Source organism: Aquarana catesbeiana, linkage group LG08 (genome assembly GCF_042186555.1).
Source record: "Aquarana catesbeiana isolate 2022-GZ linkage group LG08, ASM4218655v1, whole genome shotgun sequence".
NCBI classification, from domain to species: Eukaryota; Metazoa; Chordata; class Amphibia; order Anura; family Ranidae; genus Aquarana; species Aquarana catesbeiana.
This window is the reverse complement of record NC_133331.1, coordinates 259,493,609-259,547,839: the sequence shown is the minus strand read 5'-3', so window position 1 is coordinate 259,547,839 and position 54,231 is coordinate 259,493,609. Positions and strand designations below refer to the sequence as shown.

Here is a 54,231-nt window from a genome sequence, read left to right as displayed (position 1 = left end):
GGGGATGTCTTTGGAGGAGGTGTGGACACTGCAGAGGGAGGGTGAATGTCTTTGGAGGAGGTGTGGACACTGCAGAGGGAGGAATGTCATTCAAGAGGATGTGGATACCGGAGAGTGAAGAATGTCTGTGGAAGGGGTGTGAATACTATAGCAGTAGCTTCTCCCTCTCCCAGCCATTGACACCATAAGGAGACATTCATAATAAGACATAACACATTAAAATAAAACAAGTTATTGTTTTTATCAAATTCAAATGTTCAAAAATAAATGCAATATAGACAAAAATTTCTTCTCTAGCTATAAGAGATTTTACCACATAAAGGTCATTAGAATTCAAAAAGTTAATAATCTTTTTTCTATTTTCAGTATTTGAATTTTGGTTTTGTGAGTATTTTCTTAGTTCTGTAAGTCCATGGTAAGTTATTTCCTTTACAAACTTTACAAATGGGCAACATTTAAATAAATTACTAATCTTATATGAGGGAGAAGATGTAGTGAAACAAAGGATTAAAAGAAAGTCATGTCTCTTTAAGATGAGGGACTATATTATGCTGTTGGTCCACCACCCATCCCACTTGATGTCATGTAAGGGGGTGGTTGTTGAAGGTAGGTAGGATAGGATCCAGGAGGTGCAGATGGTTGCAAAACTTGAGCACCGTTCTGTAACACAATTATCTGGGGAAAAAAAAATATATATATAATAAAATTGAAAATATATTAGATGTATAGATGTAACAAGCACAGAGAGTTGTATTGCAGAGTTGGTGCAGCATAGAAATAGCTATCAGTGTTTTGAGAAATTCTGCCCGCTAGTCATCAGTATCAGCAATGCACTCGTGTAAAATATATCTCTAACGAATCACAGTACTTTAAAAAAAAAAAAAAAGAAACAAAAGGTTTTAAAAGACATTGATTGTAATAACCAGTCAGATTATTTTCTTTTCATTTTTTTTCCCCAAAGAATAAAAGATTAAATCTAGTAGGTCAATTGGATAACAATATCACTTTTGTTTTCAGTTTTCTTTGTGCCACATTTATACTTGTATAGCACTTTGACAAGATTTACTTTTGAATCTCATATTAACGTGTTTCAATATATTCCTTCCATAAACATTAATAATAAATACATCTTTCAATATTTTAACTGTATTTACTATAAATTAAAAAGCTATTTAGGAACTAAAGGAAACAAATATTAAAAGGTTTTTTTGTGTGTGTAGAAGAGACTTTGTGCTTGTGCTGTAATATTTTGGCAGAAAACCAAGCAATGTGCACTCTTGGTCTGAGAAATGTCAAGAATAGAGGCTGGTTACAAGACAATGTAACTCCAGAGCGCTTGCGTAAGTTTTACATCAGAGGCCATCCAATGGCTAGAGAAGAGAATAAATTGGATGCAGGTGAAGCTGAGAGAAAATGACAGCTATGGACAGCCCACTGGACAATATGACCACATAGAGGTATTCATGAGGAGATATCTGTTGATGGGACCAGGTAGCTGGAAGTGCTATCGTGTACTGATGTTACCATTTTCAGAGATTAAAGGTATAAGCAAGCATTCAAAACACGTTGGGTGATCTCTGTCTTCTTCATTTAACGTGTGGTTATCATATGGTTATCTTGGTACACCTACCAACAACAATTGTGTTAGAACAGCTCTAATTTCCTGTCTTAATTAAAAATAAAGCTTTATACTTTTTATATATATATATATATATATAATTGTCTATGCCATTTAAAGTCCCACTAATAGGTTGTATTGTTCTAGTGTCAAACAGGTGGTCAGAAGCTGATATTGCTTCCTCACTGCCTGACAAAGAAGAGTTCTTGGAACGATTCAATGCTCTGGCAGCTCTGCATTGTCGGCTGTGGTGGGGACATTATGATGGGCTATTTAGCGCATCACATGGCTCCCTTTTTTTCTACGAACTTTATTAAGTGTAACAAACATACATTTCATTCACGGCAATGTACAGCAGTGAGACGTGCTGCATTGTTGTACAGTGTCATGTGATTCATTATGTTGTGCTGCTATAAAATGCAGCATGTCTGCATTTTATTGAAGCATGCCGAAGTGCAGCCATATGCTGCGTCGCAGGGTAAATAGGACACATAGGAAACAATTGTTTCCTGAGTGTCCCTGAGGCGACAGACATTTTTTCAATTCAGTAAAACTGTCAGAGAATGGTTCGCAGAGGAACTTGCGCATCTGTTAATGCCCAATGGCATTGCAGATTGGCACACAAGAATTTGAGAGTGCAAATGCATGGGCATAAACGGTCGCTAAAACTAAAGTGCAAGGGCACGTGCAATGCGTGACAGATTTTGTTGCTCTATTTAAAGCCAGCAGCATCAGCCACTAGTTGCTGGATGATCTTAACAACTTCAATACCAGGCCATAGTCAAATGATGTCCGCAGATGGGACCTCCAATCCTGGGCTGGCACCATATGACGTCCTCGGTTTCTCGCCGCTCCTGCAGCGCGGCGTTCGGGGATGAGGAGTGTCCTTTGGACACAGCCCATCCCAGATCCGTGTAAAGAGCCAATAAAAATGGCTCTTTATCATGTGACCAGCTGTGTCCAATCACAGCCAGTCACATGTACTGTCCACGTGCAGGGCACGCACAGAGCGGAGATCGAGGACGAGGCTTGTCACCCTGACACAGCCCAACCCCGATCGCAGTAAAGAGCCAATGAAATTGGCTCTTTACCACTTGACCGGCTGTGTCCAATCATAGCCAGTCACAGAATGTCAACAAACCGTGGTAATAAGATGTTACTGGGTTCTCCTCCTCACACACCGATCATGTGTGAGAAAGAGATTGCGGTAACATCTGTTTACTGCTTACAGTGCTCACCAACACACACTGATTGCCCCACCCTAATAAAAAGGACCTGTCACCACCCATCAAAGTACCTGTCAAAGTCCATATGAGTACCCGAGTACTTGTCACAGTCCATATGAGTGCCTGAGTACCTGTCACAGACCATAAGAGTACCCGAGTACCTGTCACAGTCCATCTGAGTATCTGTCACAGTTAATCTGAGTACCGAGTACCTGTCACAGTTCATCTGAGTATCTGAGTACCCGTCACAGTTCATCTGAGCACCTGTCACAGCCCATCTGAGTACCTGTCAAAGTACATCTGAGTATCTGTCACAGTTCATCTGAGTATCCGAGTACCTGAGTTTGTCACAGTTCATCTGAGTACCTGTCACAGCCCATCTGAGTATCTGTCACAGCCCATCTGAGTACCTGAGTACCTGTCACAGCCCATCTGAGTACCTGTCACAGTTCATCTGAGTATCGGAGTACCTGAGTTTGTCACAGTTCATCTGAGTACCTGTCACAGTCCATCTGAGTACCTGAGTACCTGTCACAGTTCATCTAAGTACCAGAGTACCTGAGCACCTGTCACAGTTCATCTGAGTATCTGTCACAGTTCATCTGAGTACCTGTCACGGCCCATTTAAGTACCAGAGTATCTGAGCACCTGTCACAGCCCATCTGAGTATCTCAGTACCTGAGTATGTCACATTTCATTTGAGTACCTGTTACAGTCCATCTGAGTACCCAAGAACCTGTCACAGTTCATCTGAGTACCTGAGCACCTGTCACATTTCATCTGAGTACCTGTCACAGCCCATCTGAGTATCTGTCACAGTTCATCTGAGTACCCGACTATCTGTCACAGCACATCTGAGTACCTGAGTACCTGTCACAGCCCATGTGAGGACCTGAGTACCTGTCACAGCCCATCTGAATACCTGTCACCGCCCTTCAGAGTACTTGTCACCACCCATCAAAGTACCCGAGTACCAGTCACCAGCCCATCAGAGTACCCTGGTACCTATCTGTAGCCAATCAGAGTGCCCGAGTACCTGTTACTAGGCCAGAGTACCCGAGTACCTGTCACCAGGCCATCAGAGTACCCGAGTACATGTCACCAGCCCATCAGAGTACCAGAGCACTTGTCACCAGCCCATCAGAGTACCCGAGTACCTATCTGCAGCCCTTCCTCATAGAATATACGTTGGGGTGTTTGCTTTCCAAAATGGGGTCATTTTGTGGTTAATTCCACTGTCCTGGTGCTCAAGGACCTTCAAAAGTGTGATAGGTAGGAATGAAATGAGATGTGTAATTTATGCTCCTAGCACACCTGGAGGTACTACTTCAATGTTGGGCCTCTGTATGTGGACTGGCTGTGTCTCACACATGTGGTATCGCCATACTTAGGATGAGTAGCAGAATGTGTTTTGGAGTGTCATTTGTGCTATATACATGCTATGAGATAGAAATATCTTATAAATTGACAATTTTGTGGAAAAAAAATAGGTTTTCATTTTTTTTCCACGTATTCTGAAGATTTTTGTACAAAAATTAACCACTCAAAAGACTCATAATGCTTCATAGAATATACGTTGGGGTGTTTGTTTTCCAAAATGGGGTCATTTTGTGGGTAATTCTATTGTTCTGACGCTCCAGGGCCTTCAAAAGTTTGATAGGTCGTTAGGAAATTAGAGGTGTAATTTATGTGCCTAGAATGCCTGACGGTGCCCCCTGCATGTCCAACCTCTGTATGTGGCCAGACTGTATAACAGTCTCACACATGTGGTATCACCATACTCAGGAGGAGTAGCAGAATGTATTTTGGGGTGTAATTTTTGCTATATATATGCTTTGAGTTAGAAATATCTTATAAACTGACCACTTTGTGTAAAAAAAAAACATAAGTTTTAATTTTCTTTCCACGTTTTCCGAAGACTCATTATGCCTCATAGAATAGACATTAGGGTGTTTGCTTTCCAAAATGGGGTCATTTTGTGGGTAATTCCATTGTTCTGGTGCTCCAGGACCTTCAAAAATGTAATAGGTCGTTAGGAAATTAGAGGTGTAATTTATGCTCCTAGAACAGTGATGGCGAACCTTGGCACCCCAGATGTTTTGGAACTACATTTCCCATGATGCTCATGCACTCTGCGGTGTAGTGGAGCCTCATGGGAAATGTAGTTCCAAAACATCTGGGGTGCCAAGGTTCGCCATCACTGTCCTAGAACCTCTGATGGTGCTCCCTGCATGTTGGAACTCTCTGTGTGGCCAGGCTGTCTAAAAGTCACACACGTATGGTATCGCCATACTCAAGAGAAGTAGCAGAATGTATTTTGGAGTGTAATTGGAAGTATGCATATGCTGTGTGTAAGAAATAACTTGTTATTATGACAATTTTGTGAAAAAAAAATTCTTAATTTTCCCAAGAATTGTGGTAAAAAATTACAACTTCAAAAAACTCACCATGCCTCTTACTAAATATCTTTGACTGTCTACTTTTCAAAAAGGGGTCAGTTAAGGGGTATTTGTACTTTCCTGACATTTCAGGGCCTCGAGAAATGAGATTGTCAGTGCATCAGGCAGGGGCGTCGGGAGGGGGTGGCTAGCCGTGGCTGAAGCCCCGAATGTGACCCCGAAAAGCCCAGAGTCTCGACCATCTATTTTACTATTATTAGCCCCGAGTCCCCCATGAAAGTGCGGCGCCGCACTGCGCATGAGCGGCGGCCGAAAGTGCGGTGCTGCACTGCGCATGAGCGGCGGCCAGGAGTCGGGCGTGTGATGTCACGATAGGCGGCAGCGGCACGCACCGTGATGATGCGTCACGCACGGCCGGCCCCTGCCTTCATAAAGCGGCGGCCGGCGGGAGACAAAGCGCGCGCTCACCACCCCCCGGACTCAGTCAGAACGAAGGCAGCCGCCCGCCAGCCAGGCTGAGCCAGCGTGCAACGCGACCACTGCAGTCTACAGGCCAGAACAGGGCCAAACAAGGTGACACCGACGACCTGACCTCCTGACTGCTGCTGAGCCTGCCTGAGTCTGGCTGACAGACTGACTGAGTTGAGGAATGGACTGTGGAGGTGAGGCCCAGGGCCTAAGTTGACCGAGTCGAGGCAGAGGCAGCCAGTGGGCGGCACGGCACGCACTCGCACTGACTGGTGGTTAGTCTGCACTGCTCAGGCGGCCTAGGCCTATATATATACACCCACGCCGCACCACGCACTTGACTTCAAGAACGAGAACTGAGTGAGACAGTGAGTGAACTGAATGTGAGTTGCACTCACTGACTGTGCTGCGCCTGGCCTTGTTGTCGGGTGGAAAAGGCGCGCACTTAAGTATCATTCAGACAGTAGTAGTACAGTAGGCGGCGGCCGCAGCACAGGCCCTGTTTGGACTAGTCTCAGTCAGTCTCAACTCTCAACAAGTCATCATCAAATCAATTCATACCTGCTGCCAGTGGTGGACTGTCTGTGTGTGTGTGCTGTGGTCACAGTCACACTGGTCGTCATCAACTCATCATGCTTCATGGGATGGGACCCAGCAGTAGCGCACTACAGGTAACTATATGCAATGCATGCATGGAGAAAATGCTTATATGTTATTATGTCTGATCACATTGATGATAAAATAAAATTCAGACCTATATAGTCTAATTTAAATCACATTCACAGACTGTTTATTAAAATAAGTTTGTAAAAAGTCTTTATAGTCTGAAATTAGAACATTACCACCTGCAGCAGCTACTGGGCCAGTGGGCCGGCTACCTAGATTACCCGTACCCATTTGATTTAATATAATATATACTTCAATGGATAAATGGAGAAAACGCTGGCCTGGCTTGATGTCTGATCATCACATTGATTTTAAAACTGAATCCTATAGTATAATTTAAATCAGACTGTGGTGTTTATTATATTTTGTAAAATAGAATGTTGGTTTAAGACAGTCTGAAAGAAATTAGAACATTACCTACCTAGATAGATTTCATTACAGTCATATTACGGTAACCTTGCCTTACCCATTTAATAGATATAAAATATACTTCAATATATAATTCCACAAAGGAAATGGGGACAACTTGGCAAGCGACAGTTTGTATGTATTAATCACAATTTACTCTTGTAAAATGCTGACAACCAGAAAATAGATTTTTATACTGTATATTGCTTTTATCTTTTTCTGAAAGTATTTTATGTGCAACATACCATCAACATTAAAGTTTTTTTTGGAATTGCACCACCGAAACGCATGTCAACAACAACAATGCATTGGAATATGCAACAACAAAACAGGTAAAAATCTCTCTCTCTCTGTCTCTCTCCCTGTCTCTGTGTCTCTCTCTGTCTCTCTCTCTGTCTCTCTTTCTCTCTCTGTCTCTCTCTGTGTCTCTCTCTCTCTGTGTCTCTGTCTCTCTGTGTCTCTGTCTCTCTGTGTCTCTCTCTCTCTGTGTCTCTGTCTCTCTTTGTCTCTCTCTGTCTCTGTCTCTCTCTGTCTCTCTCTCTGTCTCTCTCTCTCTCTCTGTGTCTCTCTCTCTCTGTGTCTCTCTCTCTCTGTCTCTCTCTCTCTCTCTCTCTCTGTCTCTCTCTCTGTCTCTCTCTCTGTCTCTCTGTCTCTCTCTGTCTCTGTCTCTCTCTGTCTCTCTCTGTCTCTCTCTGTCTCTCTCTCTCTCTGTCATTTAGGAGAATTAAAAACCTCCCAACCCTGTATGTGGTTTGTATATTGCATAATGTTTTTGGCCAAACACAATGCAGCTGTTGACAGCTTTCTGCTTTCCCTTCATTAGAAGTTGGTCAGGCTGACTTGATGGGCACTGGTAAGGCAGAGCCTGAATGGAAGAGACACCAAAGAGGCAAAACCCCCCTATGACAACAGGTAAGTAGACAAAAAATTCCAAATAAAAAATATATTTTCCAAAAAATGACACTTCATTTGCAATTTTCAATAGTCTAACCATAAAGATTAAAAAGTTTTTCAATAAAAGTAATCTGGAGCATGGAGACTATCTGTCAGAAGGGTTTATTAATGTAAAAATCTGTCATGTGAGGTCACGGTGTTGACACTACCAATAGAAAAGTTTCTAACAATTCATAAGTTTCAACTGACACCTCATTTATTTAAACTAGCTCACTGTAGGACAGTGATTTTTACCCTTGGCCTCCCAGATGTTTTGGAACGACATTTCCCACGATGCTTGAATACACAGCAGAATATGCGCATCATGGGAAATGTAGTTCCAAAACATCTGGGGTGCCAAGGTTCTTGAGACCAGACGGTCTAGGAGACCACTCTCATAGTTGAGACCAGAGTAATAAATTCGAAATAATTTCTTCATAGGATATGGATATCAGAAATTTTTTCAACAAAAAAGGGTCAAAAGCATCAGGAGAAGCTGAGCCTGAGTCTCAGGAAGAAGCCGTGAGCACGGATCAAATTTCAGAATGTGATGACAGTATTTTACTTGCAGAGGAAGGCACTTTTAGTACCACAACAGATACAGAAGTGGGTGATGGATCCATTGCTATGACTGCAGTTTGTGATGTTACTGATCTAGGAGATGTGGATAGTGGTTCTATGCAGCCTAAACTAAAGCAATATCCATATGAAATGTTTGGTTCACAAAAGCGATCATTCCAATTTCACTGGTTTGAAAAATATAATTGGCTAGAATATTCATGTTCCAAAAATACTGCATTTTGTTTTGCTTGTCGAAATTTTGCCCCAAAAGGCAAGAGGCACAATCTGGACACATTATTAACCACACAAGGTTTTAAAAATTGGAAACGTGCTTTAGATTCCTTCAAGGAGCATGAAAGAAGTGCTCTTCACAAGTCTAGCATGTTGGCATGGGCAGCTTGCAAAGATGCTAAACTGCGTGGAAATGTTGTAGAACAAGTAGAAAAAGCTACTGAACTCCAAATTCGAGAAAGGCGAGAATATCTAGAACGAATAGTTGCAACCACAGTGCTTCTTGCCAAGCAGGGTATATCATTTCGAGGTCATTTAGAAGGAGAAGGAAGCCTAAATAGAGGCAATTTTAAAGAGTGCTTAAATTATTTACGTAAATTTGATCCTTTCCTTCAAAAGTACAAGCCTCCAGGCAATGCTACATACACTTCACCTTCATCACAAAATGATCTCATACAGTGCTGTTCAGAAGAAGTAACAAGTACAATTGTTAGGCAGTTAAAGAAATCTGGATTGTATGCCATAATGGCAGACGAAGCAAGGGATAAAAGAAAAGAGCAACTTGCTATCTGTGTACGCTTTGTTGAACCTGACACAAGTGCTGTAAAAGAACATTTCCTAGGATTTTGTGAACTGAAAGATTTAAGTGCAAATTCAATAACAGAATCTTTGGAAGATTGCCTCACAGTTAATGGTTTAGCCAATGTCCTCTGTGTTGCTCAAACGTATGATGGAGCTGCAGTTATGAGTGGCGTAATTGGTGGTGTACAAGCAAAGTTTCAGAAAAAACATTCTGAAGCTATTTATGTTCACTGTTATGCCCATGAACTAAACCTTGTACTCTGCTATACCTGTAAAGCAATCCCAGAGGCTTCAGATTTTTATCAAACACTAGAAAACCTTTATACTTTTTTTAGTGTTTCTTTTACACAGCACCAAAAGTTCATTGATGTTCAGGCGCAACTTGGACTAAAAGAAACAGAACTAGTACAGCTCTCAGAGACACGTTGGTCTTGCCAGATACGCTCCATTACTGCCCTAATACGCAACTTTACAGCTGTTGTGCAGTGTCTTAAAGAGGAGAAATCTGCCATAGCCACTGGCTTGTTGATTAAATTGCGCAGGTTATCAATGCGTTACTGCCTTTTTGCATTTGAATTGTTACTGGGTACTATAGAAGGTTTCCATAAGTTGCTTCAGAAGGAAAACCTAGATTTGTCTACTGCATTAGAGTATAAAAAAGATGTTTGTACTTCATTAAGATCTCTAAGAACCAATGCCAAATCAAGAGATATACTTCAAAAAGCTGTTTCTTTGTTTGACACTGACACTGAGAATCCACAAACATCCAGGCAAATTAAAAAAACAAGAATGATGGAAGACTTTGTGTACGAAGCCAGACCAACACCACGTGATCATTTGTCAAGTGAAGATGATCTTAGAACAAAAATCTTTTACCCTTGCTTGGACCGAATGCTCTCTCAACTTGACCATCGTTTCTCAAGCATTAAAGAAAATTTGGTCAAGGGCATTGAGGCATGCAACCCACTTTCTTCATCTTTTCTGTCAGAAGACATAAAGGCACTTGCACAACATTACAAAATTGATCTGCACTATGAAGAAGTAGTTGTTGCTAAAAACTTCTTTGAACGCAAAAAACAGGAAGGTGTGGTACTAACAGTACAGCATATTTGCAAACTTTTGGATCCTTTAATGTTTCCAACGGTTAAAAAAATCATGCAAATTGTCCTAACAATTCCTGTGAGCAGCTGCTCTTGCGAAAGATCATTTAGTGCTTTGAGACGTCTTCATACATGGCTCAGAGGTACAATGGGGCAAGCAAGGCTTCATAATCTTGCAGTTCTTTCCATTGAAAAGGGCGTTTTGGAATCGGTGTCTGATGAATGTGTAATTGATCATTTTGGTAACAAACGATCACGAAGGCATACCTTGGTTCTCTCAAGAGATTAACCATTACAAGCACTTCAGCTGCCTCAGTAAATTGAATTTGCTCCTGGCTGAAACCAATATTCTAAACTATACCTATAGTAGGGGTAGGGTAGCTAAAGAATAACAGTTAATGGTGGTTGGCTGTTTGGGATGCTATGTACAGTATCTCACAAAATAAGTACCCATACACCTCACATTTTTGTAAATATTTTATTATAGCTTTTCATGTGACAACACTGAAGAAATTACACTATGCTACAATTGAAAGTAAAAGTAGTGAGTGTACGGCTTGTATAACAGTGTAAATTTGCTGTCCCCTCCAAATAACTCAACACACAGCCATTAATGTCTAAACCGCTGGCAACAAAAATGAGTTTACCCCTAAGTGCAAATGTCAACATTTGGTCCAAAGTCTTAATATTTTGTGTGGTCACCAATTTCTCGCACTGCTTTAACCCTCTTGTGCATGGGAGTTCACTGGAGCTTCAAGGTTGCTACTGGAATCCTCTGTCTCTTCCACTCCTCCATGACGACATCACGGAGCGGAGCTGTTGAATGTTTGATACCTTCCGCTCCTCCACTTGCAGTTTGAGGATGCCCCAACGATGCTCAATCTGGTTTAGGTATGGAGATATGCTTGGCCAGTTCATCACCTTTAAACTCATAAGTCTATTTCCCAAAGACAACCCTTGGATATGGCGCTGAAAACGTACACTCTCTGACTCAACTTCTTTGGTCGACCATTGGCGAGGCCTGATCTGAGTTTAACCTGTCCTGCTAAACCGCTGTATATTCTTGGCCACCATGCTTCGGCTCAGTTTCAGGTTATTCGCAATCTTGGAGCCAAGGCCATCTTTATATAGAGATCCTCAGTTCTTTCCCATGAGGTGCCACCGTGGCATGTATTTAGATCTTCCAGTATCAGAGCGATAACACCAAGTTTCACACCTGAGACCTTGTTGTAACACTAGCGACTAACGAATCACATGAAACTGGGAGGGGAAATGGCTAATTTGGCCCAATTTACCCCGCCAATTTGGGGGGTATACTCTTGCCAGCAGTTTAGACCTTAATGGCTGTGTGAGTTATTTTGAGGGGACAAATTTACACTGTTATACAAGCTGTACACTCACAAATTGTAGAAAACTGACATTTCTTCAGTGTTGTCAGATGTAAAGATAGAATAAAAGATTTACAAAAATGTGAGGGGTGTACTCTTGTGAGATGCTATATGTACCCCTTTATTGCAAAATTATTTCCTACAGTAAGACAATGTCTGAACAAGTACAATTGTTAGTGAATTTAATCGAATGTATGCCACAGTAGCAGACAAAGCAAGGAAGGGATAAAAGAAGGCAGCAACTTTGTATCTGTGCAAGCAATGTTCAACCACACATAAGTGCTGTCAAATCTTTCAGTTCACAAAATCCCAGGAAATGTTCTAAGTGCAGATCCAATAATAGAAAATCTTCAAAAGATTCTCTGGCGTATCACTTGTGTAGACAATCTCTTCTCTGACTTACTCAGACATCAAAAATTAGTTACCGAAAATGGAATATTGTAATACTATACTACAGTTTAAAAATGATGGCACTTTACAGTACAGATTGTTTACTATATGGTTAACGAGTTGTAATATTTGTGGTTTTACTACAACAAATTGTTTGCACTTTTATTTAAAGTTTTAAACTGGTGTATTTTCAACTCATGAAGCAACTTGCACTTTTTTTTTTGTTTTGTTTTTCAAGAAACTCCAAATTGTAGTGAACCAAAATACAAATGGCAAAGATCAAGCTATGGATACTACTAGTACTACAGTCGATTTTGGAGAATTTCTCCATATTGGTTATTTTTACCTCCATTTAGCATTTTGATCTTTGCTATCGTTTGGAGTTTATTGAATAAACCACTGTTATGTGTTAAATGAGTGTTATAACAAGTGTCTTAAATATCGACAAAGAAACCCATGCCATGTTTAGGGTATTCTCTCCTTCCAATGTACCTCTATGAGTCTGACCCTAAAATTGGGATAGTTCTATCTATACAATAGTCTATAGGCACCAAAATAACTTAACCTTAATGAACCATTTTTTGTGTATTATTAATCCTGCTCAATTCTCTGCCTTTTAGCTGTTAAATCACTGAATTTTTTTAATGTTTTTGTTTTTCAGCCTAGTCATAACCCTGCCTTGTGTGACTAACACAGCCTCCTTAAAATGTTGCTGTCAAGAGACATCTAATGTTTAGACTTCCTTTACTGTACATTGGGGTTGATTTTCTAAAACTACAGAGTGCAAAATGTGGTGCACCTGTGCATAGTAACCAATCAGCTTCCAGGTGGTATTGTGAAAGCTGAACTTTCTAAGCTGAAGTTAGAAGCTGATTGGCTACCGTGCACAGCTGCACCAGATTTTGCACTCTACTGTTTGGTGTTTAAAAGTTATCTCCTGCACTGTAATTTGCCTTTAGGAGACACCTCCCGTATCGTATGTGCTTAAGGTTAAATTTACAGAGGAGATTAAAAACCTCTACAGTGAGCAAATTGTGATGGGAAAATTAAACCCTTTTTTTTCATGGCTGTGTCAGTCACATCCAGGGGAGGTGTAACTAGGGCTGCCTGCATCCATTCAAAGGACAGAAACAAAAGTGTTTCAACGCCTAAATGGCAGAGAAACTAAAGGTGTATGGGTGGGGTGGTCTATACACAAATGGATTAAGCTAATTTTGTTGCCTCTTACCTATAGTATCCCTTTTAGTAGTGAATGGACGTGTGTAAACTGCCTTTTATGGATAGTTTTGGACTTCAAGATTTTAAACTGATGTTTATTTCACATCAGTCAGTACCTTGTACTTTTTTGGCTGTTTTTTTCACTAAACTCAAAATTCTAGTGAACCAGAACCAAAAAGGCAAAGATCAAGCTAAAATTGCCAAGCTATGGCTACAAGGTGAGTTTGATAATTTCTCCATATTAGCTATTTTTACCTGCATTTTGCTCTTTGCTATAGTTTGGCATTTATTGAATAAACCCGTTATGTGTTAAATGAGTGTTGTATAACACGTCACGTGTCTTAAATATTGCCTAAGACACCCATGCGGCATGGGTTCATTGAGGTTGACTGGAATGAGAGAATAACCTAAACATGGCCATGTCCATGCCATGTTTAGGGTATTTTCTCCTTCCAGTCTACCTCTATAACCCTTGGGCCTGGTTCACACCTATGCATTTTTAATTTTTTTTGCATTTTGCAGATTGGCACTACAGTCCATTTAACATTGTTTCCAATGAAGCACACTCTGTAGTGCAAATATGCAAAAAGCACTAAAAATGCATAGGTGTGAATCAGGCCTAAAAGTGGGATAGTTCTACAATATTTAAAAATATACTATAGGCACCAAAATAACTTTAGCTTAATGAAGCAGTTTTGGTGTATGAATCATGCCGATGCAATCCTACATGCTGTCTCACGGCTCAATTCTCTGCCATTTAGCAGTTAAAGCGGGGTTCCACCCAAATTTTGAACATTATCTCTATGCATTCTCTTCCTTGCCTAGATGCTGACATGCTGTGTAAAAAAATTTAAATCGCCATAATTACCTTTTTTTTTCTAATCTTCTTAGCACTTCTTGGTTTTCCTCCCATGGGAGTAGGCATGTTTCTAGCCTCTCCCAGACCTCCCACAGTCCCCTGGGAGCTAGTCTCAGGCTTCCCAGTATGCATTGTGCAACAGTGTCATCACAACATCTCGGTGAATGCTGGGAGCACAGCATTCACCGCATCCAGGAAATACATGCTTGTGGGCTTCAAATGCCCACAATGAAGATGGAAACCGCCTTCAGTGAATTTTATAAGTTATTCTTTACAACGAAATCGGACACAGGCGGACTTATTACACAGAACATGTGAGTAGATAATCATGAGAAGAAAAGTTTGTGAATGAACTCCAAAAAAAAAAAAACGATAGATAGGTGGACCCCCGCTTTAAATAACAGATTTTTTATTTTTTGTCTTTCGGCCTGACTGAGCCTAGTCATGCCTTGTGTCAGTCACTCACACTGCCTCCCTAAAATTTTGCTGTTAAGAGACATCCAATGTTTAGAATTCCTTTACTGTACATTGGGGTTGATTTTCTAAAACTAGAGTGCAAAATGTGGTGCATCTGTGCATAGTAACCAATCAGCTTCCAGGTGGTATTGTGAAAGCTGAACTGAACAAGCTGAAGTTGGAAGCTGGTTGGCTACCGTGCATAGCTGCACCACCAGATTTTGCACTCTGTTTTGTGTTTACAATTTCTCATGTGATTCATGCACTGTAATTTGCCTGTAGGAGCCACCTCCTGTATGTCATGTGCTTAAGGTTCAATTTACAGAGGACTCAGAGGAGATTAAAAACCTCTACAGTGAGCAAATTCTTATGGGAAAATTAAACCCTTTTTTCATGGCTGTGTGAGTTGTCAGTCACATCCTGGGGACGAGGTTTAACTAGGGCTGCCTCACCTGCATCCATTCCATGGACAGAAACAAAAGTGATTAAACGCCTAAATGGCAGAGAAACTAAAGGTGTATGGTCTATACACAAACTGATTGAGCTAGTTTTGTTGTAGATTACTTGTAGTATCCCTTCTAGTAGCGAATTGATGTGTGTAAGCTGCATTTTATGGGTAGTTTTTGAATTTTATATTTAAACAGATGTGTATTTCACATCAGTGAGTACCTTGCACTTTTAAGTAGTGAATTGATGTGTGTAACCTGCATCTGTTTGTATTGGATGTTGATAACTTTGTTTTAAGTATAATAAAAATACAACTTATTAAGACATTTTGTATGCTTTTTTTTTTTTTACTTGAGACAAGTCTGAATTTACTCTTCTGCCAATGTGTTTTGGTTTGTGCATTGAACAAAGGGGATGTGTGTGCGCAATGCCCAAGCATATATTCTATTTTGCTCCCTGCATAAGATTACTACTGACTTAAACATAGGTTTATATAATACTCGTCGTAGGTGAGGTCAGTGTATGTCAGTTAGCCAGGTCAGTGTAGTGTAGGTATGTCAGGTATGTAGGTAAGGTGAGGTCAGTGTATGTATGTCGGGTAGGTGAGGCCAGTGTAATGGTCAGTGTGTCAGTTAGGTGAGTTTAGTGCCCATCATTGATGGGCAGCACTGGTAAGCCAGGCAGCAACCAGCAAGTTAGCTTACCCCCCACCACACAGCCAAAAACACCCGCGACACGACAACCCCGGATCCCCCCATGGTGCCACCATCGGCCTTCGGGCTGAAGCCCCTGGTCTTTTTGACACCTAGCAATGCCCCTGGCATCAGGTGTGATCAATTTTCAATGATTTGCACCATAGCTTGTAGACTCTATAACTTTCACAGAGACTAAATAATATCCACTAATTTAGGTTATTTTTACCAAAGAGATGTAGCCGTATAAATTTTGGCCCACATTTATGAACAAAAATTACTTATTTGCAAAATTGTATCTAAAAAAAAAAGTGTTTATTTCAAAATTTTCGCTCTTTTTTCACTTATGTCGCAAAAAATAAAAAACCCAATGGTGATTACATACCACCAAAAGAGAGCTCTATTTGTATGAAAAAAATGATAAAAATTTTTTTGAATGCCAATTACTCAGTCATGCAACACTGTACCCAAAGTGTAAGAGTGCTGAAAGCTGAAAATTGGTCTGGGCAGGAAGGGTGTGTAAGTGCCCTGTGTTGAAGTGGTTACGATCCCCCCGTGTGTTCCTGAGTTCCTGTTCGTTATTGGATTTCCTGTTACCGACCTGGCTTGCCTTTGACCTGTCTTGTCTCCATTCCTGGCTTTGACCCTCGGCTTGTTCCACTCACCCACTTCTGCCTGCTGATCTGTGGGTGACCCTGGCTTACTCTTTGGACTCTGCTGCTGCCTGTTTACCAGTGTATGACCCCGGCTTCCTTCTGACTCTGCTTGCTACCTTACCTCTGGCTGATATTCTGTGCATGACTACTGGCCTGGCTCCCGACCCTGCTTCCGGCTCTCCCTTCTGCCCAGTCTCATCTGAGGGACTCCTACCCAGCAGTGCATCCTGCCTGTCCAGCCACAATCCAGCAGACATCACTTCACTTCAGCCTGTCACAGCTGGCAACCCCTGCTTCTTTGGGCATAGCACTCCATGTTACCACCTTCAGGGGTACCCTGCACTCAGTCTCAAGGGAAGCCCTCTCAGCACTTCGGCCTCCGATCAGGTATGTGATAAAAATCATCTGTCACTGTATATAGTGTAAATTAGGCTACATTCCTCCTGCAGCTCTCAGCAGGTAGGTGCAGCCGCCAGCCCTGTTCACTATAATGACAGGTTGCACCTATTTGCTGCTCTCTGCACAGCTAGCAATTACATGTGGTGATCACTTCTGGAAGCAGACAAAGTGCATGCAGCAGCGATCACCGCAGGTAAAACTGACTGTGCAGAGACCCACGAATAGGTGCGGCCCGCCACCAACCTGTCAAAGTAAACAGGGTTGGCAGCTGCACCTACCTGCTGAAAGCCATGGGAGGAACTGCAGGTACAATGTGCACCGGCCCTAATCACTGGTGTGAATGTAGCCTTAGCCCTCAATCAGAGCAGCAGAGGGAGGGCCATCTACAATTGTCAGGAGCGGGGGCGGGATTTAGACACCCAATTATCCAGCCAGAATCTACCGCTATGCATCTGCTGTAGTGTGTGTGTACTCCAATTTGGCATCTGACCCGCACATACACACAGCAATCCCTTACACAATGCTGTGTGTGTGTACACATCAGGGGCGGCAGGGATAGGAGGGATCATGAGGAGGTGGAGCAAAATCAAAGGTCTGTTAAACACACTCCGCTGTGCACTCCTATTCTTGTGTCTCCCAATATTTCACTCATAGGATTTGTTCGAGTGAGATATTGAGTAACAGGATCAGCACAGATTTTCGGGGGGCCTTTGAATTCTGTAGGTTGATAATTTTGATTTCCAACAAACGATATTGCATCCTTTTGCTCCTAACACATTACCTAGTCCATATCAGTATAGATATCCAGCATGATATTTTTCCTCATTGCGATCTGATGTGTTTTCATAGTGTTCCTTTTGATTGTGCTGTAACACACCTCAAAGTACAAAAAGGTCTGCTTGCATATTTTTGCAGCACATTGCAAGGCATTTTATGTGCTGCAGTGAACTATAATGTATCTGTGTTATGGATGTAAGTTGAGATTCCATTTAAAAGGAATGGCACTCCAACACACGAATGCATGCTCAGTACGCTACTGCTTTTGCACCACGCCCCTATGACTTTGTTAAAGATCTGCCGATCTAAAAAGATATGACTTCTCTGGCACTTACCTGAGCAGGGTGTGTTGAATTCAAGTGCACTTGGGCCCGACAGGCAAACACAGAAAGACTAACGGAAACGGAAAACTGCAGCAGATATGTAAGAATGAAAATTCCACGGAGAGCATGGCCTCCAACCTGCAAATAAACACATTAGAGGGTGAGTACACCCAAAATTTATATTTCAGAGTTTTATCCTGCAGAGTTACACAGCCTGACTGACAGTCTCTTCTTTCGCTTGAGAACTTATTTTATAGAGTTATTGGGAGGAATAGCTGGAACACTCAAAACTCCCAATGATCAGAAAAACAGTCGGGAATCATGACACAGACATCTCTTTGGAGTACATAAGAAATTTCCAGCTGAAGTTTAGAGAAAAAAAAAAAAATCCTACAGCTTTGGTAACATAACTAGCCTGTAAGGAAGCTGGATCCGTGAGAAATCTTCACTGCAGGGATGGCTGTCCTCTTCCTGTCTCTGAACTTCTGGTGCTACCATGGTTAACAATAAGGATGATCTGACCTTTGCCCATTCGGCCCTATAATCAACAGGAACCAAGCTTCATATGTAGAAGCGGTATTTGTAATGCTTCTATATTGGCCAGTAGAAGTAAATATAGAGCCATTTGTTCAACCGTACATCCAGAGCCCCACTTTTTAAGCAGTTTTTTTTATCTGTCACTGGTTCTCAAAGTGGAGTTCCACCCAAAAGTTGAATTTCTGCTTTAAGGACTCCTGACATGCCACAATGCCACATTTGGCATGCCATTTTTTTTTGGGGGGGGGGGTACCTAGTTTTGACAGGTACCCAGCTCCCACTTCCACGGCAATAAGTCCCAGAAGATTGCCTGGCCACTCAGGATGCGCAGCGCGACTCACAGCCTGGTGCCCACACTTGCAATGTTGGTGCTGTGGAGAGGAGAAGGAAAGAAGCGAGACTTTGGGCTGCCGCATCGCTGGACCGTGGGACAGGTGTGTGTTTATTAAAAGTCAGCAGCTACAAAAAGTGCCATGTAAGCAAAGAGGCAGGGATAGCAGTGATGCCACTGGCCACATCTGGGCAAAGATATCAGAGTTATCCCCTCCCCCTTCTCTTACATAGCTGATAACCGCTTGAGGAGAGGTCATTCAGCTTGTTTTACTGTCAGAATCAGTTATATGCGCCGAGTTATCATTTTTTTTTACCTGTGAGTTGACTGGCAGCAGGCTTCTCAATTTATTTCTGGGTGGCATCTACTTTAATTGTGAATAAGTAGGGGTATTTTGTACCCAATACTCATTCACGAAAGGGAGAGCTGGTATCTGTAGCCCACTTTATTATTAAGATGATTCTGAAAAGCCACCCCATCCACAGACCCTTAACAACCACTGCCCAGGGTTGTGGGGGAGAAGCCCCGGAGTTTGATCAGTCACAGGATTCTCCCCACCATTCACAGATCATGTTACAAACAGTGTGATTAATAAAGGAACATTTCTCAATGAAGGAGGAGGAACGACAATGACGTAGGGAGTGTGTCCCCATCAAACCACCTGTATTGCTGTTCTGCTTATAGATCCCAAACTGTTAAGCACTGCAGCACTGGAAGTGTAGAGCCAGGAAGAGGATGGGGCATCCCTGCTCCAGAATCCAGCTGCCTTCACAGTGTGGAACATCCTTCATTACAGGCATATGATCATGTAACTAAAAATATAGGGATTTTTTTCCAGCTAAACTTCAGTTTTAAGAAGCCAGTAGCTGGCTGAACCCACCTGGCTCCTCCTATGACTAAAATCACTTTTTGACATGACATGATATTTAAAAGCATTGTTTAACCTGTAAACAGAAAATACAGTTGAATAAGTCCAATTTGATGTGCCTAGTCTTAATATATATATATATATATATATATATATATATATATTTATATATACGGTATCTCACAAAAGTGAGTACACCCCTCACATTTTTGTAAATATTTTATCATATCTTTTCATGTGACAACAATGAAGAAATTACACTTTGCTACAATGTAGAGTAGTGAGTGTACAGCTGATATAACAGTGTAAATTTGCTGTCCCCTCAAAATAACTCAACACATAGCCATTAAGGTCTAATCCGCTGGCAACAAAAGTGAGTACACCCCTAAGTGAAAATGTCCAAATTGGGCCCAAAGTGTTCAATATTTTGTGTGGCCACCATTATTTTCCAGTATTGCCTTAATCCTCTTGGGCATGGAGTTCCCCCCGGAGTTTCACAGGTGGGTGCCGCTGGAGTCCTCTTCCACTCCTCCATGACGACATCGGAGCTGGTGGATGTTAGAGACTTGCACTCCTCCACCTTCCGTTTAAGGATATCCCACAGATGGTCAGTAGGGTTTAGGTCTGGAGACATGCTTGGCCAGTCCATCACCTTTACCCTCAGCTTCTTTGGCAAGACAGTTTTCATCTTGGAGGTGTGTTTGGGGTCGTTATGTTGGAATACTGCCCTGTGACCCAGTCTCCGAAGGGAGGGGATCATGCTCTGCTTCAGTAAGTCACAGTACAAGTTGGCATTCATGGTTCCCTCAATAAACTGTAGCTGCCCAGTGCCGGTATCACTCATGCAGCCTCAGACCATGACACTCCCACCACCATGCTCGACTGTAGGCAAGACACACTCGTCTTTGTACTCCTCACCTGGTTGTCACCACACACTCTTGACCATCTGAACCAAATAAGTTTATCTTGGTCTCATCAGACCACAGGACATGGTAATCCATGTCCTTAGTCTGTTTGTCTTCAGCAAACTGTTTGCAGGCTTTTTTGTGCATCATCTTTAGAAGAGGCTTCCTTCTGGAATGACAGCCATGCAGACCAATTTAATGCAGCGTGCAGCGTATGGTCTGAGAACTGACAGGCTGACCCCCCCCACCCCTTCAACCTCTGCAGCAATGCTGGCAGCACTCATAAGTCTATTTCCCAAAGACAACCTCTGGATATGACGCTGAGCACCTGCACTCAACTTTGGTCGACCATGGCGAGGCCTATTCTGAGTGGAACCTGTCCTCTTAAACCGCTGTATGGTCTTGGCCACCATGCTGCAGCTCAGTTTCTGGGTCTTGGCAATCTTCCTATAGCCTAGGCCATCTTTATGTAGAGCAACAATTCTTTTTTTCAGATCCTCAGAGAGTTCTTTGCCATGAGGTGCCATGTTGAACTTCTGGTGACCAGTATGAGAGAGTGAGAGCGATAAAACCAAATTTAATACACCTACTCCTAATTCACACCTGAGACCTTGTAACACTAATGAGTCACATAACACTGGGGGGGGGGATGGCTAATTGGGCCCAACATTTTCACTTAGGGGTTAACTCACTGTTGTTGCCAGCAGTTTAGACATTAATGGCTGTGTGTAGAGGTATTTTAAGGGGACAGCAAATTTACATTGTTATACAAGCTGTACACTCACTACTTTACATTGTAGCAAAGTGTCATTTCTTCAGTGTTGTCACATGAAAAGATATAATAAAATATTTACAAAAATGTGAGGTGGTGTACTCACTTTTGTGAGATACTGTGTGTATATATATATAATTATATATATATACATATATATATATATATATATATATATATATATATATATATATATATATATATATACACACATACACACACACACACTTTTTTTTTGTTTTTGTTTTTTTCCTGGAATATCTCCCTGCCTATATTAGGCCTAATTTAGTTTTTTGCTTCACTGTCGTCAGTGGAGTAAGGATCAGGTTTTTTTTTTGGTCTGCTCAGCGTTTGATAGGCTTGGTGTTTGATTGCTTCTGTTTCTGGAGGGAGCTTCCAGAATATATAACAGGGAGGGTCAATCACTCAGTTATGAATTCCTATCAGACTTCTGCCAATCCATGGGAAGGGGCACCCAGATGGTGGCTGAGGAAGGTGATAAATATTCGGGAGGCCTTTCCAGAGTGTTCTTTCCTCTACAGGGAGGGTTTGAGTTTCCCTGGGGCTGCTGCCCTTGGGAGATAACTAGTAAGACAAGAAATTGCACTCTGAGCCTCAGCAGGTGCTTGGCTGATGGCCTGGGGAATATTGCTAAAGGATTTTTTTGGCAGTCACTATCCTGAAGCTCTAGTCTGGAAAAGGATCTCTTATCTCCATTGCTGAAGAGTGTCATGTGGAAGCTGGGTGGCAGTCAGGTCCTGGGACATTGCAAGTCAGACCTGGTCTGAACTTTCAAGTGTGCTTGCAGCTATGACGATTTGTGCTAATAAGTTTGTCTTCCTGTTGATTCTGATATTGCTCAAATTTCTACAAATAAGATCTACAAAAAACATCCGCTATACTGAGCCACTGATGTCAGTGTGATTGGAATGGTGTCTGTGGGAAGCTGCCTCTGCATTTGCAAGGGAGACCTGGGCGTATTCTCCGCAGCACTCCTGGGGGTGGGCACTACACTGGGGATAATAAACCAAGACTAAGAGGCATATATGAAGGAGATTTTTGATTGGATTATCTTCTTTGGGGTGTGTATGTATCACAGACTGGACATAAAATGATTGTCTAAGGCTCAGAGGACTGTAATTCAGCCACTTACATACAGTGGATTTCTGACTATAGAGGTAGGCGGGAGGAAAGTACCTGTAGGGGGATGGCTCAGCTTATAGTAGTTTAAGGGGCTAGGTGCCTGGGCTAGCCCCTTATAAAAATCCCAAACTTGCCCTTCCAATATTAATGCCAAAACGTTTTTATGGTTGGTAAAATGGAAAGAGATGGAGTGATGAGATACTTACAATTAAACCATTACACTCATAGTCATAATAATAATAATAATTATAATAAGAAGAAGAAGAATAATTGTAGCAATAATAATTAATAAAGTAATCAACAATGTTCAGTATCAGTCCAATAACAGAGATAATGGATATTATAATGCTCAAGCCCAGGGAGCCTTGTATCTGTAAAAAAAAAAACATAAAGACACTGCTTAAAAGCTCATCTTATTCTTAGTGTGTATTCTGCCTGAAACAAAATACAATGTCAACTTCTACTTATAACGTCATAATACCAGGTGTAAACAGGTAATACGCAATCTTGGAAGAACCACAAAATCATTTTTACTAGCTTGTATGTGTTGCATTTTGCTGATCTGCACTCTAGAAGCAGCAATATCAGGTTCATTAGACAGTATGGAACCTGGCTCTAGCTTGTCACGGACGGCCAAGAGACAGCTTGAAATTTGTTCATTTAGATTTTGCTCTGGAACAATTCCCCCATTTTTTCAAGGTATGACACTGAGTAATTGATGAATGATATGGAGCTAGGACTCTTATGCAAATTATGGAAACATTCTAACATCATGTTTTCAATCTCGATGTCCTCACCCCCCCTGAGGAAGAGTTTGACCACTATATTCGAAACGCGTTGGGGATTTTTCTAAGACAGATGTAATAATTATTGGAAACTCCTGTTAAACATGTCACCTGCCATCTGTTTATAGGACATCAGTTTTTTGTAAGTTGGGGCATACCAGAGCTCATATTTTAAAATTGTATGTGGATTTGAACTTTAATGTTTATACCAATACAAATCTTGATATTATAATCATTTGTACATTCATTGCTCTTGCTGCCTAAAAGCCCTTGGGAGTAATTTTTCGGTACCTGGCTCTTGAGTATTGCACTTTTTGCGGCTGATTTACTAAAGGATTTGAGAATGTTGAAACAAAGTGAAAAGTTTCACTTTGATTTTTCCAATCATGTGACAAGAAAATCCTTGTTTACTTATTTAATCTGCCTGTGATTGGATAATTGAAGTGAATATTTCACGCACAGTTTATTGTGTGAATATTTTCAAATCCTTTAGTTATTCAGCCTCCTTGTCTCTGTTTATAAATAAATTTCAATGACTGCCCAAATGTTGTCATGGTATGGGGTCTTCCCTGGATAGATGATTAGGTAAAAGGAAGTGAGGTTTTGCAGATAGGAGGTAGAGCATTGTTTTTGGAAGCAGCATTGTCATTGTACTGCACATTCTCCTTCAGTTAGTCCTTGAACATCCTATCAGGACTGTGCATGCCTTCTGCAGATCTGACCGGCAGCCCAAAGGCCAAATGAGTGCAGATGGCAGGCTGACAATGCTACTGGTAATTGCAAAGCAGTGGCTAATGCTGACCATACACTATACGAAAAATCGGCCGAACCCATTTTCGAAAAACTAACATTCGGCCGCGAGCACAAACGATAGTGCCATCATGTAATGACTGATAAAACGTTCAGTGGACATAAATGAATACATTTTTTGTTTGTGTTTTTACATATACCTAGTGCAGACAGTTCGGACGGAAAAAACATTAACCTTTCAATTTATTGTTCGTTCGGCAGAAAATTTCCAAACTTGTCCTTCATTTTTTCGGCTCAAAAACGTCCCAACGATTATCGATTTTGTGCCCATTAACAAACTAACTGTCTAAATGACCATATTTCAGTCGATTTTTCCTATAGTGTATGGCCAGCTTTGGCGTTATCAGTCTGAAACAGGAAGTGCTGTTATTGGCAGAATTTTCAGGTAAGGAACTTTGCATCAGATTCACAAAAAATATTTTTGCTTACAAAAATTATAGAGTGAGAAATTATGCTTAACATAATAATTGTTTAGTTTTGGGTTTCCATTCATCCATTTAATCTTTTTTACTCCCTCACTGGGCTTTAGTAGACAGCTTTTATGCATATTTATGTTATTGTAAAATTATAGACATTAGATGATCATCATCCAGAGATTCGAAGTTCATTTTGGGCAAAGAGTAGGATAATTATTGATACCTTCAGAACTCAACTGACCCCCTCAACTAAAAAACCTCAGGGAACAAAAATGGCACTTGGTCAAGTTTGGTTTTCCTGATAGATCTTGTTCCTAAAGTATTAGGCTGGTGGAATTTAATGGGGTACTATGGTATATGGTCTTCTAAAATGGATATTATGGAAAAACCTTCCCTTCCTTTTTATATTCAGCATGGTGACTGCTTTGAGGTCAGCATTAGGGAATCTTCAACCCAACCAAAGACCCAATCTATGTACGTAATATATGCTTGTGTCTGTGATGGCTTCCACTTAGTAGTGTCCCATCTGTATATATTACTGAGATATGGAAGCTAGAAGGTAAATTATACTTTGGGTCCACACAGAAAGAAGCCGCAGCTCACAGCTAATGTATTCCAGCCATTATGCCCAGACTGCACAACAAATGAGGTACACACCCTGCCACTGCTGCAGACTCATAGGTACATGAATGATTGGATGGCTGCACACTCACTACTTTGCAGAAAACTGCTTTATTGTCGAACAAAGTCCATAAAAACAACCAACACCGGTCAGGCAAAAAACGGGTAGACGTGTTTCACATGAGGATTCGTGCTTTCTCAATACCACATAGGAATGTAGTCTACAAAATCTATAAATACAGTATATATAGCTTCATCATAGCATTAAATACAAAACATGTGTGTATAATTAATCAACTGCAAACATCAACTCGAGCTCCACCCATGTGCAGTAAGGACATAAAAATCCTTCCCGAATATCCAACATATATTCAATAATATCCCCGCACAAAAATGGAGCTCATGGTATAGTAGTTAACTCAAAGAATCATCAAAAAAATACCAAAAACAGAAAAAAATAAGAAATGAAAATGATAAGACATGATCATGCAACCTATCTCTTAATCTTGTTGCAGTGCGTCCAACATATTGGATACAGCAATCCTTGCATGTGATTAAATAAATGATAAACTTAGGGGGTTATTTACTAAAGGCAAATTGCACTACAAGTGCACTGCAAGTTCACTTAAAAGTGCACTAAGAGTTCACTTGGAAGTGCAGTCGCTGTAGATCTGGGGGGGACATGCAAGGAAAATAAAAAACAGCATTTTAGCTTGCACGTGATTGGATGATAAAATCAGCAGTGCTTCCCCTCATTTCAGATCTTCCCTTCAGATCCACAGCGACTGCACTTCCAAGGGCACTTGTAGTGCAAAGTGGATTTTCCTTTAGTAAATAAACCCCTAATGCCGCGTACACACGATCGGACTTTTCGTCTACAAAAGTCCGATGGACGCCGACGGACAAAATACGGCTGACAATCCGATCATGTGTGGGCTTCCCCGGACTTTCAGCGGACTTTTCCAGCCGCAAATCTGACGGACTTTAGATTTGAAACATGCTTCAAATCTTTACGTCGTAACTATGCCGGACCCAGAAATCCTCTCGTCTGTATGCTAGTCCGACGGACAAAAACCCACGCTAGGGCAGCTATTGGCTATTGGCTATCAACTTCCTTATTTTAGTCCGGTGTACGTCATCACGTACGAATCCGTCTGACTTTTTTGTGATCGTATGTAGGCAAGTCCGTTCCTTAGAAAGTCTGCCGCAAGTCCGCCAAAAGTCCGTCGAACGTCTGTCGGACAGGCTGTCGGACTTTTGTAGACGAAAAGTCCGACCGTGTGTACGCGGCATAAGTGGTGCAATTGAAAAACATTTTCGGTGTTTTTCAATTGCAACACTAAGCTTATGTTCTGGGCGGTAATATTTTGGTTCCCTTTTTAACTGATTGGCAAACTGAGTAAATTTCAGTAACTATCTACATATGTGTGGAAGTTTTGGGATTTTTTGAGGATGTTTGCTCTCAGTCACTTCATTTATGCACATGCATATACTTCTGTGCATAAATTCCCCACAATTTTGCATAAATGTTTGTTTATTTTATTTTTTATTTTTTATATTTCTTATTTATTTTAGTTTTTGGTATATTTTTGATTCTTCTTTGAGTTAACTATTAAACTATCAGCTCCATTTTTGTACTGGGATATTATTGACTATATGTTGGTATTTAATGATGCTATATACTGTATATACCGGTGTATATATATATATATATATATATATATATATATATATATATATATATATATATATATACTGTGTATATATAGTGTGTGTAGACTGCATTATTTAATGGTATTAAGAAAGCACAAACCTTCTCGTGAAACATGTCTACCCATTTTTCCTCCCCTGCCTGATCCGTGTTGGTAGCTTTTATGGACTTTGTTCTACAATAAAGCCGTTTTCTGCAAAGCAGTGAGTGTGCAGCCATCCAATCATTCATGTACTGTAAATTATACTTGGTTCTCAGTACAAGAGCTATACAATAAACACTGTGGTCACGCCAATATTGCATTTACTGGTCAGGAAGCATACTATTCACCCGATGCCTTATCAAGGGTGCCTCACTCTCCCTGCTGACTTAAAACAAGGAAATAAAATACAGTTGTGCTCAAAAGTTTACATACCCTGGCAGAATGTATGATTTCTTGGCCATTTTTCAGAGAATATGAATTATAACACACAAACTTTTCTTTCAGTCATGGTTAGTATTTGGCTGTAGCCGTTTATCCTCAATCAACTGTGTTTACTTTTTTGAAATCATAATGGCAACAGAAACTACCCAAATGACTCTGATCAAAAGTTTACATATTCCAGTTTTTACAGTTTTTCTTCATTGTTTTGGCTCATTTATTGAAACAGAAATGACATTCTCAAAACAACATGGACAAATCTCCAAACCACTTGGCAATTGTTAACAACTGAATTGAATTTCTCATTAATTTCATCAAAATTGCAAATGTCTCAGTACATGTCTCAATGTCTCAGTACATGTCTCAATGTCTCAGTACATGTCTCAATGTCTCAGTACATCTTTCAAATGATTAAGTACAAGTAGCCTACATTTAGCACAATTTGCAAAGTCATCACATGCACAATAGTCTGTTCAATTGTCAAAATTATTCAGGAACATAATACCATGAATACCATATATGAATCTCTTGGAACATTTGATAAAATGATTATAGCAATTGACAGTCAGGTGCAACTAGAACTTGACTAACGAAGGAGGAGTTGGAGTTGGTCTCAGATGACCAATCAAACAGTATGTTTAGTTACCTGACAGGTGCTGTCCATGATTGTAAATGCTGCCAAACATGTATATATAGAGCTTGACCATGCAAGACCAGTACAGTTTCTGAAATGGAGGCACCTTGCCAAGTAAATGAACAAGGGAAACTGCCTGCTCGAGGAAGAGAAAGAAGAGGAGGAAGAGGAGTAAGGGTGAGTGGTGGTGGAATAGGGGGAAGAGGACGAAGAGCACGAAGACACTATGCTGTCCCTGATGAAATTCAGGACACAATTATAGATCATGACATCAACCATGGCCTCACAATGGCGGAGGAAGGTCGCCGAGTGCAGCCTAATGTGCCTCGCTCTACAGTCTTCTCTATCATCCAAACCTTTCACAGGGAAAACAGATATGTAGTCAGTCAATGATGGAATTATATCATGTATAGGACAGGACACTGTGCATTACGATTACATTGGTAACTCATTCTGTACAGAATACATAAGGTATAAATTACGAATGGAGTGTTGTCCTTTGAATTCTATGTCTAGGATTGGACGACAACCTGGCACGGGTGGCCGAGGAAAACTTCTCAATTAACAACAAGAACTAGAGATCTGTAACACGGTGTTTGCAAATAATGCCATCACATTAAGACAGATCCGCACTGCAAGACAATGCCATATTCCAAAATGTCAACTCTATAAGCATCTCCACAATAGCCCGCATATTGAAAAAGCATCAGATGACAATGAAGCAAATTTACAGGGTACCATTTGAGAGGAACTCTGACAGAGTGAAAGAGCTGCGGTACCAGTATGTACATGTAAGTCAGTCACTAGTTGTCCATCAAGATAACCTTTTTACAATTACCATAAGCAGTGGTTCCCGAAAGTGTATTGGTTTCAGTACCCACTTTACCTGATTTCTGAATCTAGGTAATCCAGGTATGAAAGTATTTGATTTACGTATCTGATTTATAAACATTTTGTCTAAAAACTGCAGCTTACTGTATGATGCAATTATCATTATAATCCTTGTTTTCTTATTTTGAAGAATATAACATATAATACAGTAAGAAAAAGGGTCAAAGAGCTGCAATTACAATAGTGCCTCCCATGTAAATCTATCTAATACTGTGGGTTTTACTGTAACATTTCAGTAAGTCTACTCATTGATAATTCCCCCCCCCCTTTCTGTCAAATACCCACTGTAGTACCTCTGCATAGGGTACATGTACCCCAGGTTTGGAACCACTGGAATACTGGCCAGTAGTATATTGAACTTGTGTAGAACATAGAACATTCCTATGTAACTGTCTGTAACTGTAGTGTATGACTGATTTGATGTTTTCTTTTTTTACTCTATTGTTGAGAATAATGGCATTGCAAGCAAACGAGACCTCTCACATATTCGTGTATGTGGATGAGGCTGGCTTCAACCTGGCCAAGGGCCGAAGACGTGGCCGTAATTTTATTGGCCACCGGGCCACGGTGGATGTCCCAGGCCAGCGAGGGGGCAATATAACTATGTGTGCTGCCATTTCTGAGAATGGTGTGGCCACTCACATCCCCAGTCTTGGCCCATACAATACACAGAAGCTCCTCATCTTCTTGGACCGCCTTCATTTGGATTTGATCCCTGAAAATAAGAGAGGTCTCATAGGGCCTCACCTACCACAATATATAATTGCATGGGACTATGTGAATTTCCACAGTGGCCCGCTTATCAGGGCCTGGTTCACTGCTCATCCAAGGATGGATATGGTGTTCCTACCACCTTACTCTCCTTTCCTCAACCCTATTGAGGAGTTTTTCTCCGCTTGGAGGTGGAGAGTGTATGAGCATCGGGCTCAAGATCAGAGGTCCCTGCTCCATGCAATGGATGCTGCCTGTGAGGATATTACAGGAGATCAGTGTAGGGGATGGTTGCGACATGCACACCGTTTCTTCCCTCGTTGTATCGCAAGGGAGGATATACGCTGCGATGTTGATGAGAATCTGTGGCCAGACAGACAGCAGCGTGTGGATGGGCAGGAGGGTGAGGACGATGGCCAGTGAAGAGATGTTACAGTAGTTGTGAAACTCCAGCTTTATTTACAGCATTGTAGGCTAAATGTAATTTTCCTTGTTTTTTGTTTGTGTGTTTATATTTCCGTATATTATGCTGTATACATTTTCTTTTTACTCTGATGTATGGAAGTTACTTTATATGTGAATGATCATGGTTACAAATACTGTAAAGTAATTTTTCCTTGGCAGTATGAGTACAATGTGTGATGTCAAACCTTGGAGGCTACTCTTACCCTAAAATCTTTTCTTTTTTTTTTAGTTTTATACACAATTGTATTCAGTTAGCTAGACAAAAACTGTACAGTAACCATTGTCAATGAAGGACTGGGCTAAGACTGAAAGGTGGACATGAGGGATATTTCAATAGTCCTCTGCCTTAGAGACAAAACATCTAAACATTTTGACTTGCAGTGCTTACACAATGCCAAAGGGACGAAGCATTTTGGGGGCACTGACTATTTGAATGAGAAAGAAATTTATTTTTGACACATGTGTAAACTGTTTTGGGTAAGATATGAGCTTTTGAAGGTGAACCATGGTGTTGTGCTGAACCATCCAGGTTATTTTGGCAAAAGCACCAAGAGAGTTGAGAACGTCTGGTCTGTTTCAAGAAATGAGCCAAAGCAATTGAGAAGAATCTTTGCCATTTTGGTAGCACTGACTCTTTATATGGGAAAGGAATATGGTTTTGAAGCATGAGTGAACAGTTTTGGGAGAGATGTGAGCTTTTGCACGTGAGTTATAGTGTTGTGCTGAACTGTAAGACTGTTTTGCCAAATGAACTTAGAGTTTTGAGAATGTCATTTCTGTTTCAAGAAATGAGCCAAAACAATGGAGAAAAACTGTAATACCGTGTATTGCCCCCTTTAACATCAATGACAGCCTGAAGTCTTTTGTGGTATTTGTGGATGAGGCTCTTTATCTTCTCAGATGGTAAAGCTGCCCATTGCTCTTGGCAAAAAGCCTCCAGTTCCTGTAAATTCTTGGGCTGTCTTGCATGAACTGCATATCTGAGATCTCCCCAGAGTGGCTCAATGATATTGAGGTCAGGAGACTGAGATAGCCACTTTAGAACCTTCACTTTATTCTGCTGTAGCCCATGACAGGTCGACTTAGCCTTGTGTTTTGGATCATTGTCATGTTGGAATGTCCAAGTACGTCCCATGCGCAGCTTCCTGGCTAATGAATGCAAATGTTCCTCCAGTATGTTTTGATAACATACTGCATTCATCTTGCCATCAATTTTGACCAAATGTCCTGTGCCTTTGTAGCTCACACATCCTCAAAACATCAGCGATCCACCTCTGTGTTTCACAGTAGGAATGGTATACCTTTTATCATAGTCCTTGTTGACTCCTCTCCAAATGTAGTGTTTATAGTTGTGGCCAAAAAGCAAAATTTTGCTCTCATCACTCTAAATGACTTTGTGCCAGAAGGTTTAAGGCTTGTCTCTGTGCTGTTTGGCGTATTGTAAGTGTGATATTTTGTGGCATTTGCGTAGTAATGGCTTTCTTCTGACGACTTGACCATGCAGCCCATCTTTCTTCAAGTGCCTCCTTATTGTGCATCCTAAAACAGCCACACCACATGTTTTCAGAGAGTCCTGTATCTCACCTGAAGTTATTTGTGGGTTTTTCTTTGCATCCCAAACAATTATCCTGGCAGTTGTGGCTGAAATTTCAGTTGGTCTATCTGACCGTGGTTTGGTTTCAACAGAACCCCTCATATTCCACTTCTTGATTAGACTTTGAACACTGCTGATTGGCATTCTAATTTCCTTGGATATCTTTTTATATCCCTTTCCTGGTTTATACAGTTCAACTACCTTTTCCCGCAGATCCTTTGACAATTCTTTTGCTTTCCCCATGACTCAGAATCCAGAAACGTCAGTGCAGCACTGGATGAAAGAAGCAAGGGTCTATCAGGAGTTCAAAAACTCATTGACCTTTTGTAAACACACACTAATTACAAGCAAACAGATCACAGGTGAGGATGGTTACCTTTAATACCTATTCAAACCACTTTGTGTCAACTTGTGTGCATGTTATCAAGCCAAAATCACCAGGGTATGTAAACTTTTGATCAGGGTCATTTGGGTCGTTGTGATTATGGCTTAGAAAGAGTAAACACAGTTGATTGGCTGAAGCCATTTATTATCAAACCCTAACCATGAGTGAAAAAAGTTTTTGTGTTATCATTCATATTCTCTGAAAAATGGCCAAGAAATCATAAATTGTGCCAGGGTATGTAAACTTATGCGCACAACTGTATGAAGCTTTAAAGTGTATCTAAAGCCAATTTTCACTTGTTTAGCTTTGGATAGAGCAGTGATAAGTTAGAAAATGTTATTACTACCTGTGTCTCAGTTAGGGAGATTCGCCCTTTCTATCTCAGTGACTATTATCCTCGGTATTGAACATGAGGGTAAACATAAAATTCTGAGCAGTCACTAGAACAGGAATACAGGGGACATCTTCTAATGGGCACACTTGTTCCAGTGACGGCTGTCTAAGGCCCCTTTCAGACAGAGTGGATCCATCCAAGTGGAATCCGCCTGATCCCCCGCTGAGCAGGCAGATGACAGGTCCGTGTCCACTCCGCTATGCAGAGCAGACACAGACACAGCCTGCTCTCCTCTATGGGGAAGTCAGATCCAATGGACGGATGACGAACGTATTGCCATACATCTATTTTTATCGGATCAGATGCCTGGCGGTTGTCAGCGGACACATGACCGCTGACATCCACTGTCCCATAGAGTACAATGGGTGGTCCGATTGGGTCTGCCTGAAAAACACACAGGTGGACACGATCGGTCCGCTGGTGTGAAAGGGGCCAAAGAGGGCATTTCTCTCACTTTGGAGAGATTTGCTCTCATTTCCTGTCATGTCTACAGGACAGGAAGTAAAAAGAAATATCCCCAATTCGAGGCAATGTAAAAAAAAAATGTGTTAAATGATTTTGTGATGAATGCATAGAGGAGTGCTTAAATACATTTTTAAATTAAGCCAGCTAGGTAAAACACATTAATCTGTCTATTAGCTTTTCGTAATCCCCTGTACAGCACACACAATGAACATGCTTACAGGAGATTATATTCTGTCTGGAATGATGCATTAGAAGGAATCCTCCTTCTAAAAGGCATGGAGTGAGATACCACAGCAAGATCTGGGTGGAATAGAAGTGGATACATGAAATATACTATAGCTCCTTGAAGATCATCCTAATATAAGAGGCCAGAAGGTGATTGGACACACCCACTGCCCAGACACCATCAATGTCAGTTTTAAGTGTGCTGACTTTTTAGCATGCTCTGTGACCATATAAACAATCGTTTTCGTATAAGGAACTAATATATTGGTTCACTTACCAGACACTTGGAAGGCTTGGAAACAGCTTTCACTGACAAAGACCCTGCAACAATGTTCTGCAAAATATAATAATGATTATTATTTTGGGATATTATTGTATGTAAGTTTTGCCTTTAGTTACTTTATGGTAACCAATAGGCATTTCTTAGTTTACTTTATTTTTTGGCCTTATACTGGACCTCTTTTTACTAATATCATAGCATTGTGTTTTTCTTGTCCAAGGTTTTCTTTGACCAACAGATGGCGCTGCTTTAATTCCGCAATCTAAATATTGTGCTTCATTAAACATTAGGCGGGATCATATATGTATATAATGTATATATATTTTTGTACCTTTTTTATATATGTGTCCCATATTAGTGATTTTTATACTGTTTATATTGTTCACCTTATATTGGGAAAAAATTGTTCTGTTTTCTGCTGAGATGTATTTTCGGTTTTAGAGTGTGATGTGGTATACACATTACCCAGTATGCTCAGAACCGAGTGTGACCTAAAATGAGGTTCCAATTTTAGCGCTACTCAGAATGAGGCTTGAAGCGCATGTTGAGCACCATCTTCAAGTATAGCGGTAATCAAAAGTTGGCACTGTTTCAAGCCTCGTTTTTTACACATCATCAGATTGAGGCTCAAGTCATGTGGGTGGTAGACAGAAACTCCTATTTGTTGTCATCATTTGTAAAGTCGAGATGACCAGGCACGGCTCCAAAACCCCAGACGTTGGGAATGATGACAAAATTATTATATTTCTGATTATCACTGTGGTATTAACACCCTTTGGACTCTTATATTTCATTATATTTTTTTACTGATTTACTGTGGTGTTTATATACCTTAAACTTTTGTTTATTTACCTTGTTCAACATTCATTTATTTTCGCTAGTTCTTTAGTGCTTTTCTATAGAAGTGTATTTATACATGTAACACCCTGGTGTTTAGGCAGGGTTGCTCCTAAATTTACCTGCCAGGTATAGCTACCTTGGCTAATTGTTGAGGATCAATTGATTTCACTCTAAGTCTGTAATTGCTGCACTTCTCTCTTTTTCCGCTAGGTGGCCGGGCACTTGGTGGTATTAGATAAGACAAGGGGACTGCAAGGTCAGATTATGGATATATGGGGTGTCTCAGCCAATGGGCAAAGGTTTTCTTAAATCCCTTGGCCTGCTGGGAGAACCTATATATTTGGGTGGAGTCAGGTGATTAGTGTTCTGTGCCACCTGGATGGCTGTCTGGGTGGACGTGTGTTGTATTGCCCAGGCTGCTAGGCCAGTGTTTGTGCCTATCTTGGGTACATCTGGCTGCTAGGGCCTATCCAGAAGCAAGAGAGCAGTGCAGGGTTGGGATTGTAGCTTGCAGTCCAACCAGAAGTGACTGTTCTGCCGGACGGAGAACCTGTCGTGGTCGGAGGTAGAGGGGAAGCGGCCACCACTGAGGGTCCAACCACCTTATTATCAGGGACCACAGTGAGTAGCTGAAGCAATACTAGAGCAGTATTCTTACCAAACTGGGATGGTGAAGAATCTGGAGACTTCAGCGGGTATCAAGTCAGGCACCAAGTGAGCAGAGGTGACGCTTGCTGAGCAGCCTTGTGTGTGAAGCCAGAGACCGAGCAGGTCAGTGGGGTGAAGCTTGAAAAGTATCTTGAGTGGCAAGCTAGGGACCCAGTGAAGAAACAGGGGTGACGCTTGAGGAAGATACTACTGTGAAGATTGGAGGAGCTCGAGGGATTCAGTGGCAGTAAATCAACTAGTTTAGTGAGAGCCTGGGAGCTTAGTGAGTTGAAGAACTATAAGAAGTGATTGTAGTGGAAGTGAAGGAACTGTTACACTTTGTGTTAGAAACTGTTAAAGACTATTGCCATAGGAGAAAGCATTCAAACACCATGCAGATGTGGCATCTTGTTGGATGCCTTTCCCTGCATGGCTGTCCTCCTGTAGAAGTCTTGGAGTCTGCCAATTAACCTTGCAACTACTTAAGGGTGTCCTGGTCCTAACCCTCTCTCCCAAAGTTCTGTTAAGAGAAATCAAATCTCTTTTGCATTTAAGAAGTGTCTGGCGCCCAATCAATACACCTCGTACTGCACCCACTATGCCTTGCAACCCACCATATGCAGAAGGATGTCAGCTATCTCTGGCCCTGGAGGTTCTTATTAGATCGAAGGAGGCCTGGGACCTCGCTGCATACATGGTTTTTGTTTTTTCACATTTAGCGCTGCACTGTTTTCCTTATACACATTCTGCAAAATATAAGCAAAATGGGCTTTAACTGAAAAAATGAAAGATCAGTGGTTTTAGGCTTTGTCGTGTGAGTGGAATTGTGGCTCAACACTCGTGTTCATAATGAATTTATTGAGAAAGTATACTGGTCTGAGCTATGTGCAAGGCAAGCAATAGCAGCTATAGTAATGTTTTCACTCTGCATAGGGTTCAGAAAAAATGCTGGAGTGCGATTATTTGACCTTGTTTAAAAGTCAGCAGCATACAATATTACCAGGAGCTGTGATTTTTAAACAATAAAGTCAAAGAGGATTATAGTCAGACTAAAATGTTATTGTAATTTCTTTGACTGGTTTGTGGTTGGACAGGAACTCAGCTGCTGAGTTGGCATTCCATGGGCTGCATAGGTGGAAAGGTAGAGTTATTGTTCTCCATTTGGCAAAGGTTTACTATAACTAGCTTTTCACCCAAAAATCATCTCTATTATATGTGGGTGTGCATTTATATAGCTGGATACCAGATGCTCCTCAGGGGTAGTGCTTGGTGTGTATGGCAGCTCCTATGGCATAATGCCTGATGTGTATGGTAGCTCTTCAGAGACAGCACCTGATTTGTATTGTTTTATAGTGCATGTATTATATTGGCGCCTCCCAAGTTAAAAAAAAAAAACATAAAATGTTGATTACTTGCAAATATTATAAGTATTTTTTTTCCACTTACAAAAATAGCTCCCCAGAATGAGATTCCACTGTACATTGCAGTATAGGATTTTGTGAATAAATGACCAATACCCATGCCAATTTGCACGATGCCCACAATGATCAGGATAATCTAAAATCATAACAATGAGACAGTTATTTTTCATACTGACTACATCTAGTTCATTTTTATGTATAATTTAAAAAATGGTAACAGTGGTTAAAGTGATTGTAAAGTCAATTTTTTTTTCCTATAAAAATATCAAACATGTTATACTTACTTGCTTCGTTGCAGTGGATTTGCACAGAGAAGCCTGGATCCTCCTCTTCTCGGGTCCCTCTTCTGTGCTCCTGGCCCCTCCCTCCCGTTCAGTGCCCCCACAGCAAGCAGCTTGCTATGGGGTCACCCAAGCTGAGTCACAGCTCCCTGTGTCCATTCAGACACGGAGCCAGACCCGGCCCAGCCCCGCCCCGCCCCGCCCCCTCTCTTCCCTGATTGACTAGCTGAGTTTTATTGACATCAGCTGTAGCCAATGGCGCCGCTGCTGTGTCTTAGCCAATCAGGAAAGAAAATCTCGGACAGCTGAGACACTCGTGGACTTCGCTGGACAGAGAGGGGGCTCAGGTAAGTGTTGGGGGGGTGCTGCACAATAAAGGATTTTTATCTTAATGCATAGAATGCATAATGATAGAAAAACCTTTTGACTTTTACAACCCCTTTATTTAATATATCTTCATTTAGTAGCATTTGACACTGCATGTAAACCTCCTCTACTCCTGAGAAGCCCATAAAGCCTACCTAGCCATGTCCAACTCAGACCAGGTGATCAGCAGACCTTCTTCCTCCTGTAAATAGCTGATCTTCAGCAGATTGTTTTACTACTCAATCAAACCTTGGAAGTCTCACTTAGGATTGTACAAGATCTATATTAGTGTAGATTTTAGTGTGGGGTTTACAGCGTGGGGTTTACAGCGTGGGGTTCACTCCCTGTGATGTCCTATGTCCAGTAAGAAGGTACTATAGTTTCTTATTAGGGTAACATTTTTTAAGAAAATGTAGTATATTCTTATTATATACAGTATGTCACCCCTGCATCCTCTACTACTAGATAATACAGGTCCCCATTGGATCCCATTCACACATGGGTCAGAGACCTAAAAGTTATAGGTTGGGTCCAATCAATCCCTATTACCAATTTAATTACCAGCAGAGCGGACTTGACCTACCGTGTCACAATAAGTCAGACTTATTAAGTAACATAATGATGAATGTGTACAAGGCAGAGGATCATCATTGTTTCTTTTGCTGCCATTCATTAAAAAAGCATAATAATGTTGATTTCCCTATCAAAGTGTAATGCATGGTAGCCTTCACCCCTCCATGTGGTTGTACATAGTAGGAATATAAAGTAAATTGGAGAGAAGTTGTCTTTAAGGGAGGTGTAAATCAAAATGCCTAGTAGATCATTCACAAATATAGGGCTACCTATGAATCTTCCTGGACACTTGGTTCAGGCAAACACATTCAAATCTACTTCACATCTTTTAGGAGCACGTGTGTGCAAAACACAAAAACAATCTTTTCTTCCCCCCACACTTACCCCCAGAGTCTTTGGTCTTCCCTTCAGAAATTGATGGAACATAGTTGACTGGTTCACCTGAGGTATAACAGTAGTTGTTGAATTGTTCCATTGCTGAGGAGCAGGGGGGTTCCACTGTTGTGCAGTAGGGGCCATCCACATCTGAGGGTTAGGAGATAGATTATATCTGGGGGGACCTGGAGGAACATCCCACCGGGCAGGTGGGGGAGCAGAAGGACTGGGTTGTGCAAAGTCATATTGTGGTGTGTTGCCGAACTGGGGAGAAGACATTTTTCAGCCTCTCTAGTAAAAGAAAATAACAGAAATAAATACCCAGATGGACTGAGGGAATAGGCTTGTACACATTCCATGCACATATTTAAAAAATGCAAATGTGGTCGTGATAAAATATGGACATGTCATTTGTTGTGATCAGTCTTTGGGAACGGATATATGTTTACGGGTCGGCATGTTTTGTTTTTCAGCAGGTGAGCAGGCATAGTTTCACATCACATCACTGTGATTGACATGGATCTACATTACTGAGCAACATAATTAACCACTTCAGCTCTGGAAGGTTTTACCCACTTCCTGACCAGACCATTTTTTGCGAAACTGCACTGCTTTACTTTAACTGACAATTGCGCGGTCATGCAACACTGTACCCAAATAAAATTGATGTCCGTTTTATCCCACAAATAGAGGTTTCTTTTGGTGGTATTTGATCACCTCTGTGGTTTTTATTTTTTGCACTATAAACAAAAAAAGACTGACAATTTTTAAAACCATATTATTTACTTTCTGCCATAAAACATATCCAATAATTTTTTTTTTAAAAATCGAATTTCTTCATCAATTTAGGAAAATATGTATTCTGCTACATGTTTTGGTAAAAAAAATCCCAATACGCGTATATTGATTGGTTTGCACAAAAGTTATGGCGTCTACAAACTATGGGAAAGATTTATGGACTTTTTTTATTAATTTTTATTTTTTTTACTAGTAATGATGACGATCAGTGATTTTTAGTGGGACTGCGACATTGCAGCAGACAAGTTGGACACCTACACTTTTTGGGGACGAGTGACACCAATACAGTGATCAGTGTTAAAAAAATGCACTGTCACTGTACTAATGACACTGGCAGGAAAGAGGTTAACATCAGGGGCAATCAAAGGGTTAAATGTGTTCCCTGGGAGTGCTTTCTAACTGTGTGGGGGATTGTTGCACTGTAGGAAGACAGAGATCCATGTTCCTGCTTAGCAGAAACATAAGATCTTGGTCTACCTTACTAGCAGAACGGCAATCTGCCTTGTTTACATAAGCAGATCGCAGTTCTGCCTCTCTCTGAACGATCACCAGGTTTCCCGCTGATTGGCTCCCACTGTGTCCAATCACAGCAGGAGCAGGGCTCCGGCGGCACGCGCCCCAGAGCCCTTGAAAAAAAATCATGTCCCCTCCCCACGTTAAGAGCATGTGGCCTAGTATGGCTCACATCCACCCCTCCATTTCCTGGCCAGCCAAGCTGCATGCTCAGATAAAGGTCTGGTGTAGATTCAATTTTTTTCTTCAGAGTGGCTTGAAGAAAAGGTTAAAGGCCCCACCTGCATGAATGTGTCTATCCAAAGTATGGATGGAACTTCTTAGACAGGTTTGAGCCAATGTAGTTGCAGTAGGGTGAGGCCAGGTTACTGAAAATCCCGAATAAGAATGTCAGGGAAATCATATGCATAGTTGTGCACAAAGACATGCACGAAGATGTGCACTTGCTAATAAGAATTCTCGAGTGACAACTAGAGGTTCTGTAACTCACACGCATTCACATAAGAATTTGTGAGCCTGTGTGAGTACTTGGCGCTCCCTCTTGCCTATTTAAACTAGCTCCATAAACCAGAAGTGGTCGTCAGCTTCTACCGTTCGTGACCTGATCCTGTGCTTGTTCCTGTGTATAGTCGGCCTGTTTGACTCTGATCGTTCCTGGTACCTTATTGCTGACCTGGCTTGTGACCCAACTCTGCTTTTTGCCTACTGTTCCAGTGCCTTCTCTGCTCGCCTGATACCGACCCGGGCTTAGCCATGACTCTTCTCTGGATCCGATTCTGTACCTCTGCTGCTTGGCCGTTACCGACTTCTGCCTGCCTGCCTGACCACCAGAGATACTGCATCCGCCTGCTCACTAGCTTGGTTGCTGTCTGCTGTCCTGCACCTGCTAGTCTACCAATCTGCCTGCTGTTCTGCACCTATTGGCGTGTATCAGCATCTGCCAGTCCACAAACCTGCCCGCTGCTTGGCACCTGCTGAAAATACCTTCTGTTCAGGATCACCAGCCAGGCACCCATGCCACTCCATGCCCTGCTATATCCTGTCACCACCTTCAGGAGAAACAGGAGGTGTAAGGGAAAGCCCTCCCTTCAGCTTGGCCTCAACCAGGTACGTGACAAAGAAAAAGCAGGAGGCTCTATTGGCATGGGCTGAACAGGAATAACTGGTGCAGACACAGACTGGACCGCATTGGCAGGTGTAGAGGCAGCAGAACTTGAGGACATGTTAGCCTGGATGTGCATCCAAGGGTGTTTAGAAACAGGCAAAGGTAGGGGCAATCCAAAGGGCTTGGCTTTTGGGTTTTGCAAGCCTTTACATAAGAACCAGAGTCCTTGTGAAGAAAGGGCCAATGAAGTCTGCCAGAAACCAAAAAAAATGTTTTAGTAATCCCTGGGTGCCTGGCCGTCTGAGCATCATGTGCTTCTTAAAGCACTTTATGCCTTAGGTGGAGGGGACAAACAACTTTCCAGGGGGTAGATTGGGCAGAAAACAAGACTGAGCCTTTAAAATAGAGTCCAAAATGTCAGAGGAAAAAGGCCCCCATTACTTGTGCTGGAGGTAAGATATTGTGAAACTTATGCCGCGTACACACGAGCGGACTTTACGGCAGACTTTGCCCAGCGGACTCTGACGGACTTTACGACGGACTTTCGGAATGAACGGACTTGCCTACACACAATCCACCAAAGTCCGTCGAATTCGTACGTGATGACGTACGACCGGACTAAAACAAGGAAGTTAATAGCCAGTAGCCAATAGCTGCCCTAGCGTGGCTTTTTGTCCGTCGAACTAGCATACAGACGAGTGGACTTTTCGACCGGACTCGAGTTCGACGGATAGATTTAAAACATGTTTCAAATCTAAGTCCGTCCAACTTTTGAGAAAACAAAGTCCGCTGGAGCCCACACACGATCGAATTGTCCAACAAAATCCAGTCCGCCGGGCAAAGTGTGCCGTAAAGTCCGCTCATGTGTACGTGGCATTAGAGGCAGTTTCCAAACAGGGCTCAAAGCTGCGAGACAGTGGGTGAGTTCAGCAGGGAGGAAAAGATTCAAACTGTGACAATTAACTCGAGAGGTGGCCTATAGAGGATTCAATAAACTTGTCAGGGTCTTTTGCTACAGAATCATATAAAGTCAAATGGTTATGCAAACTGGAGTCACACTTGGAAAAATTGTTATGATCAAGATCTGAATAGGACTGTAATAAAGGCACATGACTGGTACTGGCCAAAAAAAAAGTTACAAATGGGCAACTGGTTAGCAGTTTTAATGCAGGTCTGGAACCGGGACCTAATTCCCCCTGTAGCCCAATCTATGTGAGGGTTATGGAGTCTAATGCCAAGGATAATCTAAGATAAGGGGATAGGCAGGAGATGTTATCAAACAGAAGATGATAGTCTCCCTATGAAATTCCCCCAATGGTCAGAGTAATAGGTACCATGCACAAGGTGACCAGACCTATGGACAGTTAACAGCTAAGACTGAAAAGGGTCTGTGCACATTAGTCAAGGGAATCTGTGGGTCCCTATCAATGAAATTACCAGCAGCACCGGAATCTTTGAAAGCTGAGAGGTGATGAGAAAACTTGTCAGAACCAAGTTGTGCAGGAACATATAGTTTATCTCGGGGGGACTGTACAGTCTAAAGAAGCAGACCCCACCTGCACTAGACATTTGGTGTTTCCTGGCTTATTAGGGCAGCTTGCGACAAACTGCCCGTGGTTTCCACAATATAAAAGTCCCTGGGATCTTCTAGCCTTTTAACCAGAACATAAATGGGTAAAGCCAATTTGCATGGGCTCATCCTCCAGGAGAGATGGAGAGGGCTCAGGAAGGTCTGATGAAGAAAAAATAGGCAGCATACTAGGGGCAAAGAAAAAAAGTTCTCAGTTTGCCTTTCCTGTAAATACCTGTCAATACGGATGGCTACTTGCATGGCTACATTGAACGACTTTGGTTCAGGCTGGTGCACTAAGGAGTCCTTGATGGAGTTTGATAAGCCTAACTTGAACTGGCTTCTTAGGCCTCATGCACACGAGACGCTGTTAAATGCATGTTCAGAGGCAGTTGGACACTTTTTTCAACTGCCCCTGAACTCATTCAATGTTATCCTATGTGTCAATCTACACAGTCTCGTTTTTTGGCGTTTTTAGGCAGTTGTGTTTAACCTCATTCTTCCAGAAGCAAAAAAATGGGTTCAGAAACAAAAGTTTTGCACGTTTCAGACGCCAAACGCGGCTAAACGCGGGTACCGCGTTTAGCCACGTTAGCTTTTAAAAACATGTGTTCAGCAGAGTTTGCACCGGCGTCCTGTGTGCATGGGGCCTTAGAGCTGGGTCATTCCACCTCGAGTCAGATGCCCAGTGGCAGAAATCAGAACAGTATTGATCAGCGGTGCGTTTATTCTAACGTAATGACCCAAGGTTAGTTTCAGCTGAGTGGGCACAGTCAGGTTAATCATAAAGTAAACCCAAGGCCTTGAAAAAAGCTTCAACTGACCCTCTGGCTGGGTCATCTGCAGGGAGACTAAAGGCCCAAGACTGGGGTCCCCCTTCAACCATGTAATAATCAGGTTAATCCACTGTGTTTCAGAACCAGAAGAGCGTGGTTTAAGCTTAAAGTATAGCATACAACTATTTTTAAAGTTGGAAAACATATGGGGGTCACCATAAATACAATCAGTTGGGTTAACCTTGGGCACTGGCTCCTGCATTACTGCTGGAGGTGGATTTACACACAGACAGTTCCTGCTCTTGGCGTGTCAGTTTGCAAATCTCCTCAGGAAAAAAAAAAATAGCCTGTGTAGAATCCATCTTCTCATAAATTCTTTTTGTTAAAAGCTTGTGATAATGTCATGCTTAGCCCAAACGCAGGTGGTCAGACATATAGCTGGCTACTGTGTTCTACACCTATAGCAGCCCCCTTTCCCATAAGGCAAGCAGGCCTACCGGTACTTGGCTGCCCCTAGGATATATACACAATGCAATAGTGCCTGGCTACCATGCCAGGGCATGCGTGAACTAAGCAAAGCAAACAGGCACTTGCGGTTGGCAGACAGGCAGAGTGGTTCAATGACAGTCCAGGTACAAGGCAGGCAAAGTTCAGAGAATAGTCATTATCCAGTCCAAGGTCATACACAGGGAAATCCAATCTAGCAGAGCAAACAAACAGGGAGCTTGGAAGACGTCTTACAAACTGAGAGTTTGGCTGACTTAAATCTGATCTGGACAGACATGGAGAATGCCATAGCCAAAACCAGGATGCTGGAACCAGGAGCTATGATGGAGAAGGAGCGCATATGCTCCTGACACATATTTGGTGGATCTGTCAAGATTTACTTCCCGCTACCATTTATCCACCCAAATTACCAAACGAATGCTTGAATGCATTATTGTACAGTAGTTAACAATGGGTAACTCATTGCTGTTTGCACAGAGCACAACTATTGAACCTGTGTCACCAAAAACCTCAGTTATCAAAGAAAATGTGTGTTATCATTCCCATTTATGATCATAGTAGAATTTAGTGTTTTTGTTCTGATGTGTATCTAATTAGCAAACATGAGTGTCCCATGTATATGTACAGTTATATATGGCACATAGAAAAAATAAGTTTGATTTTAACATACTACTACACACTGATAAGATATATTCTTTGTAGGGCATGTGTAAGATTTTTACATATTATGTTTTACTTATTATTATTATTTATTTAACTGTATTACCGTATATACTCAAGTATAAGTCGTTCCGAGTATAAGTCGAGGCCCTAATTTACCACAAAAAATGGGAAAAACTTAGTGACCCGAGTATAAGACGAGGGTGAGAAATGCACAGCTACTGTAAGTGGAAAAGAGGGTCAACAATGCCCATTTGCAGCCTCACTGTGCCTATTTGCAGCCATAGGTCCCCCAAACTTCAAACTCGGTAGTTGAGGGTTCCTAGATGCCCTCTAGCTGCAGCCAAAATTTGGGGTCTCTGAACCCAAATGGTCCCGAAATGACATTGCTGCAGATGGACACCATTGACCGACTTTGGGGCCCCGTATCTCGGGGTCACTTAGTGCTAGAAACCCCAAATTTGGTGTACAAACTCAGTGGAACTAGCACCATAAAAAATTCAAAGCTGGGGTTTCTAGCACCAAGTGTCCCAGAGATACAGGGCCCAAAATATCGGTTCAGAAAATGTCAAGCACTTTTCTGCAGCAGAGAATGACATTTTCCGAACTGGATTTGGGGCCCCGTATCTCGGGGCCACTTGGTTCTAGGGACCCCAAATTTGGTGTACAAACTCAGTGGAACTAGCACCATAAAAAATCCAAAGCTGGGGTTTCTAGCACCAAGTGTCCCCGAGATACACGGCCCCAAAAATCGGTTCAGAAAATGTCAAGCACTTTTCTGCAGCAGAGAATGACATTTTCCGAACTGGATTTGGGGCCCCGTATCTTGGGGCCACTTGGTCCTAGGAACCCCAGCTTTGGATATGTTATGGTACCTGTTCAACTGGGTTTGCACACCAAATGTGGGGTTCTTAGCACCTATTGGCCCTGAGATACGTGGCCCCGAAATCGGTTAAGAAAATGTCAGGCACTTTTCTGCAGCAGAGAATGACATTTTCAGAACCGATTTTGGGGCCCCGTATCTCGGGGCCACTTAGTGCTAGTAACCCCAGCTTTGGATATGTTGTGGTACCAGTTCCACTGGGTTTGCACACCAATGTCAGGGTTCCTAGCACAAAGTGGCCCTGAGATAGGGGCCCCAAAGTCGGTTTGGAAAATGAAATTTTTTGCTGCAGAAAAGTGCTTGACTCAAGTATAAGTCGAGGAGGGCACTTTCAGCACAAAAAAATGTGCTGAAAAACTCGACTTATACTCGAGTATATACGGTATGTTCAGTACTAAAAAAACACAAATCTATTTTTTGGTCATGTAGATTTGAAAAATTGCAAATTAATATTTCATATTTAAAGACCAACGGAACCTTAGGTTAAAATCAACCAAATACATTTCAAATGCACCATAAACCAAAAAATGTGCAAAGTCTTAATTTGTTTTCTTTATAAAGCAGCCACAACATTAGTAGAAAACCCTACTAGTATGCTGTAGAGAAGGACTGTTGCAGAAGAAGTGTTCTCTCTGTAGAAGTTCAGCACTCCCCATAATGAGTCAAAGTTACAGCTCTTCAATCAGCAGGGAGCTTCATTGATTGAAAATATTATACAAAACAACTATAATTAGGGGTCAATGTTTTTATTTTAGGTACAAAGTCCATAAGCAGTCTGAGCAAAGAAATGGTTAAGCCACATGGATTACTGAAAGAACAAATGTGTCCTTAATGCCGTGAACACACGACCGGACTTTTCGATGGACTGAATTCCGAAGGACTTTTCAACAGAGTTTTGACGGAGTTCCGTCAAATCGGACTTGGCTACACACGATCACAACAAAGTCAGACGGATTCGACCGTGATGACATACGACCAGACTAGAATAAGGAAGTTCATAACCAGTAGCCATTAGCTGCCCTAGTGTCGTTTTTCATCCATCGGACTAGCATACAGACGAACGGATTTTGCGACCGGACTCGAGTCCGTCGGAAAGATTTGAAACATGTTCTATTTCTAAAGTCTGTCTGATTTTCGACAGAAAAGGTCCGCTGAAGCCCACACATGGTCCAATTATCCACCGGATTAGTTCCATCCGACCAGTTTGGTCGAAAAGTCCGGCCGTGTGTACACGGCATTAGAAGAAATGTACACAAAAACATATTACCTTGTTACATGAGGCTCCAATTTGTGTGAAATCCTGATCACATGTTGTCTAACATGATAAAAAAAAGTTTCAATTCTTAGCATTAACCTAAGGCTTAGAATATAGATTTTTGGTGGCTCTTGAGCACAACTAAGAATCTCAGGGTAGCGAATACCCATTACATACAATTTTTTTAAATTAGATGTAGTTCAAAGCTAAAATATGATTTTTAAGAAAGTTAGAAAACCCTTTGACATATTTGGTAAAATTACTTATAACACCTTGTCCTTCTATCCATATACAGTAATATAGTACCATACCTGTGCAACGTTCACTTGATGAATGAGTCACTTGGTACAGTGCCTTAACAGAAGCATTCAACTCTGCACAATTTTACAACCTTCTCTAGTTACACAGTTCAGTAGTTTTACAGTACACAGTAATGACGTGTGACAAAAAAAACAATAAAAACTTTACATCCAAAAGGTAAGCAGAACAAAACTTTGATTACAGGGAACATAAAGGAAACATAATAATAATAATAATAATAATAATTGATATATTAATTAGTGTATCACTGTTGTAAAAGTAATAGGGGTGGTAGAATTGGGAGTTGTAATTCTGGAATGGGGGGGATTAGTCTCTATTGGTGGGTGGAATGGGGAAAGATGGGGGAGGGCTATGGTAGGTGATAAGAAGGTTCCCATGCTACAAACAACCATTGGAAATGGTATTTGTACTAAAATATAAAACATGCAAAATACGTGTGCAAATTATGACAATGGATTAAAGTGTTTGTTCACCAATGCCAGAAGTTTGCCAAGCAAAATAGGTGAGTTGGAAGCTTTGGTGCTCGAGGAGAACAATGATTTAAATAGTATTGTTGAATCATGGCTTCATTCTTCACATGACTGGGCTGTTAATATTCCTGGCTATGCTCTCTTTCAGAAAGAAAGGGTAAAAAGGAAAGGTAGTGGTGTCTGTCTCTATGTGAGAAGTGATCTCAAAGCAAGTGTGAATGAGGACCTAGTTGATGGTTAGTGTGATGAGGCTGAAGCATTATGGGTGGAATTGCACATGGGTGTGCGTCCTACAAAGGTAATCATTGGAGTTTAGTTTAGTATATGCCACACAGTGTTAAAGTGGATGTAAACCCAATGTCATCCTTTCTAAACTACTGCCATAGGGGTTATCTATAAGGATATACATGCCTCCTGCATATATCTTTACCTGTCAAATGTCTCCCCTCTGTCTGTTATTAGACCCGAAAAACTGCATATTCTGTGGGCGGGTCTGTTGTCTGGAGCTCAGTGGGTGGAGTCGTGATGTCAGTAGACTCCCCGCCCACCTCTACACTCCCCTTGTCAATATGCATTTTCTGTTGTGTATTTCTTACACTGAACTTCTGCTATGATCTCTAACATCCAGTGAAAAGACAGGAAAGTAACCACATGACTTCAGCATGCCAAATCATGCTGAGGTGTGGAACAGCCAATCCTTGCAGAGCTGCTGAAGAAAGGAGTGGGGAGGGAATTAAAAAATAATGCATGTCTTAGGCTAGTGCACAAGATATGTAAATCACCTGTCACTCACAGCAAGGGGGAGGATTTGTCAAAGTTTTTCTCTGTTTGTCAAGTTTTATCTCACTGAATAAAAGAGGATTGCTCAGAGCTGGATTAACTCTTTGTGGCAAGACTGGGCTCAAATGATAGGAAATCTTATACTCTACATTATGACATATAAAAAAAAAAAAATTCGGGTTTACATCCACTTTAATGAGGAGGTGGAGATAGAAATGGCTGCAAGGGCTGAGACCGTGATAATAATGGGGGATTTTAATTACCCGGAAATTGACTGGACAAATGGCACTGCTGGAAAGTTAAAATGTATAAAGCTATTACAAGACAATTTTTTTTCATAGAGGCCACAACTAGGAATGATGCTCTTTTGGACCTGGTAATCTCAAACCATGCAGAACCTATTTGTAATGTTTATATTAATGTTTATATAAAAGAACATCTGGGTAGAAGTGACCATAACACGATTTCTGGAAAAGGGAAAGGGTACTACATATATGTAGTGCGGGACTTTATATATGCCTCAAAGAACATGCCAGAAGTATAGTAAAAAGGTACATTTTTATTTAATACATATGTAGCATGGCCCCCTTGGGGATTGCTTGGATTTACCTGCTCATCTGCATCGCCATGACCCTGTGAACATTCCAACCCACCTGACAATCTGGTTTCAGACATCATTGCAACACCTTTAAGTAATAAGACAACACTCAAGATAGTTATATTCTATTAGCTTTTACTGGAATACTTCAGTTAACCACTTCAATACTGGGCACTTATACACCTTCCTGCCCAGACCAATTTTCAGCGTTCAGCGCTGTCGCAGTTTGAATGACAATTGTGTGGTCATTCTACACTGTACAACTAAATTTTCATCATTTTGTTCCCACAAATAAAGCTTTTTTTTGGTGGTATTTGATCACCTCTGTGTTTTTTATTTTTAGCTAAACAAATAAAAAAAGACAGAAAATTTAAAAAAAAAAAAAAAAGTTTTACTTTTGTTTCTGTTAAAAAATGTTGTAAATAAGTAAGTTTTCTCTTTCACTGATGGGCACTGATAAGGTGGCACTGATAAGGCGGCACCGATGAGATGGCAACAATGAGCGGGCACTGATGGGCATTGATAGGCGGCACTGATGGGCACTCATGGGATGCACTGGGCGGCATTGGTGGGCACTGATAGGCAATAGTGTTGGGCACTGAAAGGCTGCAAAGATGGGTTCTTATGGGTGGCACTGATAGGTGGCACTGATGGGCACTGATATGCTGCACTGATTTGAGGCACTGATAGACATCTCTGGTGGCACTGGCAGTGGTAGGCATTGGAGTAGGCACTGATTAGCAGCTGCCTGGGCATTGATTGGCAGGTCTAGTGGGGCATATCTGGTGGTCCAGTGTGGATGGCCATCCTGGTGGTCCTGGGCGGCTTCCCTGGTGGTCCTGGGTGGGATCCGAGGGGGGTCTGTGCTGATAAACAATCAGCACAGACCCCCCCCATCAGGAGAGCCGCCGATCGGCTCCCCTCTACTCATGTCTGTCAGACGCGAGTGAGGAAAAGCCGATCACCGGCTCTTCCTATTTACATCGTGATCAGCTGTGATTGGACACGGCTGATCACGTGGTAAAGAGTCTCCGTCAGAGACTCTTTACCTAGATCGGAGTTGCGGTGTGTCAGACTGACACACTGCAACAACGATCGCCGCGATGCGCGCCCCCGGGGGCTTAATATCCTGATCACATCATATGACGTCCATTCAGGGTATTGAAACCACTTTGCCGCCGTCATTTTGCTATATGATGGGCGGCAAGTGGTTAAGATATGGTTGTACAAAAGAGGTGATGGTTCAACTAAGTTTGGGATAGCAGAACAAACTCATCCAAATGACTCCTCATGAAATGTCAGTTAAGACAGATGGCAACAACAGAATATTATATAAACATACCCTGTTTCCCCGAAAATAAGACCTAACGTGAAGGTCGGTGATGGCTGCAATATAAGCCCTACCACCCAAATAAGCCCTAGTTAAAGTCCTTGTAGGTTTTATTTTCAGGGTAGGGCTTATTTTCAGGGAAACAGGGTAGGGCTTATTTGGGGGGTAGGGTTTATATTGCAGCCATCACCGACAATCACGCTAGGTCTTATTTTCGGGGAAACAGGGTATGTACAATAGAGTACCACTGGAACATAACCTGAAAGGATAAGCAAACATTAAGCATCAATTCGGACAATACTTCTAGAACGCGAACCCAGGCCAGCCTGTTTTACCTTTGATCCTAATGAGAGATGGTGCTAAACAAGAATGGTATGAGAGCCCTTTAAGTAGCAATGACAGAATGTCCCCGTTGCAGATCTGATAGTCTTCACTGGCAGTTGGAGCTCATTAATTATATCCAATAAGGTGTAGTAACAGAGTGGTTAGATATCTTGTGATGACTGTAGCTAAATATGCTTATGTACAATGTTCAAATAAAGGTGCAGTGAAATGTCCCCAAGGTAAAGCTGTCTGTGTCCCAGTGAAACAACAAAGGAAAGGTTTGCAAAGGTGGGCAGTGGCCCTCTCACCAACGACCAGGCCGATTCGACGCCTTACAGCTAGCGAATCCCGGATGGATGTCCTGACTGTGGACCCGCTTGTGATGATCACCCGTCGCAGAGGTGGTGCTGGTCAGATGTCTAATGAACAGCAGGAAACGCTGGACCCCTTCTCGGTCAGGTGGGAAAACTGTGGAAGGCCGCGACCTCACTCTCCCTGCACGGAGAGATCCTTCACACACGAGGCGTAGGAGGAAGAGAGCATGGGGTGGGTCCTCTGGCTTATTTTATAGCTCTCCCCAGCAATCTCCCTGGTGGTAGCAAAGATCCTTGGGATATGTAGTCCCTTTGGTTGGGCTCACAAATATGATGTCAGTCTAGTAATGCTGGGCACTAGAGCGATAATATGCTATACAGATAGGGCAAGGAATAGCTGTTCATTGCAATGGTAGTCCATATTTCTACAAAATTATAGACCCTGGATAGGTCTATAATATCATACGAGCTTTGCAGTCGCATGTCTACAGTACATATATTTTTCATGGGCATGCTTGATCTCTTGACGCGTTTTGCGGACTTCCACTTCTTCAAAAACCATACCAGTGAAACAACAAAGGAAAGGTTTGCAAAGGTGGGCAGTGGCCCTCTCACCAACGACCAGGCCGATTCGACGCCTTACAGCTAGCGAATCCCGGATGGATGTCCTGACTGTGGGCCCGCTTGTGATGATCACCCGTCGCAGAGGTGGTGCTGGTCAGATGTCTAATGAACAGCAGGAAACGCTGGACCCCTTCTCGGTCAGGTGGGAAAACTGTGGAAGGCCGCGACCTCACTCTCCCTGCACGGAGAGATCCTTCACACACGAGGCGTAGGAGGAAGAGAGCATGGGGTGGGTCCTCTGGCTTATTTTATAGCTCTCCCCAGCAATCTCCCTGGTGGTTGCAAAGATCCTTGGGATATGTAGTCCCTTTGGTTGGGCTCACAAATATGATGTCAGTCTAGTAATGCTGGGCACTAGAGCGATAATATGCTATACAGATAGGGCAAGGAATAGCTGTTCATTGCAATGGTAGTCCATATTGCTACAAAATTATAGACCCTGGATAGGTCTATAATATCATACGAGCTTTGCAGTCGCATGTCTACAGTACATATATTTTTCATGGGCATGCTTGATCTCTTGACGCGTTTTGCAGACTTCCACTTCTTCAAAAACCATACAAGCAAGCAAGTATTAAATGTGACTAAAAATAGAAAAGATAATTTTAGATACTTATGCTACTTTCACATTGGGGCGGGGAGGGGCATTAGTGGTAAAGCGCTGCTAATTTTACTGGTGCTTTTCGACCGCTAGCGAGGCACATTTAACCTCCACTAGCAGCCGAATAAAGGGTTAAAAGAGCCCGCAAAGCATCACTACCGAAGCGCTTTGCAGGCGCTTCACCAGCGGTACCCATTGATTTCAACGGCAGGGGCGGTGAAGGAGCGTTGTATACACCGCCCCCCCACCACCTGAAAGATGCTGTTCGCAGGACTTTTTTTAACGTTCTGCAAGCTCGCGGCATCAGTGTGAAAGCACCCGGGCTCTCACACTGGGGCTGCAGGGGAGGCGTTTTTCAGGTGCTTTACAGGCGGTATATTTAGCCCAAAAGCGCCTGAAAAATGCCCCAGTGTGAATGGGGTCTTATACAGAATTTTATTCAAAGAGGTACGTAATAGCTGTATCAACATATAAGTGAAAAAATCATATACAAGGTTCAAACATATTGTTCTTATGCATAACAAACCATAATTCAGGAAAAGACGGGGGGGGGGGGGGGGCAAGCTAGAAAAAAAAAGGGGGAAACTTAAAAGGGGAGGGGGGGGAGAAGGGAGAGAAGAGAGGATACTTGGTTGAACTAAATCCAACACATTTAATCCTATATGTCATACCTTCAATGTATCTGTGCAGCTCACGCTTGCAAATTTATAATAAAAACAAGAAGTGATGTAGATACTAGGGATGGGTTTTATGTTCGGGTCGAACATGATTTCGACTCGAACATTGTCTGCTTGCCCGTTCGCCGAATAGCGAACAATTTGGCGTGTTCACGGCAAATTCGAAAGCCGCGAAACACCCTTCAAAAGTCTATGGGAGAAATCAAAAGGGCTAATTTTAAAGGTTAATATGCAAGTTATTGTCATAAAAAGTGTTTGGGGACCCAGGTCCTGCCCCAGGGGACATGTATCAATGCAAAAAAAGTTTTAAAAACAGCCATTTTTTTCGGGAGCAGTGATTTTAATAATGCTTAAAGTGAAACAATAAAAGTCTAATATTCCTGTAAATTTCATAACTGGGGGGGTGTCTATAGTATGCCTGTAAAGGGGCCCATGTTTCCCGTGTTTAGAACAGTCTGACAGCAAAATTACATTTCTTTTTTTTTTTTTTTTAATTCAATCTCGTTTTTTATATTTATAACGCTTATTTCATACAAAATGATAAAAAGAAAGATCATTTTTATACAGATAAACAGCGTGAAGATCTTATCATCATTTAATTTCATATTATACACATATTCACAAATAAACACATAATCATGTACAGAAAAAGACAAAAACTCATATAAAATTAGCCACACACACCAACAATAAACATAAACCTCGCAATAGTTTATTTTACTTTGTTCAACTCCCATCATCTTAATATTTTATAGATTAATCTCCTCATCCCCATCCCCCCCATCACCAATCCCTCCACTTAAGCCATCATATAGTAAATTGCTCGAGTCAATCCAGTAGTGCCATATTTTACTGAATTTCTGGGGGACTCCCCTATGTTTATATGTTAATCTTTCCTTTTTTAATACATAATTTATCTTATTACTCCACTGTTTGTGAGTTGGTGGGATCTTAACTGTCCATTTTTGTAGGATAAGTTTACGGGCTAAATAGAGAGATCTAATCCACATTGTGTGCATATCCACAGGTAAAATTACATCTGGAATTATTCCCAGTAGTGACAATTTAGGAGTATCTATTATTTCTGTTCTTGAAATTGTATTTAGGGTCATAAAGACTTTTTCTCAATATCTACGGAGTTTGGGACATCGCCAAAGCATGTGGATAAGGGAACCATTCGTAACTAAGCATCGTGGACATAAAGGCGAAGCAGGGCTGGTGCCTGATTTTTGACACCCTAGGCGAAACCTCATTTTGCTGCCCCCCCTCGTTGGCTCCACGGCTGACTCCACCCCCTGTGCCATGCCCATGTATACCCCACTTTTTTAATGAAGCGCCGGTCAAATGCAGCTCACCAGTGCCCATCAAATGCAGCCTGACCAGCGCCCATCAAATGCAGCCTCACCAGCGTCCATCAAATGCAGCCTCACCAGCGTCCATCAAATGCAGCCTCACCAGCGCCCATCAAATGCAGCCTCACCAGCGCCCATCAATACAGCCTCACCAGCGCCCATCAATGCAGCCTACCAGCACTCATCAATAAATGTTTGCTTGCTTCCATTCATTCGGGAGTCGGGACACAGACACAGTCCTCCATCGCCACTGCGCCTCTGACACTGTGTGAACAGAACGTCGGCTGCCTGCTGATGCTGAGACTTAGTTGCTTGCTGCAGAGAGAAGAGGGCCGGGCGCCCTAGGCAGCAGTGCGCCCTAGGCGGCTGCCTAGTTTGCCAAATGGTAGCACCGGCCCTGAGGTGAACCGTTTTTTCCCCACACAAACAATTTTTGTGGGGTATAGTGGGTTCTGTGTAAAATAAAAAGCTGAGTCAATTGCTGAGATGATGAGATAGCTACCTCAGGAAGGATCTTCATGGCACGAGTCCATTCATCTTCATTAAGATCTATCAAATCTTTTTGCCAACAAATAAAACTCCTAGCCTGTCCATCTGCCTTCACTGTATTTAATAAGATGTGGTAAAGATCCCCTATTAATCCCCGTTTAGTAAATCTAACTGAAGTTGCTTTCAGTAGAATTTCTGATGGATTATATTGAAATTGAAATGTTAAAGCTTGGCTTTGTAGAGCATGGCGAATCTGAAGGTACTGGTAGAAGTTAGACTTTGATAGTTGGAAGCGATCTTTCAATATAGTAAAAGGCAGTAAAGTATCCCTTTCAAATATCTGGTAAAGGAAATTTATCCCAGCCCTTTTCCATTCTAAAAATTCTGGTATTTTATTTATCTCGGGTAAACAAAAATTGCCATATTGGCATATGTCTTGTATATCCCTTATGCTGCGTAATAATGCGTATTGTCTCCCACAGTTTATGGATTAGATAAAAAGTTGGAAATTTTCTCTTCTCATAAAATCTGTGGGAGACTATTCGCTGAACTAGTGGTAAAGGTTTAAACTGAGTCATTATTATATTCTGTATAGGATCTTGATCATCTATCTCCTCCC

The 54,231-nt window shown here is 41.8% G+C and overlaps 1 protein-coding gene across 3 annotated transcripts; it reads right to left on the bottom strand.

Moving 5' to 3' along the window:
* Positions 1-222: 222 nt before the first annotated feature.
* Positions 223-46,167, bottom strand: LOC141106376 (membrane-spanning 4-domains subfamily A member 4A-like). Of its 3 annotated transcripts, XR_012235713.1 has the most exons (8): positions 46,044-46,167; positions 37,675-37,956; positions 36,096-36,206; positions 33,159-33,215; positions 22,560-22,724; positions 17,810-17,935; positions 6,273-6,386; positions 548-675 (listed from the first exon to the last, which is right to left on the bottom strand). XR_012235713.1 is itself a non-coding variant. In XM_073597106.1 (7 exons), exons 2-7 carry the CDS (start codon positions 37,942-37,944, stop codon positions 547-549), a joined length of 858 nt encoding a protein of 285 aa, XP_073453207.1. In that variant the 5' UTR covers positions 37,945-37,956; positions 46,044-46,167; the 3' UTR covers positions 223-546. The 3 variants fall into 3 exon arrangements, 2 of the variants coding, with proteins under 2 accessions (XP_073453207.1, XP_073453208.1); XM_073597106.1 differs by lacking the exon at positions 6,273-6,386 and having other exon boundaries at positions 223-675; XM_073597107.1 differs by lacking the exons at positions 6,273-6,386; positions 22,560-22,724 and having other exon boundaries at positions 223-675.
* Between the last annotated feature and the right edge of the window lie 8,064 nt (positions 46,168-54,231).

What these genes read in the sequence shown, in the direction of transcription:
- LOC141106376 (XM_073597106.1), bottom strand. Translation starts at nt 37,944, where the DNA reads ATGTCTTCTCCCCAGTTCGGCAACACACCACAATATGACTTTGCACAA. An exon ending in CATTCTGGGGAGCTATTTTT is followed by an intron (nt 33,216 to 36,095) that starts GTAAGTGGAAAA and finishes TATATTTTGCAG; the next exon opens with AACATTGTTGCAGGGTCTTT. An exon ending in CCAAGCCTTCCAAGTGTCTG is followed by an intron (nt 22,725 to 33,158) that starts GTAAGTGAACCA and finishes TTTTTTTTACAG; the next exon opens with ATACAAGGCTCCCTGGGCTT.